We start from the raw sequence: 72,089 nt of genomic DNA, 5'->3' as shown, positions 1-72,089 counted from the left end.
ATGCTGTCTGGCAAGTCTATGTGTAAGCCCAACTACAGTGTTTACACCAGTGGCACCTCTCTAGGGTAGTGTCCTGTCTGTGAACAGCAGAGCCATGTGTTACCTGCACCTCTGCACAGTACAGCCACTGCAGTGATCCCTGGCGTACATGTGTGTCTCCCATCCACCAAGTGAGGTATTACATGAACAGTGCTACTGAGTGTCCCTGCATGATGTACATAGGAATCATGTTCCAAAGCATGGTGAGTGTCTGGTTTGGGAATGTAACCCTCAAGCACATCCCACTCATCATTGCGTGTGTGCACATATCCATAAGCATGTTGCTCTCAGTGGCTTTTGCTTATGTCGCTTATGTGGAGTATATCCATGAATATTGTTGTGGACATGGGCCCTGTATGTTCAGCAGAGGTCACCCCTGAGTATGCAGTATGCAAATGTGTACAGTCGTGGTGTCCATAGTTCTGCTGCATACGTCAACCTTCGGAGCTCAATAATCCTCATGGCATGTTAATGTTGTGGTATGTAAAGCCGTAGCTGTTCTGTAAGGTACACCCTAAGCGGGGTGTTGTACCCTTGAATGTTTGTATACATCAGGAGTTCAGAGGTACAATGGGTGCAGAGTGTGATAACTGTTGCTGTGTGCCATTCAGGGGCCACAATGTCTGATACAAAGCTATTACTGAATCTGGTGGCCAAGTGGGGAGACATGTCGTTCAGAGGTTTGTGTAAATCACAGCCTGGAATGTTGGACGGTCACATGGAGTCAGTGTTCCAGGCCTTAGAGAGTGCAGGTTAGTACTGTGTAGTTGTGACCGCAGGGACACCGCAATGTTCCTGCATGGATTGTGGCCCTGTAGGGAGTGAGAGGGTGTAATGTTAGCATTGAACCCATCCACCAGGATGTTGCCAACATCACTCGGTTCTGTAATGTTCCTGAGCAACTGTTGTATGTCAGAGCAGATGTGGGTATTGCCATTCACTACTGACATACCTCCATAATGCCTTGTGGTACACCCTGGAATGTGTCGCAGTAATGTTTACGTAGCTAGGTTCGGAGTATGTGATAAGGGATCCCATAGCCCTACTGAGGCTGACCAGTGAGCTACCCCACCCATGGGATTGTACTCCACTTTGCAACAGCCTCCACCTTTTGTTGTACATTATGTCCATGGAACTGGACCCCCAGAGTGGCGTCCGTTATCTGGTGGGTACCATCATGGCTCTGTTTGGAATAGCATGATCCATGCAGTCGTGTAAGTGCTAATGAAGTGCACTGGGGTATGTTTCAGCATTTGCATGTGCATTGTCCATCTGCACGGGTGTCATGACATTTACTACTGCTGTCATAAGACGTCTGTAGTAGGTGTTGTAGTAATCTTGTACTGTGTATGTCGTGAAGGGTGTGGTGCCGGGATGTGGATAACAAGGGTGATTAGCATATGTTCGGAAACCACCAACGAGGGGATAACCCCAGGTGTGGAACACCAGTCACGTGTTGGTAGTGTCCATGTCTAGGATATTGTTGGTCTTGGAGGTGGTGTGTATGGGTTGATCCAGCCGAGTGGAGGTTATGAATCCCGGACAGCGTTGGCCTAATGTGTCGGTACATGAGTGACTATCCCAGTTAAGTGTGGGGTAGTGTCAGTCTCACATCAGTAGTACCTGTCTGAACCCTACTGTCCAGTACACCAAGAAATGAGGGCTGGTAACCGTGGGGTATGATGTTGAATCCTTAGCATGTTACAATGTGTATAGCAGTTCTGGCCACAGTTAGTTGCACATGGGTCACCTCTGATGCATTGTGCTAAGTAACTAGCCAGGAGGTGTGTACAACATAGTGGAATATGGGAACACCTCAGCCGTGGGTGTTCCGGTCCAGGTTACATGACTGAAAGGTGTGGTCTGCGTATACATGACTGAAAGGTGTGGTCTGCGTATAACCTGTCAGTGTAGGTGTGCTCTGCGGAGCCTAGAGCCAAGTCCCAGTCACTGCAGAGATATTGAAGTGGTCCATTATAAGGAGTGCCTTGCCTGCGTGTGTCAGAGATGAAGATGTCAAGCATCGAGTCACATGACCCCATGTTTTGCTTGCCTGTTCCCGTTCTGGTGGTGAATGTTATTGGAAACTGTGCAAGACAGGCAGTATAGGAGCAGCAAGAGCCTTACATGTTATCTGTACTCCCAGGGCTGACAGGTGCAGGTCATCTGTGCCAAAGCATCGTGTTTTGTTGACCATGTCAGTCAAAGCGGACAGATACTGGATGCCTTTGGAATGACAACAGAAGCATAGGCAACTGTTGAAGTGAAACAGTCAGTCGTTGTACAGTGGTATCAAGTCCGGATGAATGCATAATGCTCCCCAGGGCTTGGCTGATACCTTCAGGGCTACAAGACCGGTGAGCTATTGCATGTCCCTGCACATGTAGTCTGTGAAGTTGCATCTCAGGGCAGTCACACTAACATGGAGAATGACAGTCAAATTGTACCTGGTGAGGTGTGGCATGGGTGCATAGGTTATGTTGCAGAACCAGTTACCCGACAGCTAGATATAAGCGACTATCGCCTTGTGTAGCCTGCTGAGTGGGACATCAGTGTGACCGCCTACAGAGTCACCTATGACTGATGTGTTGTGTATGTTATAACACCCTATTGGCTGTATGTGATGGGCACACATGAGTCTGTGGGCTATAAGTTATTGTTGTTGTGTTTGGTGATGGGGGCTGCCTTTGGTGCCTACACAGAGTATGGAGAGGTTCTGCAATAGTTGTACTCATACTATGTGTGGCCTGTGGTGGTGGAGATCTTGTGAGACTATGTGATGAGTGGGGTGTGTTGCAAATGTTACACATCCCCACATGACTGTCAGGTTCAGTCTGGGTTGGTGAGAGCATTACCCCCAGCATGGCTACATATGTGCATCTCCAACAGGCTGTAGTGTTGTATGTTGGGAAGTGAGCATTGACTGTGTACATGAGACAATTGCTCTATTGCTACATGTACACCATATTCATCATATAGACAGGCAATAGCACTGGTATGTGACAGTTGGACATGCCTGTATATTCAACCATGTCTCACAAGATATGTGAGTTACATGTGTACAACACCTGTTGTACTGTAAGCAAGCTGGAAATGTAAGGACAGACAGTGTATTTGTGAGAAATGGTTTGGAATGGGTGCTATATTAATTAGTAGCTCATGAAGTGCTCACAAGTTCTGAACAAGTGCTGAGCATGAAAATGCAATACAGATAGGGTGTTGGATAATATCAACCCACAAATGGTGACGAAAGTCATAATTGGAGGCACTGCACTATTACCCTGCTGAGTATGGTCTGCAAGTCCATGAACCTTTATCAACGTAGATGTTAGCAGTACAGACATAGATGACAGTACGGATGTTTGACTACATGTACCTTCGTATGTCACAGGAGTGTTCTACCAGTGGCCTGTTGACAGAATCAACACTACAAAAGGTGTCAGAGTGACATGTGCATATCACACCAGTGGCAGCTACAGTAAAACAGGGTTAATGTGTTGTACTCCCCCCTCATTGTAGCCCATACCACACAGACAAATATGAGGCATCTGTGTATGTAAGGATGTGAATGGCCATGACCTATGAGCAATAGCTGTTTCAGTGTTGTGGACAACATACAGAATGGGCTTTGTGGGTGAGGTGTGTGACATATGTGCACAATCTGACAGATGATATTAGCATTGTCACCGCTAGGTGAATATCCCTGTACCCATTAACTACCACCTAGGCAGCGGTTAACATTATGAACACTATGTAAGGGATGGTGCTGTGCAGTTCACCTCCCTGAGTTGGTGACATCTCTAGGCCTATTAGGTAGTCATACGAGGCACCCATGTCATGACAGGGTGCCATCCATGAGCATGGAGATCATTGGACAGGCATACTCAGCAATCGGGTGACCAATATTGGATCACATATCACCTTTAAGGGGTATTGGCCATGCGTGGATGGGCAATACCAGCCTTCACAATCCTCACCTCCACTATGCAGCATGCTGGCTACCTTACATAAAGACATGTGCTACACTATGATGTTGGACATGCTACACATACATATCCTGATCTGAAAGACATACATCATGGACAGCCACCGTCCTACTACTAGGATCGCCACATGCTGGACAGATCCCTGTGCCATACATGTGACATACTTCCACCATGAACAAAAAATGAGCCAGCATCAGGCAGATAGTGTCCAAAAGAGCAGTTTAATAAAAACTACCCCAACAGCAAAAAGGCATCCAAAAACATACCGGTTTCGGCAATGGTTAGAAACCCAGCCTTCTTCAGTGTATAGCAAGGAGCCAAGACAAAAATGCTGTATTTAAACACATGAAGCCATGCTGATTGGTTACAAAATAATAAGCATGTGCTGATAATCAAACAGCATAAAGTGACAGAAAATTATATGTATGGTAATAAATACATTCAAAAAATACATTCAAAAAATAAATCATTAAAGGGCTTGAGTACATACATATAATAGTAAATTATTTGAATCTATATTTTAGTAACACATAAAAATAATCCAATTTACTGAATATGAAACACCGATTATACATGAACCGATTTTGAACCTAATATGCATATGTACAAAATGCATATTACATCAGAATGCATACTACAATATTGGCATAAATTATTCCAATATAAATATGTGTCTATTCTAAATATAGAAATACCATATGTTCCTCAAAACATGTATAATGTATTCAATTCATAAACAATCATTTATCCCGGGGTTAAATAATGCTCCTAGTTTCGTAATCCATTTCTTTTCTTTAAGATTAAGTTTGTTATGCCAACCACTCTTGGTGGTTCTGTCACCAATGATTTTATCAATAACAGTAAAGTGAAATTTGGCAGTATTGTGTATTAGAGTGTGTTTGTATAGTGCATTAGTAGTTTTATGGCATCTGATGTCACTGAGATGCTCAGAGATACGTAATTTAACTGGTCTTGATGTCTGTCCAACATAAAATGAATGGCAAGTGCAACATGCCAGATAAACAGCCCAATCTGTGTTACAATTTGCAAAAAATCTAATGTCAAAAACTGTATTGGTATTCCTACTGGTAAATTCCTTAGTTTTCAGCATATGTTTACAATTGACACAGTGGCCACATGGAAAGGAACCAATAAGCCTATCTCCCAAAATTGTAGTTTGATATACTTGTGGTAAGGTGGACTCATAGTGGTGTTTATAATGATTAAAATGACCAGCCAAATTCTTTCCCTTGCGAAAAGAAAAGAGGCACTTATCAGGAACAATATTTTTAATTCTGACATCAGCCTCCAAAATGTTCCAGTTGTCCCTAATAATCTTAATAAAGTTGTTGGTGTTTCTACCAAATGTTGTAGTGAGTCTGAGTTTGTTTATCTTATTATGTTTCTTTTTATATGTTAATAAATTGGGTCTATGTAGACCCATAGCATAATTCTGAGCCATGGTCACATATCCTGAACAATAGCCACGCTCAATGAATCTATTATGCAAATCCTGAGCATGATTGACATAAGTAGTGTTATCAGAACAGTTCCGCCTGATCCTAATAAATTGTGATTTAGGGATGTTCTTTGCAATATGTTTTGGATGAAAGCTGGATGCGTGGAGAATCGTATTATATTGGGGGAATTTTCTATGGGTTTCAGTTGTTAAAGTATTGTCATTGTTCCTAGTCACCAAAACATCCAAAAATGTAATGGATTCGATCATAGGTGAAAGTAAATTGTATTCCCCATATATTGTCATTCAGGTATTCCATAAATTCATGAAGGTATGGAATATCCGATCTCCACACCATCCAGCAATCATCCAAATATCTGCGCCAGATATCAATTTCCGGCAAAAACAAATTATGTGTATCGTCATAGATCATAATTTGTTCAATATAGGCCATAAACAGATCAGCATAAATTGGGGCAAAAGATGCCCCATAGCTGTACCTCTGATCTGTAGATAACAATCCTGGTTGTAGAAAAAAACATTCTTAGTCAAAACATGCTCAGTTAGATTCAACAGGAGGGTATTGAAACCAGGTTGATATAATTTAGATTCATTGAGCCAGAATTCAATAGCATCAAGTCCACCCCAATGCGGAATATTGGTGTAAAGTGAACTTCGTCCAAGGTGCATAGTAACCATTCTGTATCCAACTGCATATCATTTATAATACTCAAAAATTGAGTGGTGTCCTGTATACGTGATCTTACATATAGTAACAATGGCTTTAAATGCATAGTTAGGAATTCAGAAAGAGGTTCAGTTATCGACCCCATGCCTGATACAATCGGCCTTCCAGGTGGATGTGAAAGATCCTTATGTATTTTTGGTAGAAAGTAAATATGTTGTCTAGTGGGATCATTAATTGTTAAATGATAACATGTTTTCTTGTCAACAATACCATTTTCAACAGCAGAGTTCAAAAAGTCATCAATATCCTTTTGAAAACCAAGGTAGGGTCCAGTGGCATTTAGTATAGTATTTAACATCATTAAGTTGTCTATGTGCTTCAATATCATAAGCACACCAATCTAACACTACCACTGCCCCTCCTTTGTCTGCGTTGATAATGACTAGATCTTTATTATTTGCAAGTTCCTCTAGACAGTATGTTTCCCCATCAGTGATATTATTGGGCATAGGTCTCTCATAATTGTGCTTAAAATGTAACTCACTAAGTCACTTCTCAAGAGGTTAACAGCTGGATGCATTGGAGGAGTAAAATTAGAACCATGATATTTGAAACCTTCATGTTGTAAATGTGCAGTATCTCCTTGTTCCTGGAAAAACAATTTTAAATTAATAAGTCTACAAAATGAAAATAGGTCATTAGTAAAAATGAATCTTCTGGAAAAGCCAGGAGGAATGAAGGATAGACCTTTATTTAGTAGAGATATCTGTTCATCTGATAGTGTGGTGCTGGAAATGTTACATTATTTATTTTTTTTTGGTCAGTATCTCCAACAGATTTTGCAGACTGGTAACTTTTTTCCCTTAGCTACCCCCTCCTCCTCCTACTAACCAGCTGTTCCTAAAGGGATACCTGGGGAGTTTTCTGCAGCTTTGTGGTGGTTGAGTTCATAGTGGACTGTGTGTGTCAGTATCTGTATCAGATGGGGTTTCAAATCAGTGGACTCAGTGTTATTACTATACCCTTTTTAGTGTAGATGGGGCGTTTTCTTTTGGATTAGCAAACTGTTTTCTTAGCATTCTATCCTTCTGTCAGGACATCATTCTTGAGCGGTTGTCCCTTATCATAATCAGACGAGAGAGTTTTTTTTCTTTTAGGATAGTATCAAGTCAAAAAGTCAATAGTTCAGTACTCAATTTTGATAGTATAGCGGAAAAAAGTTTCATTTGGTAATGATTACATTCCTCAATCAAATTCAAAACTATGGTAGTTTCACTCTCAATGATTCTAGTGTAATGCTCGATAAAGCTTTAACAAACTTCATCGAGCATTCTTGTTATATAAGATTCCATTCAGAGTAAATTATCATCAGGACTAACTCACCCACCAAGGGCTGTATTTGAGACCCTAGAGGCCTAGATGCCCATGCCTTTAATAATTTGTGGTGCCAAACACTAGATCTCAAAGCCTTCATATTTTTGTTAAGTAAGGCAAATTGTTGTTCACATTTATGTTCAGGTTTTAAAGAAGTCATGTTGCCTAAGGCAGTGGTATCAAATTATTAAAGGCATATTTGGTTAAGGGCATTTGCCCTAGGGGTCTCAGAGTGAAAATACAGCCCTTGGTGGCGAGTCCTGATGATAATTTACTCTCTGAATGGAATCTTATACAACAAGAATGCTCGATGAAGTTTGTTAAAGCTTTATCGGAGCATTACACTAGAATCATTGAGAGTGAAACTACCATAGTTTTGAATTTGATTGAGGAATGTAATCATTACCAAAATGAAACTTTTTTTCCGGCTATACTATCAAAATTGAGTACTGAACTATTGACTTTTGATACTATCCTAAAAGAAAGAAAACTTAAAAAGTTCTCTCGTGACATCTCTGATTATGATAAGGGACAACCGTTCAAGAATGTCAGACATGTCCGATTTCAAGAAGGACAGAATGCTAAGAAACAAGTTTCTAAATCCAAAAGGAAACGTCCACGTTCCATACTAAAAGGGTATAGTAATAATACTGAGTCCACTGATTTGGAAACCTCATCTGGTACAGATACTGACACACAGTCCACCATGAACTCCCCCACCCCAAAGCGTAAAAACTATGTATCCCCTTTAGGGAACACAGGGGTAGGAGGAGGAGGGGGGGCAGGAAGCACGGAAAAAGTTACCAGTCTGCAAAATCTGTTGGAGATACTGACCAAAAAATAAATAATGTATGTAACATTTCCAGCACCACACTATCAGATGAACAGATATCTCTACTAAATAAAGGTCTATCCTTCATTCCTGGCTTTTTTGTTCCAGAAGATTCATTTACTAATGACCTATTTTCATTTTGTAGACTTATTAATTTAAAATTGTTTTTCCAGGAACAAGGAGATACTGCACATTTACAACATGAAGGTTTCAAATATCATGCTTCTAATTTTACTCCTCCAATGCATCCAGCTGTTAACCTCTTTTTGAGAAGTGTACTTAGTGAGTTACATTTTAAGCACAATTATGAGAGACCTATGCCCAATAATATCACTGATGGTGAAAAATCCTGTCTAGAGGAACTTGCAAATAATAAAGATCTAGTCATTATCAACGCAGACAAAGGAGGGGCAGTGGTAGTGTTAGATTGGTGTGCTTATGATATTGAAGCACATAGACAACTTAATGATGTTAAATACTATACTAAAATGCCACTGGACCCTACCTTGGTTTTCAAAAAGGATATTGATGACTTTTTGAACTCTGCTGTTGAAAATGGTATTATTGACAAGAAAACATGTTATCATTTAACAATTAATGATCCCACTAGACAACATATTTACTTTCTACCAAAAATACATAAGGATCTTTCACATCCACCTGGAAGGCCGATTGTATCAGGCATGGGGTCGATAACTGAACCTCTTTCTGAATTCCTAACTATGCATTTAAAGCCATTGTTACTATATGTAAGATCACGTATACAGGACACCACTCAATTTTTGAGTATTATAAATGATATGCAGTTGGATACAGAATGGTTACTATGCACCTTGGACGTAAGTTCACTTTACACCAATATTCCGCATTGGGGTGGACTTGATGCTATTGAATTCTGGCTCAATGAATCTAAATTATATCAACCTGGTTTCAATACCCTCCTGCTGAATCTAACTGAGCATGTTTTGACTAAGAATGTTTTTTTCTACAACCAGGATTGTTATCTACAGATCAGAGGTACAGCTATGGGGGCATCTTTTGCCCCAATTTATGCTGATCTGTTTATGGCCTATATTGAACAAATTATGATCTATGACGATACACATAATTTGTTTTTGCCGGAAATTGATATCTGGCGCAGATATTTGGATGATTGCTGGATGGTGTGGAGATCGGATATTCCATACCTTCATGAATTTATGGAATACCTGAATGACAATATATGGGGAATACAATTTACTATCACCTATGATCGGGAATCCATTACATTTTTGGATGTTTTGGTGACTAGGAACAATGACAATACTTTAACAACTGAAACCCATAGAAAATTCCCCCAATATAATACGATTCTCCACGCATCCAGCTTTCATCCAAAACATATTGCAAAGAACATCCCTAAATCACAATTTATTAGGATCAGGCGGAACTGTTCTGATAACACTACTTATGTCAATCATGCTCAGGATTTGCATAATAGATTCATTGAGCGTGGCTATTGTTCAGGATATGTGACCATGGCTCAGAATTATGCTATGGGTCTACATAGACCCAATTTATTAACATATAAAAAGAAACATAATAAGATAAACAAACTCAGACTCACTACAACATTTGGTAGAAACACCAACAACTTTATTAAGATTATTAGGGACAACTGGAACATTTTGGAGGCTGATGTCAGAATTAAAAATATTGTTCCTGATAAGTGCCTCTTTTCTTTTCGCAAGGGAAAGAATTTGGCTGGTCATTTTAATCATTATAAACACCACTATGAGTCCACCTTACCACAAGTATATCAAACTACAATTTTGGGAGATAGGCTTATTGGTTCCTTTCCATGTGGCCACTGTGTCAATTGTAAACATATGCTGAAAACTAAGGAATTTACCAGTAGGAATACCAATACAGTTTTGACATTAGATTTTTTGCAAATTGTAACACAGATTGGGCTGTTTATCTGGCATGTTGCACTTGCCATTCATTTTATGTTGGACAGACATCAAGACCAGTTAAATTACGTATCTCTGAGCATCTCAGTGACATCAGATGCCATAAAACTACTAATGCACTATACAAACACACTCTAATACACAATACTGCCAAATTTCACTTTACTGTTATTGATAAAATCATTGGTGACAGAACCACCAAGAGTGGTTGGCATAACAAACTTAATCTTAAAGAAAAGAAATGGATTACGAAACTAGGAGCATTATTTAACCCCGGGATAAATGATTGTTTATGAATTGAATACATTATACATGTTTTGAGGAACATATGGTATTTCTATATTTAGAATAGACACATATTTATATTGGAATAATTTATGCCAATATTGTAGTATGCATTCTGATGTAATATGCATTTTGTACATATGCATATTAGGTTCAAAATCGGTTCATGTATAATCGGTGTTTCATATTCAGTAAATTGGATTATTTTTATGTGTTACTAAAATATAGATTCAAATAATTTACTATTATATGTATGTACTCAAGCCCTTTAATGATTTATTTTTTGAATGTATTTTTTGAATGTATTTATTACCATACATATAATTTTCTGTCACTTTATGCTGTTTGATTATCAGCACATGCTTATTATTTTGTAACCAATCAGCATGGCTTCATGTGTTTAAATACAGCATTTTTGTCTTGGCTCCTTGCTATACACTGAAGAAGGCTGGGTTTCTAACCATTGCCGAAACCGGTATGTTTTTGGATGCCTTTTTGCTGTTGGGGTAGTTTTTATTAAACTGCTCTTTTGGACACTATCTGCCTGATGCTGGCTCATTTTTTGTTCTTGGAGATATTCACTTAGAGCCGTGCAGTTCCTGACGTGCAGGGGAATAATTTGTTTGTTATACTTCCACCATACCATGCAACCCTGTCCATCAAAGCTGCACATGTCATCTCTGTCATACATGGTATGATGACCGCATGGTAGATGTATTATCAACTGTCTGGATCAGTAATGTGGCACTGATGCACCTTGCGGTGGCAAAATGGCTGTCAGGTACAGCTAGGAAACCTTGCCCGTACATGCTATAGTTGATAACCATCCCTGTGAATGACGTCCGGCTAGCCATTGTCCCATGTCTATCACATGTGCAACACAGGCAATCCTTGGCAAGGTGTTAAACTGCTGTACAGTGCCATGTAGATGTATATGGCAAAACACATGCATGTAAAGGTTTCCTTGCGTATGTGTGCATTGTCACTGCTCAAGTCCATTAAGGCAGTGTATTTGTTGATATGTGACATATACACAGCATCAAGGTCAACAGCATTACTGTGGACACATCCAGGCATGTGCTGATAGGTAAGAACACCAGTGCAGGCAAACAGACATGCCCACATCAAGACAGCATTCACATGGAGTATGAACAATGTAATGAGGTGACGCACATATATGGTGATGATATCCAATGCATAACGGGTGTTACATGTGTGTGACACAAACATGTCAGTCGTGTCAGTGTCATGATGATTTGCAAAGATAACTGTGCAGATGTACTACATTTAATACAAATGTATGTGCAGCAGTATATCTGTACATCTCTGTGATACTGTGACCTGTCACCATCATTATGTCTTACAGATAATGCCTCGTTCACGCCTGCCAGAGTACAGCCACCAGGAGGATGATGTCCTCATCCTGTACCTCCATAAGAACTATGAGTTGTTGTTCAGCCATGTGCCACATCATGCCCAACAGCATGACAACCTGTGGCAAGACCTTCGCAGGAGGGTTAATGATGTGGGTGGCCATAACCGCACCTACCAGCAGGTGCACAGACACTGCACAGACTTGATACGACATGTGAAACAGCGTGCCACTGCAATCGCCAGGGAACAAGATGGAACAGGTGGTGGGCCACCAACCCAGCCCCCACTCACACCCACCGAGGAGCTACTGGACAGTCTGGGGACACCCTCTGAACAGCATCCACAAACACTAGCTGCCATCGTGGAGGTGGGTGTCTCCCAACCAATGAGTTGGAGTTGCCTGGTAAGTCAGTACTGCACATATGACTATTATATCCCATTTAGTTGCATGTGTCACTGTACATTATGTAATGTAACATCATATGCAAGGTATGTTTACGCACATGCTACATACTACAGTATGCTACCCTGTGTATGAACACATGTGCATACTATATGTTGTTGTACAGGCGAATGTGTTAACATGCACAATGCACCCTGTGGCTGTCATACAGTCATGGATAATGTTCAAACTGCTGGGTCACCCCTATACAGGTACCTTTGGCATGCCACACAGACATCAGTCCATTACAGGTGAGACTGTCATCAGTATCAGGCATGTTAAAGCATAGATCTATTCACCATATGGCCAGTTAACACTTGTACACTTGATGTTTGTTCCAGTCATGATATACAGGTCACATCTCCCATCATTCACACTGGCTACCCATGTGCAATATATACAAACAAAATGTTATACCGACATGAAACCACAGTATCTGTCATTGCTACATGTGTGGACAGCTGTGCATACAATGTTGGAGGTGTTGTACAATGTAGGCATATGTACTATACATTGGAACAACACATGTGTGGTATGCAAACAGTACCACACAGTGAGCTGGGATATGGGCAGCCCACAGGAGTCACCATTGTGTTATATGCCCCTGCAATGGGTACACACATTGTGATGTGCCATCTGACATGTCCCAGACACGTAGTGCTCTGGCTGCAATATTGTCACACTATCCCATAACACATACCCCGCATACCAAAACATACAACCCGTTGTCTGCATAGCCCTGTGGATGGTGACATATCTGACATCTATGGGTGTATGTCATATGGGACAACACAGACATGTGAGATAGACGGCCATCACAAACATTTGGCCAACACATGTTCACACATGGCCATGGGGGATGGCCAGAGACATGTAGCCACACAGTAGATAGGATGTGTATACACCCTGTTGCACATTGTCCACACATGGTCCAATTATAGCCTTAGTTGACTGATTATACAGTTGACGTGGTACACTGGACATCCTAAAAGCCTGTGCACAGCTAGTGGAGGTGTCACTTAAGTCTACCAAATAAGATGTGTTGAACATCACGACTGTGTGATAGCATGACAGTAGTCACCTGTACAGCTTCCACAGACATTGACACCACATCAGGCCACAGATACTGTACATTTCCCTTGCTGCTGTAGGACATAACCGTTAGCTGTGCACCTTGTGTGTGTGGTACATCAATGTCATGTGGGACATGGTGAATTGACAAGTCTGCCATGTGTGGACATGGTTGCCAGGCAGCTAAGACTCTGTAGTAGTTGTTCAGGGGTGTCATCTGTAGGTCTTCCAGTGACCTGTCACATGACACAGCATGGTTTGGTGTGTATACACCTCAGCATCATGGGTCACAATCCACAGTTATGTCATGGGTATGCATACAGTTATGGATATGCAATGTGTACATATTACGCACTGTATATCAATATAGATGCCTCATGATGCCATGCAATGGCACAGTGTCTGTACTTCACACTGTATAGCAATGTAGACGGCTCACACTACCCTTCCATGCTCATGCACATTTGCTAAACATGCATTCTATCTGTAGGGCATACAGACAACACTGCAATGTGATGCCCATTACAACGCTGTACATGTGTCAGGACACCATTGTGTCAGACATGTATGCATGTTAATGCACACGTCAGCAGATTACATGTCAAGGTCACTTCAGCCATGTGTACTGTTAACCTGTTCTGGTCCACATGGTGTATCACGGAGATGCATGCTTACTACCATGATTGTGAGAAATGCATGGCTACTGATATGACACCTGCTTGCTGTTGTGTGCAACCCAGGGAGGTATGCTAACTAACACTATTAATGTCTGAGCTGCATGCCGTCTGCTGTATCACATGCATGCTGCATGCTGTCTGTCAAATCACATGCATGCTGTGTCTGTGTGTGTGTGTCTGTGTGTGTGTGTTTGTGTGTGTGTGTGTGTGTGTGTGTGTGTGTGTGTGTGTGTGTGTGTGTGTGTGTGTGTCTATTGTAATTTAGAGTCTTTCTTTGCATTCACAGGTGATGTAGGTGCATTACCCTCCTGCGGTCCATCTGATGTTAGTGTCCCCACAGATACTAGCAGTGATGAACATATGCATGAGGTACAGGCAGGGTTGTCAGGGGCTGAATCTGTGCCAATGGTTGCCATCCCAGCTATGTCCCCCTCTTCCCCGCACACAGTTTTGCTGCCAACACATACCACATCACCAGTGGCCATAGAGGAAGGACAGTCAGCATCTGTTAGCGTGGAACAGGAACATGTGGTGGCTACAGAAGGTGTGTCTCCACACCATGGTGTCAGTGTAATGACTGCAGATGTGCCACACAGGCATGTGGCCAGTGCTGCTTGTAGGAAGACCTCTGGCAGACATGCACCTGCAGGACAGAGCGCAGCAGCTGGTGTCACCAGACGCATGTTCCAGACTGTAATGGTGGCACAGGCACATGCTGAATGGCAGAACGGAGTAGGGCAGAGGCTGCAGAGGGCTGCTATCTGTACTCTAAATGACAACATCCAGGCATTGGCAAATGCTCAACAGGAGATTGCTGATGTTCTGGACAGGCGATTGGGTGACATGGTCGGAATCCTTGACCGTGGCATGGCAATCCGCGAGCGTGAGCTGTCTGTGCTGGAACATCTGGTAGGAGTGAGGCATAGGCCACGTGGACGTAGGCCAGCTACACCACCTAGTGCAGGTCAACGTGAGCGTGCCACCTCACATGCCTGCTCCCATAGTGCCGGTAGCAGTAGCAGTGCACCTGGTGCTGTGCTGTCCACACCAGGACACAGCAGGCCACGTGGACATGGCCCTGGATGCTCTCAGCAGGGACACAGTTCCAGTGGACATGTGTTGTCGGACAGTAGCCAATCTGTACCTCTGCCTGATAGTGCCCGTGCAACCCCTGGCAGGCACAGGTCATGTGGCCATGGCCGGACACAGTGAGCTGTACATCCTGGTCTGTACAATCTGGAGCTGTCAATAATACCCCTGTGTAGGCCTCACAAAAGGCAGAACTGTGTGCACACATACACGCACATGGTAAAAACATCTGTAGGGCACCGCAACACCCACATGCATAACGACCACACATGTCCAATCAGATCACCGGCCCTTACCCACACACATGATGTCATCCATTGGTGCAGCCTATGCCCCTGGAAAACATTATCACCCTGTGCATATGATGAAGCCTGTGCCGCATCCCTGTCATCCACACCATTGGTGCAGGGACATGCTCAAATGGTCTGATGCACAGGGTGAACAGAATAGTGAGAGAAGTGTATATTACATTAGTTGCGTACTGTTGACATGCACCAGACATACCATGTAGTACAGGTTTATCATGCATTGTTATATGTTCACAGTATGTGTCTTGGTAACAACAGTAACAGCATGTTGGTAATCATTCCCTGCTTCCCGCCTTACGGTCTAATTGCATGTGCCATTACATTACAGTGTTTGTAGTTGGAGTGCAGTGTTGTATGTTCACAGTATGTGTCTTGGTAACAACAGTAACAGCATGTTGGTAATGATGCCCTGGTTCCCTCCTTATGGTCTACTTGCATGTGCCAACAAGTAGCAGTGTTTGCAGTTTCCCATGTGTAAATGTGGAGTACTCACAGGCACGTATGGCAATATCAGCATGCTATACGTAGCCTCAACCTGACTGTTGGAAAGGTTAACATACCACAGATGTCCACACATCTACTGATCCAGAAGCATGTGGGCTGTTTAATAGGCTACAGTGGCTAGAGACGTGACATCCATGCCAGGTCACATCACAGGTATGTTGACATGGTGCGGGGGGTGTACACAGCGGTCCGGCCGATGATAACGTTAGAGGCCACTTGATAGCATGAGGCCTCACTGTGTAGCAGTAATACCCTGTCACATTACAGGAACATGCCCACACTCACGGGGTCAACAACACTATAACGCACACTCCATAGTGTTGAGGTGAGGACCCCTGCCAATGTGGTAATCACCCTCACAGTACTGTGCACCCACACAACGTGACACAGAGAATGAACATGTACAGGTAGCCAGTAAGGCTGAGACCGATGGCATCAACAGGGTAGTAGACTGCATCACCATGAGGGGTTAGGGATCCTGTCTTTTCTGTATGGTAGCATACACCCTCACTCCATGCACCAGACAGCCATACATACATACACACACACACACACACACACACACACACACACACACACACACACACTGTGGAGTCCACAAATGTCATTCACATATGAATAGCTGACATGTGTGTGATATACACACCACCCCTGCCTATGTCATGCTTTCCACACTGCAGTATGTACAGATCTCTACAACAGTGTACAGGGGTGTGTAACAATTGGGATGTATTCCCCACCATATGTGGCATATATGGTCACACAAGCAAACACACATGGCAGTACTGTGAATGATACACCTGCTATATGATGATACGTCTGACAGACATGCAGCAATATTGTCCGCATTATGTGTACCAACGCTACCTCCGGCAATTGTGCTGTAATATGCACATGGGAGGATGTAAATGTTACAGGTCTCAAGTGACTTATAGTCAGTAACACCCGACCGCTGTGTAGGTTTTATGTCTTCACCATCAAGTAACAGTAACAGAGCGTACTGTTTGCACATGTAATGGTAGGATGGCGTGTGACACACCTGTGAGCCGTCCCCGGCAAACATCCATCTGCAAAGGTGGATCACCACTTTATGTACACACATCCATCCATACCTGATGTACATCCTACCGTACTGTCAGTATTTCACCATATACAGGTGTCAATGATGGGGCTGCATTGTAACTGCATGTTGTAGTTAGGCACAGATGAATTACATACATCAGCTACTGCACATGCATGGTAGCTGCATGCACACCACTACATGTACATGTGTGTTGGTCCTACATGCCTGTCATGTAGCCATGTTTGTATGCATTGCAATTGGTGGACATGTGTGATGACATACATAACACATGGACTGTTGTATGATATGATGGGTGTCATGGGTAACTAGTACAGAGGGAATGTGTCCTCGATCAACATTGCTACCTCATGTACTGTTAGCATTCAACAGCCATGGACCTACCTTCCATTTGCATGCGTGTGATTGCTGTAGCCACTTGTCTGCATGGAGGACAGCAAAAGCTATGCTATGTACATATGTGTTTTGTGTGTGTGTGTGTGTGTGTGTGTGTGTGTGTGTGTGTGTGTGTGTGTGTGTGTGTGTGTGTGTGTGGTCCATGCACATATCCACTGCGATTACATGTATGTCATATCCAAACATGTGTGTCCTTTGGTGTACAGCGACAGTCATCTGTCACAGCTGTGTAAGACCCAGGGCCCCTGTTATGTGTAGAGCCGACCTGGTTATGTACAGTGGTATCATTGCATTGCATAACACATGATGGAACCCTGTCAGTACATGTGTAGTCTGCACAGTTGCTGTAGACCTATGTACAGTCCACTGGTCATGAGTCACACGGTGTTGTAGTAATGTATGGCTGTGTGTTGCTGGCCCAACGACATGGTGATGTCTGAGGGCTACATAGTAGACTGTGGCGTTTACCTCTGTGATCTGCACCTGAGACATCTGTGATGGCTCTTGAGTGTGTACTGGTCAGTACATGTGAGTGGCCTTCATGTAAGTGGGGACTTTAACACCATACTGTGCCCTTCCATGTTTAGAATCCATGTGCATGCAAGACAGCCCTTTGCTACTGCTAAGTATGTGAGCATGCCCAGTATGCCATTGTGTAGATGGACACACAGTACATTCCAAACTGTGCCCTTCCATGTTTAGAATCCGTGTGCATGCAAGACGGCCCTTTGCAACTGCTAAGTGTGTGAGCATGCCCAGTACGCCATTGTGTAGATGGATGCACAGTACATTCCAAACTGTGCCCTTCCATGTTTAGAATCCATGTGCATGCAAGACGGCCCTTTGCAACTGCTAAGTGTGTGAGCATGCCCAGGATGCCGTTGTGTAGATGGACACATAGTACATTCCAAACTGTGCCCTTCCGTGTTTAGAATCCGTGTGCATGCAAGACGGCTCTTTGCAACTGCTAAGTGTGTGAGCATGCCCAGTACGCCATTGTGTAGATGGACACACAGTACATTCCAAACTGTGCCCTTCCATGTTTAGAATCCGTGTGCATGCAAGACGGCCCTTTGCAACTGCTAAGTGTGTGAGCATGCCCAGTGACACCTTGTGTCGGTGATGTGCCTCTGTGTATGGGCATGGCCATTGACATCCTGTATAGCGATGGTGGTCATCCAGGCAACAGATGTCCATTTTCCACGTCAGGATGGATGCCTACATTGAACACACTGGTTGACTGTCTTGAAGGGTGTACTGTCTGTGGTGCATCTCGTATCTATGTAGTGTTGGTAGTGTTGTAATAGTGCTCCGTAGATAGGCAGTTGTCCCGCTCACACCACTGCCGTGTGGTTGTCTATGTCTACCTTGGGACAGTAATATGCTTTTAGACTGCTCACTCTCTATACATTCCCTATCGGCGTCTTTGCCTTTGTGGATGATGTCATCCACCTAGAAGTATGCCTCTGGGAGTGCTGTATTCCAGTAATCTCAATAGCGCGTTCTGTAACTGCGTAATGCTGTAGTGTGATAAGGTAGTTAGGTGTATGTTCGACTCCCAGCCCTGCCAAGTGTGTGTGTGTGTGTGTGTGTGTGTGTGTGTGTGTGTGTGTGTGTGTGTGTGTGTTTCCAGCTGCCTGGGGACAGAGTAATGCTTTTAGATGGCTCACTCCACATACATTCCCTATCGGTGTGTTTGCCTTTGCGGATGATGTCATCCACCTAGAAGTATGCCTCTGGGAGTGCTGTGTTCCAGTAATCTTGGTAGCGCGTTCTGTAACTGTGTAATGCTGTAGTGTGATAAGGTAGTTAGGTGTATGTTCGACTCCCAGCCCTGCCAAGTGTGTGCCTGTGTGTGTGTGTGTGTGTGTGTGTGTGTGTGTGTGTGTGTGTGTGTGTGTGTGTGTGTGTGTGTGTTTCCAGCTGCCTGGGGACAGAGTAATGCTTTTAGATGGCTCACTGCACATACATTCCCTATCGGCATCTTTGCCTTTGTGGATGATGTCATCCACCTAGAAGTATGCCTCTGGGAGTGCTGTGTTCCAGTAATCTCGATAGCATGTTCTGTAACTGCGTAATGCTGTAGTGTGATAAGGTAGTTAGGTGTATGTTCGACTCCCAGCCCTGCCAAGTGTGTGTGTGTGTGTGAGTGTGTGTGTGTTTCCAGCTGCCTGGGGACAGAGTAATGCTTTTAGATGGCTCACTCCACATACATTCCCTATCGGCGTCTTTGCCTTTACGGATGATGTCATCCACCTAGAAGTATGCCTCTGGGAGTGCTGTGTACCAGTAATCTCGATAGCGCGTTCTGTAACTGCATAATGCTGTAGTGTGATAAGGTAGTTAGGTGTATGTTCGACTCCCAGGCCTGCCAAGTGTGTGTGTGTGTGTGTGTGTGTGTGTGTGTGTGTGTGTGTGTGTGTGTGTGTGTGTGTATGTGTGTGTGTGTTTCCAGCTGCCAGGGGACAGAGTAATGCTTTTAGACGGCTCTCTCCACATACATTCCCTATCGGTGTCTTTGCCTTTGCGGATGATGTCATCCACCTAGAAGTATGCCTCTGGGAGTGCTGTGTTCCAGTAATCTCGATAGCATGTTCTGTAACTGTGTAATGCTGTAGTGTGATAAGGTAGCTAGGTGTATGTTTGACTGCCAGCTCTGCCAAGTGTGTGTGTGTGTGTGTGTGTGTGTGTGTGTGTGTGTGTGTGTGTGTGTGTGTGTGTGTGTGTGTGTGTGTGTTTCCAGCTGCCAGGGGACAGAGTAATGCTTTTAGACGGCTCACTCCACATACATTCCCTATCGGCGTCTTTGCCTTTGCGGATGATGTCATCCACCTAGATGCATGCCTGTGGGAGTGCAGTGATGCCGGAACTCAGTAGCGTGTTCTGTTACTGCATAATGCTGTAGTGTGGTAGACTAGACAGGTAGGTGCTCGATTCCAAGGCATGTCAGGTGTGTGTGTTTGGCAGTTATACCATATGTGTTGGTATCTATGGGTGGCTAGCTGCGGGATGTGTTCAGTTAGTTTTGTTGCTGACCTATATAGTGTCCACAGCCCGCATATTCTGCCAAGACACTGGGTTGTCAACACATACATTCACCAATAGGTCTGGTGAGTAACTGTCAGCAGCCCTACTCTTACCCTTGATATGGTCTGACCCGTGTGATGCAACATAACACACGTGCCTTGATAGTAACAACACTACATGATGCGGGTGGCACATGTAGTTTCCTTTTCATTCCTGTCTAATGCATTGTTGTCATGTGGTCCGCTGTTGTGATATAAATGCCATATCTACATATGTGTGTACATGTATATGTGTGTATATATATATATATATATATATATATATATATATATATATATATATATATATATATATATATGTCCATGTATATATGTATACAAATAATATATATGATATATGTAGATGTAGAGGTGGACATAGATGTGAACATATGTCTGGGGACATCAGCACTATTGAATGTTTGTGCCGGATGATCTGTACGTGATATCCTGGGATCTATGTATATCTGCCATGGCGTGGTGGTAATGCACATCGTCTGTAGTGTGCAGGGCCACGGGTTGTAGTCGTGTAGACACCAGTTATTTTGTTGCTGGGAAGACCATGGGACATCGAATATGGTGATGGTAAGGCACCTGTTGCCAGTTGTGTATGGATCTGAGCGACACTGAGCAGTGGTTAATAATTTGGAGGTTCAGTATGGGTCATAAAACTATTCATTAGAAGACTATACTATGCAGATGAGGTTGACTATGGTGTATCACATTTATCACCAGAGTGTGCTGCTGGTCCCTGGAGTGTATGTGTACAGTCAGCCGGGTGCAGGTCTCGAATATAGTAGACAGCATGGGAGGGGGGGTCAGGCATACTGTAATGTACATTGCAGAACTGTGCCTCGGGAGTGCTCCTGCCTTAGCACACCTAAGCTAGGGGTGTGTCTGTACCTGCCTGGTGACATTGGGAGGGATGACAGCAGTGGTGGGGTAGTCAGGGTGTACAGGCTGCACAAACAGGTGTTGATCAGCACAATCAGCAGATGACCGCACATGAACAGTACGTTAATGCGAGCAAGCAGCATACACGCAGGTTTCATCCACACTCTACACCACTGGTATATACCTGCAGGGACATTCCACGACACAGTCCAACCAAATGACACGGGCTGCAGCAGGCAACATATACCAACATGTGCAGGAGGCTGGGGCAGTGAGGATGTGTATGCTGCTGAACAACCCTTACTGGGGTGACATAAGACTTTATAGACTGAGGGTGACTTACCAGGGGCTACATGGGCTGGAGATGTTGGAGCACTATGGGGTGGACAGAGACCTCCTACAGCAGCTTGTTGACCTGTGCCTGCCACACCTGACACATCAAACAGGCCGAGGGAAATGCATCACATTGGATACCATGGGATGTGTTGGCCTAGGTGTACTAGCCACAGGTACCTCACACAGCACAACTGGGGATATCATGGGTATCTCACAGGCTTCTGCATCCAGAGTATTGCATCAGTTCACAGATGCCATGTCAACACATGCTAGTGAGCACGTACATGTCCTCAACACACGTGATTAGTGGACCAGCAATATGCATCTGTTCAACCACATGGATGACTACCCTGGGGTACTGGGTGCTATAGCCTGCACACGTAGCACCACCCGGGGAGCGGGGTAGGGCCTACTGTCACTGCAGGGGCATACTGTCCAACAGCTAGGCCATATGCGATGGCTAGGGCATGAGATTGAATGTGTGTGCTGTCTGCCCTGGAAGCTATGATGTGTCCGATATATGGCTTCTGACACAGCTGTAGTACACCAATGCCTATATGGACATCCCCTACAGTCTCCTAGTGGGGGATGCTGGGTAAACACTGGTGTAGTGGCTGATGACACCCATCAGCAATGCACACACACCTGTACACTCACACCATACTGAGGCGGATGCACAGGTAAGACATATACTTGTGCATGTGTTTGGGATGCTCAGTTCACAGTTCTGGTATCCGGACATATCCATTTGAGCTCTGCAGTATTCACAAACTACATGCATACAAGTTGTTATGGTATTTGCTATGCTACACAATGTTATCCTGCAGTAACAGTTGCAGCAGGAACAGCATGGGGCAGAGCCACACAGCCCAACACCACTGCCAAGGCCTGTACAGGCACAGTGTGACTTGGTGAAGGAACTACCTGAGTAGGGCACAGTCGGCAAAAGCCCATGCACAGTATGACCTGCCCTTGGCAAAGAGGCAACACAAGGCATATGCACTGACACAGTAGGTCCCCATGGATTTCCCCTCTCTGACCCGCACACAGTACAATGGATGCCAAACATGACAGTACCTGTGCTCAGCCATGTATAGGAGGTGCACTGTGTGCATCCGACATAGGCAGCACTCCAGCACCATCCTCAAGTCCGGAACACACCCAGGGTATGTTTATTGACCTAACAAGTGGCAGTTGTATTAGAATGTGTAGTTACCCATTGCTATGGTATGTATGTGAGCATACAAGTGACTGTGGTGGCCAAATATTAGGGCAGCAGACAGTACACATCCATAGTGGCACCATGACCTCTGTAGCACATACGGGGGTCACAATGGTAGCCTGTAGTACACAGGGTGTCCTAACCCACTGCAGATTATGGGCTGACCATCATGTGTGTCCATACAGCCCACACACGTTCCATGCAGCTGGACAGATTTGGACCAATACAGACAAATGATATACGATGGCCTATGGATATGCCCAATGAATGACCCCAACCCCCTAAGACACACACAGACGACAGCAGGCCAGGCAGTTTGATGTAGGTTGTGTAAGTTAGGACGTCCAACACCACTGTGCTGGCAATTAAAGCTGGGAACTGACGTACCCTGGTATCCCTCCAACTAGCAATTTAGGTAGGTCCACACACTGACATGGAGTACCCGGCATACCAGTACAGTAGCGGCAGATGTGTACAACTGTTGGCTGTGCCCCCGTCACACCTACACATGTGAGAGTCATGTGCACCACCCACAGTGCTGTGTAGGACTGTGGTTGTGGTTGCATGTCCCCCCACGCTATGCAGACATGTAGCAACTGTCAATGCCACATGACCATTAGCTACCCTGCAGACACAGCATGACACCTGTCTGTGTAGAACGGAGGGGTCAGCAACACAGTACTAACTATCTGGACATGTGACACATGCAATACAGTTGACCATACTTTGCATGCTCACACACTGAAACACAGGACGGCCAGGCATGCATACACCAGTGGTCCGGACATATCTGCCAGTACATTGCTATACTGTTGGATGTCTGCGCTGTATGGTGTGTGTGTGGTCTATTATCTGTACATATACCATGGTCTATTGTTAATTCACATGAGCTATGTGCACAGGGTACTTCTACCATCACGTGTATAGGGCAGTTCTTTGTTTGCGGACAGGCCGACATCTTTGGATACAGACCGGGTAAGGCACAGTCCAGCAGGTGGGAGCTGTTGTGCATGGGTTTGCACAGTGTTAAGCACTGCTGACCTCTGGTCACAGCATCTTATACATGTTTAGACTCCACATTTCTTTGACAGTGCACTACTGGCATACTGGTAGACAAACACGCTTACAGCCGCTTGCTCTCCGACATTTCCGCTTACATTTGTCACTCACGCTGGGTGTGTGCGATCCCTTGTGATGTGTATTACATTGGACTACATGACTACAGTATCGGGTATGTGTAACCATTTTGCGACGGCAGGAGTTCGACAGTACGGACTCGGCGGCCTGTCCAGTGACGTAATCATATTATATGCGTGTTCCTCATACAATCTGCTCCCATTTGCCTGATACATGGGAACCGATACTCTGCAATGCTGACATGTGACTTGAGTTTGTTAACGCAGCTGTCTGCCGAGTCATGCTACCGCATACCTACTGCACGTTGACTACCTTTCAGATTGCAAACACGACGGGAGACTGTAGGAGTGACACCTTTCCCACTTTGCATGGGACAGTCCCTCATCACACATATCTCATGTGACAATACCAGAATTCTCCACCAATCGGGGACACATTTCTGCAGAATCAGGGACAGGTCAAGAAAAATCAGGGACACTTTTACAAAAGTAGTGCTATTAACTTGACACATTGATAGAATCAGAGCATATGACTTAATACACATATTCTGAAGTAACAGTTGTTTATAACTCTTACTTATTGTCATTAGTCAGTAAGTGCAATTCACCACCTTTCCTTCAACAGCCACTAATTTTAGGAGGGATTAAGAAGGACAGAGTTAGACTTTCAGTCAAACTCAGGGACGTACCTGACATTCAGGGACAGTTGAGTGGTATGGACAATACTCTAACCATTACAACTGTCCTGATTAGGGGACCTTCTCATGTTGTAGGTGTCTGTACTGGTTGCTTGTTACAGGTCTTGTATACCTGACACGTTGATATGTCATATGTAGTAGCATAAGCAACTATACTGCTGCTAGACTACGCTTTGATTTGTTCCGATATGTATATTTCTGTACTATGCATGGCTGTAGGTATGTTCTGCCCTGGAACATCTGACAGTTCTACAGAGCAGGTTCCACTTTGGCCATTCAGACTGGTGGCGGCCCTATAGACCCTATATGTAGAGCTATCACATGTGTCAAGGCAACACATACCCACAGCCAGTAGTAAACGGACTTCCACGGTTTGCATACGTTAAGGTTATTCATGTAGCATTATAATTGATAATACTGTTTCCTATTACATGTAGCTGTTACTGATACAACAAATTGATGTCTGACACCACTACACACACTATATAGCCTCCATTCCCGAACTCACAGGGCATGTGCCATAACTGTCATTTTGCAGGACACAACTGCCCAGACGGGTGTGTCCCTCGCAGGTGTACGGGTGTTAAACCTCTTCTATTATGCTATCATCTACCTGAGGTGGTCAGCAAATTATGCACTTTCCGTCAGTAGCAGAACTCACATACCAATGGGTGTGAATGAACACTGTATCAGGAACAATGCATAACACCCTGTGGGACACATTTAGATGATTGGTTCTGTTAACCAGACATATTCACAGTCACAGAGCATATGTATTCATTCACATTTGTCGAGGTACATGCTGCTTATGACTCATACATGTTGTCATCTGTCATTACCTGTATTCCACCACCTGTTCACCTAATATCACTAGTTCTGGCAGTGTTTAGTCACATATGCCCGGGCTGTAAATATGTTACCCCTAATTGCTGTGAAGTAACCTATTTATGTACATGTGTATATCTACACTGACATATATATTTTGTTTTGTGTGTATGTGTATATATCACTACCTGTTGTTTGTGTATATCTATCTATCTATATATATCCGTAGTATATCCTTGTGTGTGTGTGTGTGTGTGTGTGTGTGTGTGTGTATATATATATATATATATATATATCCGTATGAATATATATGTGTATATAAATTAATATAGATATATGTATATATACGTTTTTATCTATATATACATCTGTGTGTCCGTTAACCTATACATTTCCCGAACATGGACACTTACACATGCGTATTGGTTTTATCTCTGCTTCAACAGCATACTATTGCCTTAGTCATTCTGACACCGACACTTCACTCCGGTGAACTTGTGCTCAGTATATTGCACGTTATGTAGCAGACAGATGTTGCACGTTTTTCTTGTCTGGGGTGCCACTGCTAACTGGGATGTGATACAGTGTCATTCAACCTATTACTTGTATGCGCAGCCTATTATTCCTGCTACTGTGTTTGTTTCTGTGCACATTCATATTATTACTGTTGATAGGATGTGTGTTTGTGTTACTGTGACTGTACATCAACATATTGTTGTCTTCATGTAATTGTGTCTTTCTGCTTTTCCCGGTTTGGGGTTATCACAGCAGAACTCCATTCCGCTCATGGGTGGCGTATAGGTTTTACGTGCCAGGCTGCCAGAACTGACACACAATGTCTGACAACGATACGCCCATTCACGCATGTCTCCACGCAAACGACAGTCTATCTGGGAATCGCACCTATGTACTAGCTGACCTCCACGGGCTGCTCCATTGCACCCGGCGCAACATACTCTAGCACTCCTGTGTCCATAATCGCATATCCATAGTTTCTCCTGCACACCCGTGTTGAGTTTCCATGCATAACAGCCATTATACACCTATCGCAGCCATGACACACCTTTACACATTGCCCTCTCATGAGCATTGGGGCCCTACACACATTTGGAAACCCCTCGTGTATTCACAGGCTCACCATCCATTCATATTTGCACATACGTGACTTTCCTGGTGTTATGGATTACGAACGATTTGCGGGTTACAAGTGTAGGTGGTCGCAACATGTACTACATTCCGTCTGTTTACAATGTTGACGTAGCACTTCAACGATGTTATGGTCACTGGTATAGCCCTGCCTCTGGTGTGAAGAGCTGTGCTCTACTCACACTTGTGCAGCTTTATGTGACATACGCTGTGAGCACTTCATAATACCTTACTTGCTCTGGATTCCCTTCACAACCCTTATGTTTGCTTTCATCTTTCGGCGTTCCTTACATATATATATATATATATATATATATATGTATGTATATATATATATATATATATATATATATATATATATATATATATATGTGTGTGTGTGTGTGCGTATATATATATATATATATATATATATATATATATATATATATATATATATGTGTGTGTGTGTGTATATATATATATATATATATATATATATATATATATATATATATATATATACATATACATGTATATATATATATATATGTATATATAGATAAATATGTAGATATATAATTGCATATTTCTGTTATGTCTGTGGATATTTATCTATACACACATCTATCTATATATATAAAAGTTACAGCTGTACAAGACAACATACATTTGCTATGCTAATAGCTGCGTACACCCGCGCAGGCCCACTTGCATCTACTTATTCTGAGTTACATATGTTTACAGGCACTTCTTTGGGATTACATGTGCCTTATTCCTTATGACAGTACCACTTTGATGGAATCCGGTTAACGGATCCATGCAAACGTGGTCACCTTTACATGTATAAATGTTGGCTTTACAGCACAGAGGCATTCATTACACAATTAATATGTGCTATAGTCGTACTTGAACCGGGAATGCCTTTACGTTAGGCGGATGCTGTAACCACTACACTATTGGTGTTCTGGCTCATTTATATGTATACCCATGGTTCATAGCTACTCTGACATACGCCTCACCACTTCCCTTACACAGCAGGCATCCATTCTCCTGCTGGGAAAACCGCAGTACTACAATTAGGACATTCCCTGTTTCCTACTGCTCTGGACACGTGCTGCAAGTCTACTCACTCCAAGGATATTCATAACTCCTACGCTTATAGTCCTCACACATACGCGTGTTTGATTGTCAGGGTGTTCATGTGCTGGTCTGGGTTTAGGCTCGGCCGACTGGTGACTAGAACTGCCCTGGCGCTGTTCAAAGATCAGATGTAGCACATGGACAGAGTTAGTCCAGAGTTTAACAGTCTACCTGTGTTTACAGATGCAGGTGTTTGGGCACCTCTGACCACATTATTGGGTCGGCGATACATAATTTAGGGTGGGGAGTGGTTCCACTACATGCAGGTTGGGGGGGTGGTTTCCACGTGTTTCCCTTCCCATTTGACTATTTCATTCATTTATAGATACAATGAATATTATTCTGGACATCTGTTATAAATTCACTACAGGTATGCAATAGTCCTGTCAACAGATGTGACAGTTGGTTGGTGTACTTTTGTGTACGGACCTCTCTGATACTCGGAGACTCATTTCTACAGTGACAGGGACAAGGCTATGACAACTCAGGCACAATCAAGGACACTTCTACCATATTAGTACTATTAACTTGGAACGTGTTGACAGATTTGTAACACTACTAATTTTCTGCAGTTAAATGCGTCTATTACTCTTCATTGTTGTAAGTAGTCATTCTCATTCAACACCTTTCCCCCAAAGGTCACTGGCTTTGTGAGTGGTTAAGGGGCTGGCCAGTTATTGTACAAATGCTCTGACCATTGGTATCATTGACATTGTCATATGTACAGGATGGGATGTATTCTGGGGACTAGGGTTGCCACCTTTTCAAATGGCCAAGATGGGACATTTTCGGAACACACATCAGATTTTACAAGCCGACACATACCCACGGTCAGTACAATGGATAGAACTTTACTTATTTGCCTACATAAAAGCCTATTGTTGTAGCGGTTTAGTTGCTTATTCTGTTTCTTGTAACATTTAGGTATTGTAGATACTGCAATAATTATTTTCTGCAACTATTACATAACATATGGGACATAATTATGTCCTACAATCCCAGGACATTTGCCATTTGTAATGTATTTTCTCAGGACACAACTGTCCAAAGAGGGACTGTCCCTCGCAAAGCGGGACAGATGGTAACCCTACTGCGGACACCAGATTGATTGGGCCAACACATAGCCATGGTCAGTGCAGGTTTAGAACATTAATTTGTTTCCTAGCTGTGAGCCTTATACCTTTGGCACTTTTCTTGTTTGCTGTTTCTTGTATGAATTACGTTTATTCTACCCTGACGTGACCGCTTTAGGCAACTGTTACATGCAGTATGGTACATAGTTATTTCCTACGATCACAGGACATTTGGCATTGTATCATTGTTGGTCAGGTCACACCTACACACACATTAATTGTCCCTCACACAGTGGATCAGGGGGTATCCTGTTTACGTCAGTGCCTTCATCACCCTTATACCATGTGCCACTATGCAAATGTGTGCAATATATTCTCTCGCTTATTCGTGTCAGGACACGTGCGTCATGGGCAGGTGTTTGATCCTGGGTAGTAGGTTATGCATGACCATCTAGGGCTGGACAGTCTCGTGCATCACTACTGCACATTCAAACTTGTGTCTAGATATCTACAGGACTGGACTTCGTGTCTTCCATTCTAATGTTTACATAGGTTACTTATCCCATGAGGGATATCCCAAAAATTGTACAAGACCGAAACAAGACAAATACCGAACATTCTTCTGGCGTTATGAAAATGTGCTGGGGGTTTTACATGCAAGGGATACATAGTTTGCAATCCTGAAACTGCCTAGGGTGACACTACCTACTACATATGCGTAGTGGTCACTATGTATAGATGTGGCTGCACCAAACCAGTAGGCCAAGTATGGCTGGAATTGGTGGACGTTCAGGTATGGAAGCGGGTTGTGTGCTGTGGAGGGGATGCTGGGTAGTCCATTATGCATCCAGGTGTGTTGCATTTGATATGGCCAGTTCCATCAGGACCAATCTGTGGGTATGTGCTGGTGACATGTCTATACATTTGTATCGCACATTTTAATATTCATATGTTTGTGGGATTGTGTTCTATAGTATGGCCTGTCTGGTTGTATTGCAGATGTTTATACATGTTTTTGTGTTTCTTTCTGCTTCACCCACTGCTCCCTCATACACCTCTGGTTCACCTATTCTGCATATGACACAATATCGCCTTGGAGGATTGTACCATTACCCATCCCCCACACACACATATTCCTGACACTCCATACATCACTGCTTTGGTTGTTGACCCATGACACGGCCAGAGTAACACATTGCATACTCTACATATGTCAGGTACCTCTATGGTTGTATGGACTACCCTGCCATGTTTGCTTTCCACATGCTATACCTCACACACATAGGTAGACGCCCATACTTAACTTTCATTAAATGGTTGGTATACCCGGGTAATACCCGTTCAACTGTGACACATCCTGACAAGTTCGGCTTGTACCTCTGATGTGCAGATTTTGGCAGATTGTTCTAATCATTGGTAGGATGCCACCTTTTCCTATGTCCAGGATGGGATATATTCTGGACACATATCTGAATGTACTGGACAACACATACCCACAGTACAGATAATACTGTTCCTTTCAGCCTACATGTTGCCTTATTGTTGTAGCAGTTTATATGCTCCTTCTGTTTCGTTTACATGCTTATTCTATTTCCTGTCACATTTGGTATGTGAAATACGAACATACCTTTTGTATGTGACTATTACATGCCTTGTAGGATATGATTCGGTCATACGGTCGCTAGATATGTACATTTATCGTGTATTTTGTTATGGACACATCTGCCCAGCTGTGTACCCTCCCTCACAATATGGGTCAGCTGGTGACCCTAACCATTAGGCTGGACGTACCTATTGGCGGCGCGCTAACATATGATGTGTTTCACTTCCACTTGGTATAGCTATCTACACTGCGTTGGACTATGGGCACACGGTTTTCCACGTCATTTGTTCACGGGATAGGGACCCGTTATTCCCTACCGTGCATTTGTGTTTGCATCTTCATTTTGTGTTCGCAGGAACTATCTTGCATGCTTTGCATACGTTTCAGTATCCACAGACACTGACAGATGTGATTGCTATCTTGCAAGTTGTTATATGCAAGCATTTTAGGTTCCATGTCGACAGCTGGCATTTCCACGCCTTCGTGCGGCACTTTGACACGCCCTATGCACTCGTGCTCCTTTCCTATGCACGTGGCTGTGGCGACAGCGCGCCTTCATTAATATGCATTTGGCACTATTGTGCCATCTTCACGCCGCACTGTCGGCGCAAGCCTACCGCCAGCCTTGCACCGAGCTTCATGAATCCCGGGGTACATCTCTCAAAAGTTTTAAAGAAAGTTGGGCTAATAGGCCAGTAGTTTTTTTTTACTTTGTCAGTAATGCCACCATTGTGAATGGGGATAACAATGGCTAATTTACATGATGGTGGAAAAAAGCCATTTGATGATACTGTGTACCTTGTTTAACACCTATATTTAATAAATAATGTAACTCTTGATTTTAACCAGAATACAAGCTGCTGTATTGTCCAGGCATGGGCTAATCACCTTCTTTTAGTATATCTCAAAATTTCATAACAATATTTTCATTAATAACTAAAGGAGCATTTGACATTGTGTTGATTTCATCAGGCTGAAACTCCTTAGATGCTGAATTACAGTAAATATTTGAAAAAATGCTCATTAAGTATGTAAGCCAGCTCAATGCTGTTGTGTGATAATCTTTTGTTATGATAAATTAGCCCTACACCTTTGATTTTTTTTCCATTTATTTTGTTCACATAAGAAAAAAACGTATTTTTTATTCCCGGTAGGCATAATTAATTCTCATAACTCTTCTTAGCTTTTTAATGCTAGTTTCATTTTTTTGCACACAGCATTGTAATCTGCCTTAGCTAATGTGTTAAACTGTTTCCAAATTACATTTTTTCATTTGCACTTTAATAGCTTGTTGTGTTTTTTCTTCCACTATGGAAGTTTTAAGTTGTCCCTTTGTATATTTGCAAGTCTCTTACATTCATCTATCAAGGTAGAACAATACTGTTTGTCGTTTCAAGTAGTGAGTTAATTTCTGAAGCAATATTGATATTTAATGTTTTAGCATAGTCAGACTTTATTTTGTAATCTTGAGTGACAATTAAATCATATAGAACAAAAAGGTAGAAGCTCACATGATCTGAGTAACCTAGTGAATTTAACTTGCCTGTTTTGACTATCCTGTGTGGAATATTTGTCAAAGTCCAGAGAATTATTTCCTTTTGTTGGAAAATTAATCAGTTGAGTATAGTTCCTCATGCTAAACATATTACGAAACTCCTCTTCAACAGTTGAAACAAAAGTGTCATTTCTCTAGTCAATGTTTGGATAGTTGAAATCCCCTAAAACTATCAAGTTGTGTAACATTTTGGCTAAGCTGTCTATGAATTCAACTTAGGTACAAAGTGTGGGGCTTTTGTAACATCACATGATGTTTATTTCTGGAGCATTCAAGTCACTGGATAACTCAGTCATTATAATCTCATGATTAGAATCATAGGTTCGTAGGTGTGTACTAGGCTAATGGCCCTGGAGCCTTTACAAGCCTAGCCCATAGGATTACCCTGGCATCGTGCCACCCGACATTAGTTCCCGGTGCCTCGTTCGTGTAGAGCCACTGGAGTGATCCCTGGGGTGAATTTTCTATTTCCCATCCAGTCATTAAGATTTCTCTTGAAGAGGGCCAGTGAGGTGTTCTGCTTGACATGTATGGGAAGTCTATTCCATAGCATGAGCAGTCTCTGGGTTATGAACCTGTCCAGCATGTTCTGTTGATTGTGGTAATGAAGTTGAGGTCTCTGGAGCGTGTAGTGCAGAGGGACTGGGATTTCTTTAGATGTAGCATTTCTAACAGAGCTGGGTTAGACATGGCTTTGTAAGTCAAGCAGAGATCGCCTCTAAGTAGGTGATATGAGACAGACAATAGTTGGAGTTTTTTGAGTCTGTCCATATAGGACAACTGGGTAAATCCACAAAGAAGCGCGAATAAACTGTTGAAAGGAAACACAGCCAGCAAACACTAGTGAACACCAACGAACATTTAATGTTAAGTGCTTTTTGTCTACCAAAATAGGCAGACTTCTTCAGACAAATTCAGACTACATAATACAGGTAATTTAAGCTAAAAAAAGGCACCAAATCACCTGTGTAATTAACAATCAGATTGCAAACATCTGCCTAATATCTAATAATTAAAGTAACATAAGTTAAAATACTTATACATTAATATCAACCACTACACCACCGTAAAAACAGTCCCAAACTCAATCCAATACTCTACATTTCCAAAATGATATATAGGACAACTGTTTAAGGCCTAGGATCATCTTTGTGAGGTACTTTTGTGGCCTCTCCAGTTGTTGCAGGTGTCTAGTGAGGTACATGCCAAATGGGGCATTGTACTTGATGATTGGCCTAATGAGGGAAGAGTAGAGGAAGACAATGACTTCTTTCTTCCTGGATGCAAAACCCTTAGTAATGAGACGTGCTACATAGAAGGACTTTCTGACCACAGTGGCAATGTGGTGGTCAAAAGAGTGGCTGCTGTCAGCCTATGTTCCCAGATCTCTTATAACGCTTTCTGTATTCAGTGGACTACCATCGACATGATAATTCATGAGAACCGAGTTTTTCCCAAAGGGGATGACTACACATTTTTTGGCATTGAGCTTAAGGCAATGGTTCTGACACCAGTCGTTGGTCTCAGTGAGGCCTTTGTGCAGGATGTCAACATCACTTGGGGAGTTAATAATAGCTCCCAACTTGCAAAAGTCTGTGAACTTTGTCAGCCAGAATCCCTTCATGTTGGCCTGGACTTCAGAGAAGTAGATACCAAACAGGAGAGGACCCAGGACCGAACCCTGTGGGACACCACTTGTGACTGGTCTTCAGTCTGACTTGGAGTCAGCTACTTTTACACTGTGGGTTCTATCTCTGAGCCAGTTTGCAACCCACCTAGTGATATATAGGGGTTGATGCCTAGCTTAGTGTGTTTTTCTATGATTACTGAGTGGGGAATGGTATCAAAGGCCTTGGCCAGATCAAGGTAGGCTGTATGAATGGGTTCCTATTACGTTATCGAAAGATAATGTAATCGAACGCTCAGAACTTTGAAGTGGCTGCATTTCAAAGATTGCATTGTGGGATCACAGTACAGTGAAGATTGGGATATTTTCCCTTTCCTCACTGTAGTGTGATCTCGGAGTTGGAATATATATTTAGCGGGGTGTGGGGGCACAGCCCCCCACATTAAAAGTTTTGATATGCGGCTGTTTCGAAGTTCTGAGCATTTGATTATGTTATCTTTTGATAACGTAATATGAACCCATATGAACCACCTTGCCCTCATCCACAGCTCTGGTGACTGACTCAAAGAAGTCGACCAGTTTTTGCAGGCATGCTCTACCCTTCACAAACCCAAACTGTGTGGGATCCAGAGTTTGCAGGTTTCCTATATCCTTGTTTATTAGGTCCAAGCTGATGCGTTCCATAGCTTTGCATATCAGACTCATCAGGCAAATGGGGCGATAGTCCCCAGGGTCTGTAGTCACTCCTCCTTTGTGGAGAGGATGACTGTAGTAGTGCGGCATTCAGTAGGGACAAAGCCTGAGGTGAGGCTGTGATTGAACAGTGCACACAGGTGTTGTGCCAGTTCACTCTGTAGTTCATGTAGAACACAGCCAGGGATATTGTCAGGTCCCATAGAAGCTGTATTCCTGGCCTTGGACAGTGCTGTTTTAACCTGTGCAGCAGTAATACTGGGTGCCTGGCAATCTACTGGTATTGTGATTGGTCCTTTGGGGGGGGTAAAGTTGGCACTGAATCTGTCAACCAGTATATTGGCAATATCTGTTGGCTCAGTACAGGAGGTACCATTGTGCAGTAGCTCAGAGCAAATCTGGGTGTTGCCATGGAGATTCTTTATATAACTATAGAAGGCCTTGTGGTTGTCTTTACTATCTGCTGAAATTCTGTTTTCATAGCTAGCTTTAGAGGATTTGATGAGAGATCTCAACTTTTTGTTGAGGCTGATAAGGATGTTTTTCCAGTCTTGGGACTTCACCTTATTCCACATCAGTTTCCTCCTTCTGTTATAGAGTTTGTTTATGGCAGGGGACCACCAGATTAGATTCTCTTTTTTTGAAGGAGAGCGTCTTGGTTCTACTGGGTATGGCGAGATCCATGCATTTGTGTACATGTTCGTACAGTGCATTGGTGTATGATTTGGCAGTCATGCAACTATTCTCCATTTGCATAGGTGCCATGAAGTTAGCCACCTCTGTTTTTAGGAGCCCAAAGTTAGCTTTGGAGAAATCAGAAATAATTAAACTAGATACCAACTTATCAGACACAAATACAAATACAACTACTCTTCCACTCCTTCTATCATGTTGTAAGTTAGTGTATTTTTTTTGTATTCTGTCAGTACTAGATCTTCACATTGCCATGGTTTTGTCAAGGCTAAGCTGTTATAATCATAGTTATAACAAACTGCTGAAACTTCCAAGAATTTGTTTCACAAGCTTCGTAGATTAACATAATATATTTCAAGATCACCAGTTACATGTTTAGGCCTTCTTCTGTTAACAGTCAGTAAAAAAAAATCTAAAAAGCATGCATTTCTTGGTTTCCGTATTACTCTGCTTTCTACAAATACCATATAATTTCAGGAATATCTGTAATGCCTTTGTAGGATCTTTGGTTAATTTTCTTGTCTTATGCTTACTATGTCTGGCAACAGTCCTTTCTACTTTCAGCTGCCTAAGTCATTGTGTTATGTGCTTCTTTGCTCTGAAGTTGTTATTAAAATACTTGCTTAACAGTAGTCTTTCTAATCATAGAATTATAGCAGGTTACTTGGCTAATGACCCTAGAGCCTCTTTAAGCCTATTCATACCCCAATTTTCCCATTTATCAGTGCCCATGGATTAGAATACCTTTGTGTATGCCTGTGCCTTAGAGCATCAACAAGTTACCCTATCCATAAGGGAAACAGGCAGCAAGCTAGGGGTGAGTTTGCAATTTCCCATCCATTGGTGCAAATTGTGTTTGAATAGGCTTAGGGAAGAGCTCTGCTTTATATGAATGTGAGTCTGTTGTAGAGAAAGGGAAATATCTGAGACACATACTTGTCCCTCCAACACGTTTTGTTTTATGTATGTCACAGACTAGGTTTAGATCCTTAAATCATTTAATTCTAGTGCTGTTTGTTTTGTGAAAGTGCAGCAGATCCATCAGAGCTGGATCAGAGAGTGCCTTGTAGTGTTAGTCATAGATTGCCTCTCAGTAGTTTGTAGAAGAAACAGTACAGGGACAGGGCTTTGAGGTGGTCCACAAAGGACATGTTATTTACACCCTGTATTCTTACAGTGAGGAACCTCTGTGGCCACTCCAGCTGTTGCAAATGCCTGGTCCGGTATATGCCAAAGGTTTGATTGTACTTGATTATTGGTCTAACTAGGGCTGAAAAATAAAAGGCAGCTGTTGCAAGACTAAAGCGACGCTTGGTAGGTGGCAAATCCTTTATAAGCAGAAAACTCCAAATCCAGAAAAATACAGACAATATTCATCCAAGATAAAACAGTGCAAGCAAACACAGCAGTATTAAGCGCTTTTGTCTGGTAGATGACTTCCTCAGAATACAAAATACTGAAATTAGCACCTGTTTAAATACATTGCTTACCCAATCACAAATACGCTGACATCACTTCCCTCATTAACAAGGCTGCAAATACTTAATGCAAGCCAAATATAAAACAATAATACATATAAAAAGTTTAAAACATCCCTAAACAATATATATAACTAAATAAAAAAACATAGATTTTAATTTCAACAGAGAAGATAAAGAAATTCTATCATTTAACCCAGGAGCAGGATAAGCATCAAGCCTAATTTGCCATTTGAGTTCTACAAACTCCAAATACTCATTCAAGGGTCCCCCACGAGGTCCCAGATCTACCTGTTCCAAAATAAAGAACAGGAAGGAATGGGTAGGTTCACTAACCAAATGTTTATATAGTGCATTCTTTTCATTTTTGTTCCTGATATCATATAAATGTTGATAAATCCTTAACCTTAGGGCATTCTTAGTTTTACCTACATAGAAACTTGCACAGAATCTACACAAGGCCAAATACACAACCCCTTTAGTGTAACAGTACATCCTTTTTGAACTGGAAATATATCCAAAGTTTTTGAGCTTGATTTTTTTCTCTGTCCATAACATAAGGGCATTGGGCACACCTCCCACACTTAAAGGTACCACCATTGTGGATGTCAAATTTTTGCCTTTCAAACAGTCCTTTAAGGGAAGTGTCTCTTTTGTAAACCACTTGCGGTTCAATACCAAATTTCCCTGATAATTCAGGGTCAACATCAAATATTTTCCAATATTTGGAAATAATGTTTTTAATGTCATAAAAATTGGATGTGTAAGTAAGAGTAAGCACCCGTCCAAAATTTAAAGGTTTACAGTCATTATGACTTTTGGTGGACACCTGCCCTATTTTTCTGGATTTGGAGTTTTCTGCTTATAAAGGATTTGCCACCTACCAAGCATCGCTTTTGTCTTGCAACAGCTGCCTTTTATTTTTCATTGTTTGTAAGACTCTAACTAGGGCTGAGTATAATGAGATTTTGATCTCCTTAGATCTGGATGCCATGCCCTTACGTACAAGTTGTATTTTCTCACCATCATGGACACATGGTGATCAAAGTTCAGGTTAATGTTGTCCTGAGTTCCCAAGTACCTTACTCCTGGGTGTACTCTTAGGGGAGTGTTTTCAATGCTGTAATCTACATGGGTGGTTGTCTTTTAAAAGGGTGTAATTATGCTTTTTTTGCATAGAGTTTTAGGCCATGGCTATGGCACCGGTTATTTGTCTATGTCATACCCTCCAGGAGGATGTCTACATCTTTTGAGGATTCAATGAGTGTACCCAACTTTCAGTCATCAGCAGATCTGGTCAGCTAAAGGCCCTCTACATTTGCCTTGACTTCAGAAAAGTATATTCTGAACAGGAGGTGTCCCAGTATTGAGTCCTGTGGGACACCACTAGTAAGAGGCCTCTTGGTGGAGGTAGATTCCCCTACACTAGCTTCATGTGTCCTATCCATGAGCTTTTTGACTATCCATAAGGCGACACCAGGATTTATATATAATTTTGTGAGTTTGTCAATAATGCCCAAATGTGGTATTGTGTCAGATGCCTTTGCCAGGTCAAGGTAGGCAGTGCGTACATTTTTTTTCCCTTATTCATGGCTCTAGACCTGCTCTTGACAAAACCAAACTGGGATGGGTCCAGTGTTTGAAGATTTCCTATGTCTTTGTTTAGCAAGTCCATGATAATTCTTACCATGGCCTTGCACATAAGTCTAGCCAAATGTATGGGTCTGTAGTTCCCTGGGTTTGTTGATTGTCCCCCTTTGTGTAGTGGAATAACCAGTGCAGTCCTTCTTTCCCTAAGGCTGAAGTCTGTTTGGGAGCTGTGAATGAACAGAAATTCTAGTGGGCCTGACAGGTCATGTTTCAAGCTATTTAGGAGGTATCCTGGGATATTATCCTGACCCATTGATACAGTATTTTTAGCTTTTAAGAGTACAATTAGGACCTGTTCTTTAGTGATAGTTAGGGGAGAAATAGTAGAGGTATTTCCTGGGGGATGTGACTTGGGTGATTGGGGGGGGGGGTAAAACTGGAGCTAAATTTTTTGACCAGCAAAATTGCAGTATCCTCCATTTCAGTAGAGGGAGTTCTTTTTACTATTAATTCATAACACTGTTGGGTGCTCCCCTTAAGGTTGCATACATAACTGAAAAGTGCCTTATGGTTATCCTTAGATTAGGAGGCTATTTTTGCCTTGAAGTTGGCTTTGTTGAACTTGATTAGTGTCCTAGGTTGCTTGTTGAGACCGATGAAGGAGTTTTTGTCTGTTGGCCTTAGCCCTTCCTATTTCTGGACAGGATTTTCTTTATTTTGTTGTACAACCTATTTTTACTAGTGGTCCACCAAGGAAGTTTGCTTTTGGAGTTTGTCATAAGTTTATTTTGGTTTGTTATTGCTGTTTCTATGCAGTTATTTAAATGCTTGTACAGGGTTTCTGTAAGCACTTCCTCACAGACTATACTGTTCTCTGAGTTTGAGGGTAGCTTGGAATTTAGCTATGCCATCTCTTAATAGAAGGTACTCAGCCTTGGAAATGTTCTTAAAAGTTCTGGGGTTTGCTGGGAGTTATGGCTTTATATTTATTTCAAGGTTACTGCTTTGTTATCTGATCTGATCAATGTGGACATTACATAAAGGCAGTAAAGTAGCCTAGGTGCCTGTCCAATACACCAGTGAGATGAAGTGTATTAAAAGCCCTTATGTACCTCATTTTGCAGGGTACATAGTATATTTGAAATCTATGCAATGGTGGTGTTGGTGGCATATGTCTGTCCCTTGATGATTGCCCTGCACATCCAAGTATGTATCACCCATCTCAGGCATTGATCAGGAGATATGGTACTAATGGCTGCTGGCTTGCCTTTCTTAAGCCCTATCCCTACAGTCTTTGGATGCACTGTTGCCCATGAGCAGATTAATATGCCTCCTGTGTACATGTGCTGAGCATGACCTGCCCTCCCATTGGGTCTGTTGAGGTGGGTGTGGATTCCACAGGCAACAGAGCTGTATTACTGGGCATGGGTAGAAATGTGCTGTCCACAGTCACCGTTGCTGACAGTGGCACTCTGTCCCCTGACTGTGCTGCTGTAAGACTGTCATCTGCATCATTGTCTGATGCAGCACCATCAGGCTTGCCCTGTTCCTCGGTGCTGCAGCAACTATGTAAAGAGACAAACACAACTAGTATGTGGCAATCTCATCACCCAGCGATACACCACTGTTACTGATTTACTCATATGTAAAGATTGTAAACAAATCCATCTTGAGTAGCATGCTGTCATATCTGCATCTCACATGTGACAGCAAAGGAAAGATGGCATTTTTGAGCATCCCTTAAGCTTATGGCACTTTTGTGCCCCCAAACTATGATACTAACATGAGGTAATGCCAATCTGGTTCATCACCAGTGGGGACAAGAGAAGGTGCATCCAGCCAAGCTCCCACATCCAAGTCTCCCCAGATATCAAAGTGTTTTTTACTTTCCCAGGCATGAACAGCAGGAACTTCTTCATGGCAGTCAGAATGGTCTGCGATGGTGGATACCACCTGTGGCCATCCTCTTCTATTCTGAAGCATGGGCCTTCGGGGGGGAATTTGAGATCATTTTAGTGATCCTTCACCAGACCTGATGGACTGCTATGTTGTGGCCTTCAGCATACTTTGTCTGACAACAGCTCACACCACACACTATCACAGAAGGACAAATTATTGTTATCTGTTTCTAGTTCCTGCAATCCCTGTTCACTAAGGGACTGCAATAGCACTTATGTCACTTTTTGTGTCTTTCAGCTTTTCCTGGTTAGGGGTCGCCACAGCGGAACTCCGGTCCGATAATGATTGGCAGTAGATTTTTATGTGCTGGCTTGCCGGGCCTAACGCACAACCTTCAACGAAGGAACGCCCATTCACGCATGTCGACACACAGAAGACGCTCTAACTGAGAATCAAATGGGCAATGTCTAACTGTGAGGCAACAACGCTACCACAGCACCACCACCACAGAGAATTTCTCTAAACACTTTTATTCATTTGGCACTGTGTCACAGGCTGTAAATGTGAACTTAGAGCTACGGTCAGCAAGTGGACTTTGTGCAGCACCTGCTGTAGTGTGGATACACTCATGTGGTGGCACTACCCCTACCATTATCCTTAAACTTCTTGTCCCAGTAGCATTCCTTAGTATGACAGCATGGTGATGGACCATTTTGTGGCATGCACCCTGTCACCAGCCTCTGCAAACATCTACCAAATAATGGCCATCACTGGCCCCACATGTTTGCACCAGCCCTATACCTGTAAACCTGTGTTCGATATACAGATATAGATACAGATGCATAGACATTATGTGTCACAGTGGTTCTACTGCATCTCATGCAGCCCCAAAGCCACTACCTAGCTGGGTCACTGCTACCCACATCTCAGCCACAGCAGTCACTGCAACCCTTCATGTGCTTTTCACACAGTTGTCTGCAGGTGGCTATGGAGTCACCCCCCCCCCCCAGAAAAAAATCACTTTTGTGTAGTTGGTCCTTACACCTGTTTATGGCATAGGCCTGTGTCTTCTTATTCCATCACATATTACAACCTTCTGTAATCTGTAAATCATTGTAGTCATATACTGCAGAGCTCCATCACACACCTTCCTGTTCTCCATCAGCAGGTAGATGTGGAACAACCTCCCTCCAACAACAGCAGTAGAGTACCAAGGTTAATCATAAATTCTCCTCACATGACTGTTACATGTACATTTAACAAAGAAGCTATAGAACAGTGTTTCCTCTATTGAGTGATTTCTGTAATAGCTACTACTATACAGTTGATTTCTACCAAATGTTATTATTATTCTTTATTTATATAAACAACAATAATAATAATAGCTACTAGAATTGTAGTGTAGTGAGAACTACAATGGCTGTGGCTGTTTTTTCTCCTGTTGTTTCAAGGTTTGTAGCATGTTAGCTATGCTGAGGTGATTTAAGGTAAATGTCTCTGAGTAACAATTTAAACACAATGTGTACTAGCCCTGGACTGCACAGTCAGGTTCATACCTGGTCATGTACACTCATTAATGACTGCTGTGCCATGCTCATTCATAGGCAGGTCCATGACTCTAATGGCTGAAGGTTTATTAAGCAGCCTTGCAGCCCATAGAGCCATTATAGTGCAACCAAGAGCAGATGCATTGGTTGTCCAGGGTGCATGCATTCATGCCACTTTGTCTTTCACTTCCAAAATGCCACCCTAGTACTCCATTTGTTAATTTGTGGTTACTTGGTGGCATTGTGCTCTGCTGCCTGATGAGTCTCATCTTATAGCAGCAACGTGCAGTGATGCAAATCTCCTTATCATTTACTTCTGCATTGCAACCTGTAAGGAGACCATGGTTTCTGAGGGTGCTGAGTGTGGAGGGACTACCACGTGGTTCAGAAAGGTGACAAAAATCTGTGTAACTCCTCCTTAAAGATCACTAGGAGAACATACTGGGGGACTCTTAAGAGAACACCCAGTACAAAATGGATGCCTAGCATGACCTTGCCACCCCCTCTAATAAGCAATGCAGTAATAGATACAGAAAACCAAAGAAGCACCACCATGGCATTCTTAGCTAGAAGGCTAGAGAAAATGCACCAGAGGTTTATAATAAGTAGTACTGATAGGTGTTTATCAGGGTAGTATTTAACCATAAGTGTTCGACCATATCTAGGACGTGAGTCATGGACATCTTTCTCCTTGTGTTCTGTTTTCATCTCCTGCTGAGATAGAGAATGACCAGCTGATGTTCAACATGAGATGACTATGGCAGTAGCCTAAGCCATATGGGGTTATATCCTGCATATGATCTGACCAACAGCCACTTTTCAAACTTTAGGGCATGTTCCACACAGTCTAGCTGGTGACTGGCTTGAGTAGAATCACATAAAAGCAATAGTGCCAAAAGTTTCAAAGCTTTCTTACCACTGAAGTGTGCTCTCTTTGTGTACTTCATGGAACTCACAGTTGCCTCACAATCCTTCAAGGCTGGGTAGATAAGTCCCTGTCTGGTAAAAACATTTGACTACTATTTTTCTGAGGAAACACTGTGTTTTTTCAACTTTTATAATGTTTATTGTTTATGTTAGGAAATGTATTTTGTGGACTGTCATTACTTCTCTGCATTTTTTACTGAAGTAATGCTTGTCTGAGCTTTCTGTAAAAAAAAAAAAATCAAAGTTTTCCTGATTTTTCTACACCTTTATGTAGAATATTTTTATGTGTAGGGCAGAATTTGGTGCTTTTAGGGAGAGTCACTAATATTTTTATCCCAAAAACCTTTATTTGCTTTATCAGGAGTTTACAGACTCTGTCAGGCTCCATTATCTGCATCAGTCTCATTTGTTGCTCCTCCTTCTATCTGCAAGAAGAAGGTTTGCCTGGAATCTCTGGGTGCCATGCTGCCTCCATCATTGCTGGAGCCAGAGATGGGTGACTCTAATTTGGCCAGACCTGGTTTCTCAGATGTTCTCAGATTTTGGCTCTCTGTCCCTCTGGTATAGCTCCTTAAGAAAGCACTAATGACAAAAGACATAGACATACCCTCTGTGGCTGTAGGGCTGTCCTCACCAGACAAGTGAGAACCAGCCTTGTCAGTCTCAGGGAGAAGGAGCAGGTGATGGTTTACTGCATAGCTGAGCTAGGATGCCCAATTCCCAGGCTAGTACCCCTTACTTGAGTTGTTCATTTTCCTGGGGGTTTACCATGAAGAGAAAACAAAAAAAATCAGAATATCTCTTCTCCTGTTTCTATAACCATGTATAGGGAAGACTTGTTGGAGTTTGTCTGCATATTTTTAAATACCTGTTTTATTGCCCATTTTTGCATTGCTACTATTTAGTTTAAAAACTTCTTACAGTTTCTATAACTTTTTTTATGTCTACTGTAACACATAACTTGTCTTTGCAGACTAACTTGTTCTACCATCCATCCTTCCTCCAGAGATTGCCACCAGTGGCATGATAATGGTGACTGAGAATGGGTGTTCTACCACCAGTCCTGGGTGCAATACTTTACTGTAGACCTCAGTGTTTTCCTTGCTGCATTACCCCTGCCAGTGATATGTGGTGCCCTGAACTGCCTGCCCAGCATTATTGTTCTACTGTCAATTCAGACCCTGGCCCCACCAGTGCCAAGTACACACAACATATCATGGGCATGCAATGGATCGGCTGCTTGTTGATGTTTACTGGTGGCTGGCATATTTTATAGTATATTATTGCCAGAGCTGGCTCACAGTCAAAAGGGACCCTAGTTAGGGAAATGGGCCAGCCCCCCACAGCCATTCCATTGTCCCGTTACTTGCCCTCTCATTGCCATAAACACTGTTCAAAACAGTCAGTACATAGTATTTTCTTCTTTACTTTTGTAATGATTACAGTGTGCGGATTTAATTTAAAATTTTTATTTCAAATTTTATAGCACAAACACTGAAGACCATTTGCTAAACAAAACAAAGTTGTTGCATATTGAAAACAGACTTATCATGACTAACAGTAAACTTCTCTTCCCTTGAAGCCCACATTCATTGAAAATGTACTGAAAATCACATTCATTGAAAATGCAGCTGACCAGTGGTGGATTAAGTGTACCTTGGTCCCCAGGCTGTTTTCAAACCATGGGACCCCTTCATACATTTATAGGACTACACTTAAATGCATGTCTTCTTTGATTTACCTTCCTGATTTTAAATATTTCTTTTATAATACAACATTTGCTAGAGTATATTGCAAATGTGTAGTTTTGAACATTTTTTCCAGTAAGCAGTGAAACAAAATGTACGATGCAGTCATGACAAACATACCCATTTCAGAACATTTCAACCATAAGAGACCACCCAAACTGCTATCATTATAATCCACAAATGTACATACTCAACAATTAAGGTCAGTAGATTGAGTGAGTACAAATCACATCTGATCATGATAAAATGGTCACGGTAAAGTATTCCAATTTGCTTTGAACAAATGGACACTAGTCCTGCAAAGGCTGATTAATGTCCTTTAAATGTATCAGTTCAGCAGGGTCAGTCATTTTTATCTACAGATATCCCCCTAATCCTAGCAACTATAGATACATTGAGAACATCCTTCTCAGATGTCTGTGATAAAGAATTGGTGAATGACCAAAGTGGCATATTTCATAGTTTTTTCACACAAACAGATAGTAGCCAAAGTTGTTGTTGTTTGTCTTATGGCTTTTCCTGGTAAGGGGTCACCACAGCGGAAATCCGGTCCGCTAATGATTGGCAGTAGATTTTTACAAAACGCCGAGGTGCCAGCTCAATGCTCAACCTTCAACGAAGGCATGCCCATTTACGCACGCATGTCTTTCGAACACTACCCAACAACGGGGAGGACATGCAGACTCCACACAGAAGGCACTCCCAAGCCCAGCCGAGAATCGAACGGGAGAACCTCTAGCTGTGAGGTAATAACGCTACTGCCGTAACACTGTGGCATAGATAGTAGCCAAAGTATTCCTACTTAATTCATTCACACATGCGTGCACACACATGAACACACACGCACACACATATGCACACACACCCGTGCAAACACACACACACACACACACACACACACACACACACACACACACACACACACACACACACACACACACACACACATGCCTAGATAAGAGCATAAGATGCTTTCATCCACATAGAGCCCCCCCCCACCAACAGAAACTGTCACTTTGATGACAAAGTACACCATTTATTGTTATGAAGAAATAAATTACATTTATTGGTAGCTTTGGATGAAGGACATTAAACTATGTAAAGATCATTAGCATCATAACATAAATCCAGCTAGGTGTAACACAGTTTAAATAGAGGAGTGTTTATTAAAGCATAAAAATATTAACCACCAGATAATAGGTGCTAAGTCAATATGCATGGTGCACAATCTCTGCAGAAGTAAAATTAATCTGCATAATTCTACATTAAAGAGAACTGTTACTAATGCTGAAATAAGTTACCTATATTTTATTAAAAAATGTGTTATTGCCATTAGAATGTACTGAACTACATCAGTTATGTAGTATGGATGGCTGGCAAATGACGACAACAAGTTCATATTACTATGCATGCAGTCCAGGTGACCATTAAGGAGCCTTGCCCCCAATTGCACTGTCTGCTTAAATGACTAGCTCAAAGTCACACTGTAGGCAAGTGAAGTTGGAAAGATTCAAACCCTGCACTTTAGCTACAGGACATATCTCATTAACAAATAGCGCTTTAGACTTCTGAACTAATTGCCAAAGTTAGTTTTGAACTAAATGCAGAAATCCTTTACAATTCAGTCTTGTAAATGAGGATGGAAAGACTAACCATGCACCCTTGCCACAGAAAGCAGCTCATTTACAAACTGAAGCTTTAGCCCTCTGCACTAACTGCCAGGGTAACAGTTTTAACTCATTGCAGGAATCCTTTACAGTCCAGTCTTTTAGAGAAGACTGGATCACAGTAATATGCAATGACTGTCTACTAGATGCTGAAGATCAGACTGTTCTGGCCATCATTCCAAATAATGCAGACTATATTACTTCATAAATGTTAACCAATTTGTGGTTGCTGGAGGCTGTAAAGAAGATACTGCAAAGATGTATTACTAAAAAATGCAATATGGTACACTGTATTACACATCCAGGCATATTAATTAATTTTAGTGCAACAAATAAAGCAAAAGAGTTACAGACAACATAAACACTGCTGTAGAAGCTTTTGTTCAACAACCTGCAAGTCCTACAAAATTAGAAGTTACTACGCATATAATAAAACTGTATTATTTATTATTCATCTTCCAATCGAACAAACATACTCAAAACAACTCTCACTTTAACATCACAGCAAAAGACAACACCACTATATACCCAACTGAACGCACCAAATTGCTAGGAGTGGAAATAGACAATAAACTAAAATTTGACATTCACATATCCATGACCATAAAAAAAGTCCACAAAAAACTAGGAGCATTATACAGAAATAAACGATTTCTCACCAAAGCAGCAAAGATTTCAATAGCAAATTCCCACCTTATCTCCACCCTACTTTATGCCTCTCCAGTATATACCAACCTAAGGCAATGTGATCTAAACAAGCTAGAGACCTGCTACAACAAAATCGCCAAATTCGCCATAGGGGCATCCTACCGTAGTCACCACTGTCTCTCACTTGCTGAACTGGGCTGGCTTGAACTCCCTCACCTCCTTCAGCGGTATCAACTCTCACTCGCCCACAAACTAGTAAACCATCCACTAAATGTCCCATCCCTCCAGAATCTACTCCAACCCTATCGCACCACCAGACCACTAAGATCCAGCAACAAAAATCACTTGCAGATCACTAAAGCCAATAACTCTGCTGGTGAAGCACTATTCTCTTGCCATAGCCAAATTATGGAACTCACTCCCACCCACAATTACCTCCGTACCATCATGCACCAACTTCAAAACTTTATTAAAAGCGCACCTAAAACATGCTGGCTATGCCCTTGCAACTCCCACTCTAATATCATCCACCCCATCCAACTACTACCTTTCTTTCACCTCCACTAACTACCTTGATGATAGCAAGCTCAGATGCTCATAAGCCTAGTACTTATTATACAGCAGGAACTTCTCATTGTTACATTTGTTAATGCCTGTTATGTACTTCACAGATAAAGATTCTTGTTGTCTACTGATGTACTATGTTCTTCATCTGTAAATATGTTGTAAGTAATTTCTATGTTAAATTGTTAATCGCTATGTAATCCAATGTAACTATTGTCTGTTTATTTTACTGTGGAGCTTTTCTCCCCGGGCCTCCGCTGAAAATGGACCCATGTCCAGTCGGACACTCCCGGTCAACAAATTTAAATAAATAATAAATAATAAATAAATTACTGTCTCTCCCCAGTTGCCATAAACACTATTCAAACCTATCAGAGTACATAATATTTTCTTCTTCACTTTTATAATCATCACAGAGATTCAGATAGCATTTTAAACTATTTCAAATTTTACTGAAAAAAAACTGGCAGCCAATTTCTAAACAAAGCAAAACACACTCCCATTGAAAACTTGTATTCCTTTGAAATTCACATTTCACACTAGAGATGTACTGGGATTCATACTCAAATTGCATTTATTGAAATACAAATTAACATCTGTGTGAAGGGTACGGGAATTCAAAAGACAAATGTGTAAAGCATTTGTAACAGCATGGGACAGCCCACTGGACATATGTCCCTTTTCAGGAGCAGGCCAGAAATACTGTTTGGTGAAGTAATTTGACAGAGTCTCAGGAGAGAAATGAAAGCTGAAGGAAACAAACCATGTGCTACATGAAGCAGATCTTTAACAGCTCATAACCTTACTCATCTGCACTAGTGCTAGACAATTTTTTGTTTCCTGAATACAGTGCATTTTTCAACTGTGTGCCTGTAAAAAAAAAAGTTAAATTAAACTGTGTCAAAGGAAAAAACTTCAAAGACCAATACACGTAAGGTTCAGTTAAGGCACTTTAATTTACTTGCAGCAAGGCGACAAAAACATGCAAATACAAGGATTTGTCTAACTACTAACAGGAAGTATGTTCATTCTTATACTATTTTACAAGACATGGCCTTCTAAGCTGACGTAATCAAACACAACTTTCAGGATTGTTCTACAGCAGATGTTACTTCAGATTTTCTGCTGACATGTTTAGATTTGTGAGAAACTTTTCAGAAAAACAACCTGGCCTTGGTGACCATTAATCCGTTTACAAGCGTCTATTGTACAGTGTTACTTTTCAAGGTACTTTTCTAATACAGATACAAGTAAATGCTGATTGCAGTTCATATTTTCAAGCAGGCTTTGTACTAATTATCTGTAACTTCTACAGCTGTGTATTTTCTCATGGCACAGCAGAACTTCTTGTCTAAGTTTCATACAAGTAGTATTGTTCTATTAATTATTTTCCTAATGCAAACAGAAATCACCTGCTTCTCAGTAAATTTGCAAGGCACAAGCAAGATTTTAGCTAACAGTACAAGGTCAGAAAGCAACTGCAGTTTGTACAGATTTATGCAGTATGAAATAGAATAAATGTGTTAACCCTTTTCAAGCTCTAAATGCACTAAGCATATTGCTAATACACACATTAATACATATTTTTCTAACATTTCCCCCCTATTAATACTTTTATTCTACTTTCAAAATAAGCATAAACAGTTTGTTTTCTTCTCCTAACCTCTTCCACTCGGGATTTGCAGTTAAGAGAGTCATTCAGTTTAAACTTATGAAAGCTTTTTAGTCTTGTAACAGTTCTTCAAACTCAGTACTTTGATATAAGGTTTCAGAAACTGACATGTCTATAAGGTCTTTAATCAGTCTTTTCATGCAGGGGATACCACAACAAACACATATTCCCAGTAGGAGCATACCCACACAAATGGCAATCAGGATGTTCATTAGGATGGTACCCCACCCCCCAAACCATTTCTGGAAAAAGTCCATCAGTGGGTTTGGGCCTGGTATGGTCATGGCCGACACTTACTGAACTACCTCAAGATGATTGTCTATCTCGTGTGTATGGTCAGGAATATACGAACAGCATTCTTCTTGGATTAAAGCGCACGTACCACCTCTCACCGCTAGGGTGAAGTCGAGAGCCATGCGGTTTTGGAGCACTACAGTTCTCATAGCATTCAGTTCATCAGTCACCAATTCGAGAGCAGAAAAAGTTGCGTTGCTCATTACTTCGAGAAGTTTTGACAGTTTTCTCAGCTCCCAGATCGATTTCACTGCTCCATATGCTGGCAATATGCCTGCCCAGGATATAATGCTATCACTCAAGTCCATGTGTGTCAGTCCTTTACCTAGAGAGTGATGGTCTTTCCAGCATGCATCGATTTGTCCCACTGGATTTACAGGTTTCTTGATGACTTCTCGGACATTTCGAATTTTCCCATGAGGCAAAACTGAAGTGTGTCGTATGGCCGGAACCAGGTAACCCAAAAAACAACTGCCAGACCAATTCTCAGGTAACCATTTGTATGCCTTTCTGCCACACACAAAATAACAATCCTCTACTTTAGTAGTAACCTTGCTATGAATGTACACTCGCCCTGCATGAAACATTTTTCTATCAATTATAGATAGCTGTTTATAAAGAACAGAATTATGTTTTACTTCATCAAGTGTTTTGTGCATCAATCCAAGAAATGAATCATAGTTTGTATTACAATAAAGATCTACATTGTTACCTTTAGAGTAACATCTATAAGGAACAGTCACATTGCAATTGCTCCAACCCACCTGAACAGTATCATTTTTATAAACCACACAGTTCCCTTTTGAGGAACAGACAAGTGCAATGCTATTTTATCTTGCGCTGTAATGGTTGAGGTATCATAAATCAAGTTCTCCCAGGTCTCATTGACCCCTAGGGGGACTGTAGTCATTAATAACCCCTCGTATGCTGTCGGCAAAGCTGTGCAAATCCAGCAATTCAAAACATTGAAAGTCTCAGCATACACATATTTAATTGCCTGGTAAGTGTTAAAGTTTGGATGCCAGTTTATGAGTAACGCTTCACGTTTATTCAGTTCAGTCTGTGTGGCTGGGAAAAGAAAAGGCCACAACAAAAAGATTATTGTCACTAATACAATTAACAGGATGATTATGCAATACTTCTGAGGAAAGGGTTGTTCTGCATTCCTGTTTCTTCTGGACTCTATCATTTTTGCTCTTGGCATGTAACAAGATTTTTGTCCAGTTCAAAGTTTTTAACTAATTTACAGTGCGTCAGGTGGATCCAGGAGGCACGCTCCGCAATTTTGACTGCAGTGGGTGTTGACAAAAGCACTTGATATGGACCTTCCCACTTCGGAGACGCCCAATTTTTCTTCTTAACTATCTTCAGCCAGATCCACGCCCCAGGGGGCACTGCCACTTCTGACGGTCTGGTTCGTTCTTTATCTGAAACAGAATTTAACTGCAACAAATGTTTAGAATTTAACAAATTACGCATATACTCTGCTAATGTACTGTCAGCTTCCTGGTCTGCGGGCATGAGAGATTTCCACTGAGGTATATAGTAAGCCCTTCCAAAGAGCTTTTCAAAAGGAGTCAATCCTTTTGCATTCGGAACAGTTCTCATGCTCAACAGTGCCAGGGGCAGACAGTACACCCAGTTTCTCTGCGTTTCTGTCATTAATTTTCTTAGCTTACTCTTTAAAATCCCATTATGCCTCTCTACTAGCCCTGCTGATTGCAGGTGATACGCACAATGATTCTTTAGAGAAATACAAAAATGTTTACTTAACTGCTGTATGGTCTGATTCACGAAGTGTGTGCCATTGTCACTGTAGATCCTTTCCGAAATGCCGAATCTAGGGATGATTTCTTTAACAAGCACTTTGGCCACAGTCGTAGCGTCTGGATTTTTAGTCGGAAAGGCTTCCACCTATCTGGAAAACATATCTACAATGACAAGACAATACTTCTTATTTTCACATTTATTCAACTCTATGAAATCCATACAAATAGTATGAAACGGATATGGTGGTGTAGGGAAACTCCCTTGCTTGGGCTTTAACGCCCCTTGTGCATGATGTTTATTACAGATGTGGCATAGCGAACAAAATTGTTTAGAGTAGTTTGTAAATCTGTACGTCATGAACACTTGGTTCACCAGCTGTACCATCCCCCCTGTTGAGACATGGCACTGCCCATGGCTCAACAAAGCTGCATATCTAAACAAATTAGACGGCAATATCGGTTTCCCTTCTTTAGAGATGTACAGCCCCTTTTCGAGAATTGCTCCTCGTTTTACCCATCTTTGTTTTTCAGTTTGCGTAGTAAGTGTTTGTATTGTCTTCAACATTTCTAAGTCTAAAATCTCAGAGGGTTGTAGTTCCTCATTCAAAAGAAATACTTCTGAAGCTGCCTGCTTTGCAGCTGTATCAGCTCTCGCATTACCTTTTGAAATCCTGTCCCGTTGCTTGGTATGAGCTGTGCATTTACAAATAGCTACTTCATAGGTTCATAGGTTGGTACTAGGCTATCAGCCCTAGGGCCTATACAAGCCTAGCCATAACAATTCCCTGGCTATTTCTTCCCACATTATTACTTTCCTGGACCCCTGTCTAGCAGGGTGACTGACGTGATCCCTGGGGTGAATTTCCTTTCTCCCATCCAATCGTCAAGGTTCCTCTTGAAGAGGTCCAAAGAGGCACTCTGCTTGACATGTATGGGCAATCTATTCCAGAGTCTGGGGAGTCTCTGGGTCAGGAACCTATCCCTCCAACATGTTTTGTTTATTGTGATGACAAGGTTTAGATCCCTGGAGCGTGTAGCTCTGAGGGATTGGGATTTCTTTAAGTGTAGCATGTCCAACAGCTCTGGGTTTGACATGGCCTTGTATGTTAAGCAGAGATCACCTCTGAGTAGACGATATGCGACAGAGTATAGCTGGAGTTTTTTAAGGCGGTCAGCGTAAGGCATCTGCTTTAGGCCTGTGATTCTTTTAGTGAGGTATTTCTGAGGCCTTTCCAGTTGTTGCAGATGTCTTGAGAGGTACATACCAAATGGGGCGTTGTATTCTATAATGGGTCTAATGAGGGATGAGTACAGTGGGACAATGACCTCCTTTTTCTGGATGAAAAGCCCTTCGTGATGAGGTGTGCCACATAGAAGGATTTCCTGACTGTTGTGGCGATGTGGTTATCGAAGGTGAGACCACTGTCCACCTGTGTCCCTAAGTCTCTTATCACACTTTCTGTGTTTAGTGTACTGCCACCTATATGGTAATTCATGGATACATGTTTTTCCCAAAGGGATAACAATACATTTCTTGGCATTGAGCTTGAGCCCATGGCTCTGGCACCAAGCATCTGTTTCTGTAAGGCCCTTTTGTAGAGTATCCACATCATTTGGGGATTCAATAATGGCTCCCAGTTTGCAGTCATCTGCAAACTTTGTTAGCCAGAGTCCCTTAGTGTTGACCTGTACTTCAGAGAAGTAGATGCCAAACAAGAGCGGCCCCAGGACTGAACCCTGAGGTACTCCACTTGTCACTTGTCTGGAGCTGGATTTGGAGTCGGCTACTTTTACAGTGTGGGTTCTATCAGTAAGCCATTTAGCAACCCATTGGGTGACATAGGGATTAATGCCCAACTTAGTAAGTTTATCTATGATTCCAGAGTGGGGAATGGTGTCAAAGGCCTTGGCAAGGTCTAGATAGGCTGTGTGGACCACCTTACCCTTGTCCATGGCTCTGGAGACTGATTCAAAGAAGTCAATCAGGTTCAGGAGACAAGATCGGCCCTTCACAAACCCAAACTGGGTGGGGTCCAGTGTTTGAAGGTTGCCAATGTCTTTGTTTATAAGTTCCATGATAATATGCTCCATGGCCTTGCAGATAAGGCTTGTCAGACTGATGGGACGGTAGTTTCTGGGATCCAAGGTGGATCCCCCCTTGTGGATTGGGATAACTGTAGCTCTGCGCCACTCAGTGGGCACGAAACCTGAGGTGAGGCTATGATTAAACATGACACTTAGGTGAGGTGCCAGTTCATATTGTAGTTCATGTAGTACACAGCCGGGATGTCATCTGGTCCCATGGATGCTGTATTCTTGGCTTTAGAGAGTGCGTTTTGTACCTGTGTGGCCGTTATTACTGGAATTTGGCAATCTTCCGGTATTGAGATGGGCCATTTAGGGGGTGAGAGTGGGGTGAAGTTGGCACTGAATCGATCTGCCAGGATATTGGCAATATCCTTCGGATCAGTATATTTAATGCCATTCTGTTTTAGCTCAGAGCAGATCTGAGCATTGCCATTTAGATTCTTGACATAATTATAGAATGCTTTGTGGTTGTATTTGGAATCTTTGGCAATTTTATTTTCGTAACTAGCTTTGGAGGATTTTATGAGGCATCTCAGTTTCTTACTGAGGCTAGTAAGGAGTTTTTTGCATCCTGGGATTTTCCTCTTTTCTGCAAAAGTTTCTTCCTTTTGTTGTAAAGTTTATTTATGGCAGGGGACCACCAGATTGGCTTCCTCTTTTTGGATGAGAGCATTTTGGTTCTATTTGGGATGGCACGATTCATGCATGAGTGGATGTGCTCGTACAGTGCCATAGTGTAGGATTCAGCAGTTGAACTTTCAGTTCCGTCTGCATGGGTGTCATGAAGTTTGTCACTTCTGACTTGAGTAGCATGAAGTTGGCTTTGGAGAAGTTTTTATGGTGGTTTCTTTACTGGGGGTGGGGTGGGATGTGGATGTTAAGGGTGATTAGCTTATGGTCAGACCTGACTAACGAGGGGTGACCATAGGTATGGAGCATTGATTTCCCATGTTGGTAATGACCAGGTCTAGGATATTGGAGCCCTGGTGGGACTATGGATTAGTTGATCCAGGGCGTTGGAATTTATGAATTCCAAGAACCGTTGAGCAAAGGTGTTGGGACATGAGTAGTTTTTCCAGTTAATGGCAGGGTAGTTAAAATCACCCAGTATTAGGGTGTTTGGTTCTATCTTAATATTTTCCAGTATGTTTAGAAAGGTGTAGTGAGAATCTTGGGGTATGGTGGGGGATCTGTAGCAAGCTACAATTTGGATTGCAGTCTTACCTAGTGTTAGTTGCACTTGGAGAATTTCAGACACATTGTGTTGGCCAACTAGCCTGGTGGTGTGAATATCCTTGGTGAATATTGACACTCCCCCACCTTTAGTGTTTCGGTCCTGGTTTGGTGGCCGAAAAGTGTGGTAAGAGTTGTAGCCTGGTACTGCAGGGGTGCTCTCTGGAGCCTTGAACCAGGTCTCAGTTACTGCACAGATATCGATGTTCTCCATTTTTAGGAGTGCCTCGAGATAGTGCATTTTGAGGTTTAGACTTCTAGCATTGAGTAGCATTACCTTCAGATTTTGCATGCTTGTACCTGTTATGGTGGTGGTTTTGTCCTTTGAAGTTTGCCTAAAAAGGCACTATAGGGGTGGCAAGAGCCTTAGCCAGTAACCTGAATCCCAGGGGTGACAGGTGCAGACCATCTCTGGCAAAGCATCGTGGTCTGTCAATCATGTCATCCCAGGCAGACAGATACTGGATCCCCTTTGAATGACACCATAAGCTTAGCCAATTGTTGAAGTCAATCATTTTATCCTTATATTGTGGTATCATTCTGGGCGAAGGCAGGATGCTACTCAGGGCTAGGGTCATACCTGCCTGGGCCACATGATCCAAGAGCTCTTCCATGTCTCTTTTCATGTAGTCCAGGGAGGTACGTCTCAAGTCATTCACTCCAACATGGACAATGACAGAATCATATTTGTACTTGTTGTGGAGTGACTTGAGTGCATGCGTTATGTGGCGGATCCTGGCACCCGACAGGCAGCTGACTGTAATTTTCTCCTTATTCAACCTGGTGAGAAGGACATCAACTTTCTGAGGTAACTGTATAGATTCTAAAAGATTTAAAATAAACTGTGCATGATTGATTGGTTTGCCAGTAGATGTTATCATTCCCCGATTTTTCCACTGTTGTGCAAAAACATGTACAGTAGAAAAAGCATACTGGCTGTCAGTAAAAATGTTACATTTACCCTTTGCTAAGGTACATGCCCTTATCAAGGCAATCAATTCTGATGCCTGTGCAGATAAACTGTGGGGTAAAGATTTTGCTTCTATAATGTCTGTGTCAGAAACTACTTCATATCCTACTAGGTTCTGTCCTGCAGGACCCCTTTTGCATGAGCCATCCACGTAGTATGTCACCCCGGCATCATCCAAGGGAACATCCGTAAGATCTTTTCTAGGCAGTGTCTTTTGCTCAATCACCTGCAGGCAGCTGTGTGGTGTGCCATCTGCAGGGGTTGGGAGCAAGGTAGAAGGGTTCAAAGTCATACATCGTTTAATTGTCATATGAGGTTGGCTCAACAATATAGTCATACAGGAAAGATGCCTAGCAGGGGAAAGATATGCTACCTTCTCTTGTAGTAAAATAATCGCGACTGCATGAGGCACTCTCAATGTGAGAGGGTGGAACAACACTACTGAGGCCGAAGCCTGTACTGCTATTGCAGCTGCAATTACTGCTTGTACACAGTGAGGTAAAGACCGTGCCACTGGGTCCAGTTCTGATGAATAATATGCAATAGGGCGTTGCTTGTCCCCATGCTGCTGTGTTAACACTGATGTCATATAACCTTGCTTACAATCTACAGTTTGGAAAAAACGTTTATGATAGTTTGGTAATCCCAAAACTAATGAGGACGCTATTAACTGTTTCAGTTTGCAGAAAGCAGATTCTGCTTCTGGTGTCCATTGTAATAAATCCTGTGCTGCCATAGGCTTTTTATAAATCAGGTTAGTCAACGGTATAGATTCCAAGGCATAGTTTGGAATCCAACATTGACAAAAATTAGTCGTACACAGGAAGGGCATCATTTCCTTCTTGGTAGTGGGTTTTGGTGCTTGCAAAATCGCTATTTTTCTGTCCTCATCTAATGTCCTACCTTCCTTGGATATTACATATCCTAGGTATTTAACTTGTTTTTTCCAAAGCTGCAGTTTATTTTTGTTTACTTTATGTCCTTCAGTGGCTAAAAATTGTAATAGCACTATGGTATCTTCTTTACAATCTTGCTGGGTGGGGGACGCCAGCAGGATATCGTCAACATAAAGCAAAATCTGACTACCTCTTGGTGGTGTAAATCCCGCCAAGTTGCTTGCCATTTCTTGTGAGAATATTGTTGGACTTTCACAATACCCCTGTGGTAGTCGCGTATATGTATACCTTTTCCCCTGAAATGTGAATGCAAACCAATGCTGGCTGTCAGGGTGTATCGGTATCGAAAAGAACGCATTGTTGATATCTACTACAGAAAAATATTTCTGTTGAGGTTTTAAATCATTCAACAGGGTGTGTGGGTCTGGCACCGTAGGTGCCCTTGGTATTACTGCATCATTTACAGCTTGGAAATCTTAGACCATACACCACTCTCCAGTCGCTTTCTTAACAGGAAATAAGGGTGTTACATGGTGAATCAGAAGATTCCACCAGCACCCCTTCCTTAAGTAAAGCTGCTATAATAGGTTTAATTCCTACCTCTGCATCTTTTCTTAAGGGATACTGTCTCTTTTGTGGTCTAAATGCTGCCTTTGGCATAATAGTAACTGGTCCTGCTGTATGAATAAGTCCTACATCTGATTTTCCTGTTGACCAGAGATTTTCTGGTATATTCTGTAAGGCATTCTCTTCCTCCTTCAGTAGGAGTGCTAATCAGCTGTTCTTGCTAGACTGCAAGTGTACAGCTGGGTGGGTCTGAGTTATCCAATTCAGCTTCTGCACTTGTATTCCCTGTTCTGACAGTTCTAACTCTGTTTGTTTTTTCCATCTCGTGACTTTTTCTCCTAAGTCTACCCATTTTACATTCTTGTCCTTAGTTAAGCTAACATGTGGTAATCGATTAGATTTATAAAGTGCAAAGAACTCCTGGGGCAACGAACAGCTGGCTACACTGTTCCCTTCTGTGTCCCAGTACAGATTACGTAATACCAATCTGTTTGCACGATTTCTAAACAATTCTTGCTCATATTCCTTATCAGGTCCTGGTGTATTACAATAATACAGAGTACAGTGCAACAAATGTTGTTTATCAATGTCAAGGGAGGGGAACTTGCTGATGGCTATGTTCATAAAATCTTCGGTCACCGCCCCTGGACCAGTCGTAACCAAGTCCTAGCTGTACCAATAAAACATTTCACCCTCCGATTGCACTGCAAAGGTATCAATTTGTCGCTGTGCTTCCATAACCTGCATAGTCGGAACTACTGCTATACCGAATAGCTGCATAAGGTCTCTGCCCAAGAGGTTTACTGGGCATTTTGCGGATACAACAATTTTGCTTTTCTGGGTCAATCCTGTAACAGGATCAGTTATCACAATACTATGAGAGAGGGGCTCCCGATATAGCTGTCCATTAGCTGCTTTCACTAATATGTAATCAGGTGACTCTGAATTCTCTGGCAGTTTGGAGGGATGTACCAGGGTCCGTGATGCCCCTGAGTCACACAAGAATCTGACTTCCCTCCCTTCTACCAGGAGTGTAACTTCTAGTTTTGTGTTTGCTAAATAGAGCTCTAAGCTCAATAAAGCCAAATCCAATATTTCATTTTCTTCACTATCCGTGACTTCTTGCACTTCCTCTATTTCTTCTGTCACATTCTCTACTCCCTCTATCACATACTCATTTGTCTTTTCTCCGCTATCCCCTTCTAGTGATTCCTGACTACCATATAGTCAGTCCTCACCCTCCTCATCCTCCGTGGTTGCCTTCTTGTTTTTCTTGCAATCCCTTGCCAAGTGTCCTTTCTTACCACATTTAAAACATTCACCCCTTTCCTTTCGTCCTTCAAAGTCCTCTGATCGTTGATCAGATTGTTTGTTTCCCTGGGCATTTTTCTTGTCCTTTTTCCTGGACTGTACTACATATACTTCTGCTCCATCTTCTACAGAAAATACTTGGGCTTTCTTTTTCTTTTTGCTACTAAAATGCCTTTCGGCATGTCTAGCATATTCAAGCAATGACTGTAACCTGCTTGTACGATGATCTACCATGTGTTTTGTAATAAAGCTACTTATAGGTGCAATACCGCCTTTCAAAAATGCATTCTTTAACTGCTATTCATATGGGGAATCGTGTGTCTGGTCTTCAGGAACCTGCATTCCACAATGGTTATTAAAACATTCTAATAGTCTGGCATAATATCGGTCAACAGCTTCACCTTCCTGTTGGATGCATTGATTAATGCAAGTCCAGTCCACCCTAGGCTTCCATTTCTCAGAAATTCAGTCTGTAAGACCTTTCACTCTGTTGTCTAATTCTGCGCTGCTGTGTGGGAGGGGCCTGAGCGCAATATCACGGGGATTCCAGTCGCCACTAATCATGTGCCAATCTGGTCCCACAATTTGTCTGACTACTTTTTCTACCTCTTACATTTTTAAAGTTTAAATTATAACTCAGCCTCATTCCTTGCAAATCTTCTAAGAACTTTCTAAAATTAACTTTTGGATGGGGAATTCCCTCAGTGGCTTTCCGGATGTCTTCTGGAGTCCAGGGTCTATACACTAGAATAGTTGGGTCCTGACCTTCTTGCCCTGCCTGAGGATTAGGCACTTCTATAAGTGGGCATATTTCTTCTTCACTCATAAATCGTGAATTTCTACCCATTTGATATAACTCAATGTCCCCTTTTGAGTTTCCTGCCCGTGTTCGAGACCTGGTCTTGTCGGGATCTCTAATAAACAGTTTCACTTTTATAGTGTCTCTACTCACAGTGACAGTAGGATATCGCGGGGGTGGACTAATTTGTTCACTTGCCTCATATTCTGGTAAAGGAGGCGGAGGGGCTGACGCTATTACTAAGTTATTGTCCTCCTTATCTAAAAACATTGCTTTTGAATTATTACGCTTTTGTTCCCTTCGGTTCACTTCCTCAATCCACCTGTGTGCCTGAGGAATTCCTAATTGACGTTGCTTTTTTACCCGACCTCTAGAATCGGTTTCAAGCTGTTTGACAAGTTTGACAAGTGAGGATTTCTCTAGTTTACAATCAAATTCATACTTATTAATCCATTTTGAGTAGTATTTAATATTATCAGCATGCTGTGACTGCATGTATTTCATGTCTTCGGTTAACGGCGGATTTTGGGACCTTTTTGTACAATTATTACCCATTTTGTTCTACCCAATTAATCGTTACATAACTCCTTATTTTTAATGTGGTACCACGGATGTTTTTATAGTCTCTTCAGAATGACTGCCTACTTGCTCTGTTTCCCTGATCTATGACAAGACAGTAAGTCTTAACAGAACAAATACAAATCTAGTCCCTGATCTAAAACAGAAAAAGAAGGTAGATTTACCTTACCTGAGCCTTCGTGATTGATCACCTGGTTTGAGTAAACCCGTCCTTCAGTCGCAGATCAAAAAGTGGCTGGCCTCTTTTGTACGACAATTCAGTCGGAGGACTTTTCAAGTAAGAAGAACCGATGTGGTTTCTTCCCCGTACGGTTTCAAGCCACCTGGCCTGTCTGATCCGAGGCGAAGTGAAGGTTTCGGTCGAAGGACCAATCTGTCAAAGGAAAAACTTCAAAGGCCAATACACGTAAGGTTGGGTTAAGGCCCTTTAATTTACTTGCAGCAAGGCGACAAAACATGCAAATACAAGGATTTGTCTAACTACTAACAGGAAGTATGTTCATTCTTATACTATTTTACAAGACATGGCCTTCTAAGCTGACGTAATCAAACACAACTTTCAGTATTGTTCTACAGCAGATGTTACTTCAGATTTTCTGCTGACATGACTAGATTTGTGAGAAACTTTTCAGAAAAACAACCTGGCCTTGGTGACCATTAATCCGTTTACAAGCGTCTATTGTACAGTGTTACTTTTCAAGGTACTTTTCTAATACAGATACAAGCAAATGCTGATTGCAGTTCATATTTTCAAGCAGGCTTTGTACTAATTATCTGTAACTTCTACAGCTGTGTATTTTCTCATGGCACAGCAGAACTTCTTGTCTAAGTTTCATACAAGTAGTATTGTTCTATTAGTTATTTTCCTAATACAAGCAGAAATCACCTGCTTCTCAGTAAATTTCCAAGGCACAAGCAAGATTTTAGCTAACAGTACAAGATCAGAAAGCAACTGCAGTTTGTACAGATTTATGCAGTATGAAATAGAATAAATGTGTTAACCCTTTTCAAGCTCTAAATGCACTAAGCATATTGCTAATACACACATTAATACATATTTTTCTAACAAACTGTATTCATAGTTAAAATACTAACATCAAACTCATAGACTATCTGTACAGTTTATTCACAGCTAAATGATAAATACTATCAATATTAAGGAAACCAAGGATCATAACAAAAGGGTATGACTTATGTAATGACTTTTCTGTTTACTTCAATCAATTCCTTCTTTCATACCATAACTACTCTGGCTCATAGGTACTAAATAATAGGCTTACAGTCAAAGCCCAGGGTGCCAGTGGGGAGCCTAGCTCAAGTTTTCAGTTGCCCCAAAGCACTGTCTGTTTAAGTGACTTGCTCAAGGGCAGGTCAAAAATATGAGACAAAATCAAAAATGTTCCACAAATGGCAGCTGGTGTAGAGGATTAAGGCTCTTGCTTCCTGTAAACAAGGTACAGGATTTGAATCTGAGCAAGTAACTTAACTGCCCTCTCTAACTAGGGCATTTTACACACACACACACACACACACACACACACACACACACACACACACACACACACACAATTGATAAAAATGCTATGAACTGCTGCTAACAAATCTATAACATACCTACAAATAGAAAACACTTCTTTATGTCATGAAGAAAGCCCCATGCTCCTAAAGATGCCTGTATTCCATTATCTGTGCTTTGCTTTGATTTGCTTTCTGTTTGAAAAAAAAATGTCATGCTCCTAATGATGCCTGCTCATCTGCACACTTGTACCTGGGCATGATTGCTCATTTTGTGTTTTATAGTCCTAAGAAGAAAACACTGCATTTCATCATCTCTGCTGCTTTGCTTCTTGTCCTGTTTCTAAAAAAAATGCTATGTTTCTAAGATAAAAACACTGCATTCTATCTTCTGCTGCTAAAAAAAAAAAAAAAAAAAAAAAAAAAAAAACGCTTATTGTTCTGCTGCAAAATGGCACCTGTTTTACTTTGCTGTGCATGGATGCATGCTTACATCTGTCTCATTGACTGAAAGCACAACAAGCAGCAAATCTTAAAGGAGCAGTACATGGATGCTGAGCAAAGTAGGAAAACTGTTTCTTTCTTATAGGATCATAGGAGGTTACTAGGCTAATGGCCTTGAGCCCCTTACAAGCCTAGCCAAGAGTTTATCTTCCAAAAAAGAAACTCAGTCAGCACCCGTCGCCCCTGTCAGTGAGAGACACAGGTGAACCACTGGGTCACATTTGTTGTTTCCCATCCACTCATCAAGGTTATGCTTGAAGAGGGTTAGTGAGATACTCTGTTTGAGATTTATGGGAAGTCTTTTCCAGAGATGGGGCAGCCTCTGGGAGACAAATCTGTCTCTCCAGCAGGTTTTGTGGTTGTTGCATATTAGATTCAGTCCTTTTGAGCAGGTAATACGCAGGGATTTAGACTTATGGATATGGAACATCTCTAGTAGGGCAGGGTCTGAAATTGCCCTGTAGGTGAGACACGGATCACATCTGAGCAATCTGCACGATACTGAGTAGACTGATAGTGATTTGAGCCTGCCCGCATAGGACGGGTGTTGGAGGTCATGGATTCTCATTGTGAGGTATTTCTGTGGCCTTTTCAGTTGGTGCAGGTGTTTGAAGATGTACATACCAAATGGGGAGTTATACTCAATTATAGGCCTAATGAGGGAGGAGTACAGAGAGGTAATAACCTCCTTTTTTTGGATGCAATCCCTTTAGTTATGAGATGAACCAAGTAAAAGGCTTTTCTGACCACTGCCCCCAAAGGATGGTCTTATGTGAGATTGTCGTCAGCCTGAATACTCAGATCTCTCACCACAAGTTATGTGCTTGGGGGTTGCAATTGATGTGATAATCAGTAGGGGCCATGTTTTTGCAGAATGATATGATAATACTTTTTTTGCATTTAACTTAAGGCATTGACTTTTGACATTAGTCATTTGTTGCAGTGTTGCAGTGAGGCCCTCTTGCAGTATGGTAACACCATCTGGGGAGTCAATGACAGCACCCATCGTACAGTTGTCAGCAAACTTGGTCAATCACAGGCCTTTTGTCTTTGCCTGGACCTTATTATTATTATTTTTTGTAATTAATGTTGTGACTGGGCCCCACAGATATCATCAGGCTCTAGGCAGCTGCCTAGTGCTGGATTTAGCCCTGGTGAATGTGGCCCATATTTATGACTTTTTTGTTTCTGTGTCTGTATTGCCATGGTATAGTCATCATGGTGCCAAAGGGCTTTATTGGGTAAGCCATGTCTGCCATCTGATGACAACTGCTGTGGGAAGAACAATTTTGGATTACTGGTTTGTTCTGGCCAGATTTCCTGGCCCCTGTGGTCTTTGTGCAACTCATGCACTGCTGGCATGCCATACCCTCAGGGTAACTGGTTAGGCAGCATTTAATCTGGACACCTGAGGGACATTCACAGCTATGATACCATTTTGACTGATAAGTGTATTATAATTTGTGTGCCAGTTCTGAATTGACAGCATTATACTCTTCCAGGGACTGTTCTGTTGAGCAGCAGAGTACACATTAGTGATAATTGCTTTTGTTTTTTGTGTTTCTCTCTCTTTCTGTCTCTCTCTCTCTCTCTCTCTCTATAGTCTGTTTATATTTTTATTGTTTGTTTTGTTTTACTCCCTTTATGTTAATATTTTTGCAGTGTATGCCATGGCAGTAGAAGTGGTGACCACCACACTGTACACCTGTCTTGCCATCACTTGCTTGGTCCTCAGCTGTTTCCGGACCATCCTCTGCAGGGTGACATAGGTCTTCCAGTGGGTGCTAACCTGGTGGGTTCCCTGGTGACCACTGGTGCTCATTTTCCCTTTGGAGGGTTGTAGGGTCCCCATCATTGTGCACCACTGTCGGGTTATCATATATTATCTGGCAGGAGGCAGAGGGCCTCTTGACAGTCTTAGTGGAGTGGCAGATGGACATCCACTCTGGCAGTCTGGGTCTCATCTACATGTGACTGTCAAAGTCATACAGCTGCCTGGCCTTGACCAGCAGGCCACCAGTGTCTGAGTCCATCCATGATGATGATGGTCATGGAGGTGAATGACCTCTGGTTGGTTATGGTATGGTAGTCAGCTGACACCACCCCCACCCTTCATCAAGGTATTCCCTTTCCTTGTATGTCTTTTCACTCCACGATTTGCTGTTTAGTCCCCTTTATCACCCATTGTCCTCCCTATGTCTGTCTGTCTCTTCTTTATATTTCTCCCATTTGTATAAGCACCTCCCATCATCATCATCATCATCATCATCATCATACGCCCGCTTTTTTTCCATTTTCTATATGGGGTTGGGATAACATGTTAACTATCTCCATCTCTCTTGATTCAATGCCACACTCCTGCCTTCATTGACACTCATGCCTGACTGTTACAGATCTTCTTTCTCACAATCCATCCACCTCTTTGCTGGATGGCCTAGTTTCCAATTACATTCTTCCTGTCTGTCCCAAATCTTCTTCACCAGATTGTCTTCTGCTTTTCTGCACATGTCCAAACCACCATAATATGTTCTCTTTGATCTTTTCTGCAATTGGAACTACTTTGGCTTTTACTCTTATGTCCTCATTTCTTTATCTGTCCCACAGTGTGCATCCTACCACCCTTCTCAGGCACTTCATTTCCATCACCTCTACCTTCCTCATCTGCTCTGCCTTTACTTCTCAGGTTTCTGTACCATACAGTAGTACTAGATGCACCACTGTCTTGTACACCTTACTTTTCAGTTTCCTTGGCATTCTTCTGTCATAGACTACACCTGAGACTATATGCCACTTGGCTGCAGCCCCACTGATTCTAGCTTTGATCTCTTCATTCAGACTTCCCTTCTCCTTAACCACCCCTCCCAGATACTTGAAGCTATTAACCTGTTCTACTATTTTCCCTTCTATCTTAGTTCTCACCTTCTTCTTATTTCCCCAATTTGCTGCCATTACCACTGTCTTATCTGTGCTTAAGGTTATCCCATGTGCCTTTGGTTTTGCATTCCACTCCCCTATCCTTTGCTGAAGCTCTTGCTTAGAGTCTGCCTGTAATGCCACGTTGTTTGCATGCAGCAACTTTCTTGATCTGTCCCCTCTGACCTGTTTGCTAATATAGTCCATCACCTTTATGAACAGCAGTGGGCTTAGAGCTAAACCATGGAGCACAGCCACTCCCACTGGGAACCCCTTTGTGATACCAAACACTGTTCATACTTGAGTCTTTGAATCTTTGTACATAGTCTGCACTAATTGTGCCAGTGCTGCTGGGCCTTCGAACCACTGCAGTACTGCCCAAATCACCTTTCCTGGGACATTGTCATATGCTTTCTCCAAGTGTAGGAATGCCCAGATGGACTCTTCCCTCATCTCTAGCTTCTGCTCAACTATCTGTCTCACTGCAAACATCAGGTCAGTTTTGCTCATCCTGATCTGAATCTGAACTGCTCATCTCCCATCTTACATTTTGCTACTCTGCATATCCCTTTATCAGTCACCCTCTCCAGAACTTTCATGCAATGTGAGAGGAGTTTGATGCCTCTGTACTGTCCACAGTTGTGGATGTTCCCTTTGTTGTTGTACACTGGCATGAGTGTGCTTGTTCTCCAGTCATCTGGAATGCACCTTTCTCTCCACACTGCTATGAGTACCCTCAGGATCCATTTCTTCCCTATCTCAACCAGCATCTTTATCATATCTGCTGTGACCCCATCTGAGCCTGCTGCTTTCCCTGACTATTTTCCATAGTGCTATTGTTACTTCTTCTAGGATGGGCTCTTCTTCTTCTCTCGTTGTAGGCTGTTTCTGGGGTAGTACAGCTTCTGTGGGGTTTTCTTCATTCAAAAGCTGCTGGAAATGCTTCTTCTATCTGCCTTTGATGTCCTGTGGACTGTTGAGCAGTTTGTTGCTAGCATCCTTTATGAAGGATGTCTGACTATCTACTTTATCTTTCTGTCTCTGCCATGCAACCTGATATAGTTTCTTTGTGACACCTATTGTGCCACTTTTCAGAAGCTGGTAGAGTGCCTCTGATACCCTGTTCTTTGCTATTGCAACTCCTTTCTTAGCTTCTTTGTTAGCTAACCAGTATTCCTTCCTAGCCTGGTCAGTCTTTTCTATTTCCCACTTTTTCCTGCATTCCTTCTTTCTTTTGATGACTTCCTGGGCTTCTGAATTCCACCACCAGGTTTCCTTGTGTACCTTATTTCTATACCTGGCTCAGCTAAATATCAGTGCTGTAGTCTTCACATATACTGTTTTGAGGTGCTGCCATTCTTCTTCAACTCCATCTATTTCCTCTTCTTCTTGGGGTGCTAAAGTCCTGAGTAATTCCTTGAACTATTGTACTTTCTCTCCAGTCACCTTCCAGGCCTTCAGTCTGGTCTCTGTTAACCTTAGAGCCTTCTCTGACCACTGCTTGCAGCTGATTGTGGCAACCAGTGGTTTATGCTGTGGGCTGAGTGTTTCACTGGGGATGACAATCATTGATTCAACCCCAGTGTCCTTTCCTTACTAAGAGGAAATCTACCTGAGTTACATGTTGTCCACTTTTGTATGTGATCTTGTGACTGTCTCTTTATGAACCATGTGTTGGCTACTGTCTTTGCCAGACAGAAGTCTAGAATGGCCTCTCTTTCTTTATTCCTGTTGTCCTACTCATGTGGACCCAGGCAGTGCTCATGTCCTATTCTGTCTGTCCTGATATGTGCATTCAAGTCACCCATTATCAACATCAACTAATGTTGTCCTGCTTTAGCTAGTAGGTCTTTTGCCTCCTGTCAGGTGAAATATGATGACCCAACTGCTGTCTGAATGCACTCTTTTCCTCACTATCACAACCCTGCTGTGGGACATAGGATGAGATTATGACTACTACCCTATCATTACACTGGTAGCTGATTGCCATGAGTCTGTCACTATTTCTGATGACATTCCTCACTGCCTTCTGAAGCCTTTCTCTCACCACAATTCCCACATCATTTCTAGCCTGTTATCCTCCTGAGTAGTAGACTCTGGATCCCAAGCCAAGTGGCTTTGCTGCACTCCCTTCCATCCTGTCTCTTGGATACACAAAAGATGTTCAGCCTCCTCTGTATCATTATGTCTTCCACTTCTAAACTGTATCCTGTCAATGAACCTACATTAAGTATAGCAATTCTCAGTTCATGTTTGGCAGGTTGCTTGGTTTTACATCCAGCTTTCGCTCAACAAAGCTATCTCGGTTAACCCAGGCTGGGCAACTAGACACCATCAGGCCAGTAGTTTATTGATCCAGGGCTGCTGGGCTTTATGGCGGGCACACACTGGTCAATAGGGACACATACACCCCTCACCATTAGCATGGATCCCTGGCGTAGGTCGGAGTAGGCACTTATCACAGGTAACTACCCATGCCCATTGTGGTGACATTGGTCAACATGACCGAATCACCTAGAACCATATTTTTACATCATTGAGTGGCTAGCCCTGTAGGTCTTCATCTATATTTTGTGTTTGTCTACTCCTGCTGCCATCCATATAGTCACCTGCCCACCATTTCCCTCACTTCCCCTTGATACCTTCATACACTACTATTCTTGAAAAAAAAAGAAAAATGGGCATTTCTCACAAAAATATATCTTTGCCTCCCTTTCCCCACTCTAGTCTTTCCTTCTTCTTGCTTTTTTGTGTGTGCCTTTGTTTGATTGCTGTTTCACCTTTCTTACTGTCGTATAGACCTAGTTCCTTCCTGTTTATATTAATGTGTTTACTGTGTAGCCCATATCAGGGCTCTCACTTGTGCTTGTAATAGGGTCTCAAGGAACATGTGACTATGTACTGAGTCACATGACCACCACTGAGCAATGACAGTCATTGCATGATGTGTGTCTTTTTCACAAATGAATTCCTAATTAGTTTGACTGCCATACAGTGTCATTGCACTACTTCAGCTATGATATTTTATCTTAACTTGTCTGTATAAGAGAGTCTTCTGAAATCAGCTTTTCTTTTTATCTGTCTCCAGTGAAATTAATTTAAAAATAGGAAGCTTGATTGGTTGTTGTAAAGTAGGAGCACCCAGAAATGAAACTATTAAGTGTATAAAAACAGAAGAATGTGCCTTTTCTTTTGAACTGCTACATGAAATGTAGTCAGTTAAATGTTCACTCCCATTATCAGTGGAATATTGTTTTGCAATAATAAACATAACTTGAGTTTGTCTTTACAGGTTGTGGCTACAATTTCTTGGTGGTCTATATGGGGAAGTGCAAGCAGGCACTTAAAAGACTGCAGAGACCAGTGCTTTTCAGCTGTCAAAACACCATAGAAATGCAACAATTGGGTATTATATTCAAATCTCCTTCTGATGTGCAGACCCTACTAAGCAAACTTAAACATGTTAATAGCTGATGCTCTGAAAATGGACTAAAATAAAATGCATTTTGTAAACAAACCTGCCACTTAGGTTATAGTACTGAAAACACTCCACTCCAAAATGAAGATGTGTGAGAGACATTGGAACATGGGTAGATAACTCCCTGTCCTTTGATCATCATCATCATCATCATCATGTTGCAATAGAGGTCAGAAAATTATTTTTGGCACAGCTGATCTCAGAGTGTTTCCTCTGGATGCAGAGAAGTCCTTACCCTCAATATTCTGCACTGATCAGGCCATCATCAAATAAAATGCCCCTTGGGGGGCAATTGGTAAGACTCCAAAGGTTCCTGACAAAAAAAAACATCATGAGCCTAAAGTACCTGGCCTATCATGAGGGGGTGGAGGCCATGTCCCTGTATTCAGTGTCCTATAAACTTCTCAGGTATGATTTGTGCCTTCTCTTCTAGGCCATTAAGCCTTTGACAGTCCAAGACCTCTTATCTGTACACAAATCAAACATGCAAGTGAACACTAGAACCTGACATCTGAACTTTCTCAATTGTGTTTTGCTTACATGCTGAAATGACAGGCTTTTCACACAACTACCTCTTCTCTGGAATAAACTTCCTCTCCAATGTGACACAGTATTTTCCTTTAAGAAGTAATGAGTATAAAAGAAAAATCCTGTCCTCTTTTATGGTAACCCGGGTCAGTAGGAAATCCTGCTAGGTCCTGTAGTGTGTCCAAACACTAAAATTACCCATACATGTCAGTAGAAACCACATAACCTAATGAAGCTGTGAGGTAATCCTTAGATTACTTGGAGCTAAAAGTCATTAGAGGAGTCGTGAGTAAAGGTGCCAGGTACCTACGGAACTCTCTGTGGAATAAAACACTCAGGAAGCGGTTGCATTTTAAGATCTTTATCATGGATGAAAACTTAAGAAGGAATGAGAAAAATGGATGGGTATTCATAAATTCACCCCTGGCACTACTGACCAATTACTCCTTGAAAAAAAGGGAGATAAGGTCTAAGGGTGGTACTGGCAATGTATATAAATGGCCACATGACCCAGCTGCTTTATACACTTTCTTAATCTATAAATAGGCTAACCTCCCAGTTCTTTGACATACTTTATATAACTTCTTATTTCTTATATTAGGTTACAAATGCTTCGGGTCAATGGCAGGCTGTTTATATGTTTCCACTTGTTTTACTGTATTTGTTAATGCAAATGTCATATGCACACAGACCAAACTTTATGTTGTAGCTGGCATAAAATATTTTTATATTTTGAAAGTTTGCAAAGAATATATAATTTACGTCAGCACTGTAAAAGTGTGAGTGTTTGGTAAAATAATCCTTTTCTCTCTCTTTCTCTTTTTCATTACCATGATCAGTGGTTAATACAACATTGTCTGATGTTTCTGTCCAAGCAGTCCCCTGCCCTCCCTCCCCCCAAAAATGTTAAGAGGTCAGTATCCTTCAATGTATAAACATTGGGTCTATGGTTTTTGATCAAACAATATATTTATTGAACAGCTATTTGTCAAACAGTAAATATTGAACGTGCTTTTCATAGTATAGCCATATCATTGTAAATCACATCATCAAATTGGCATAGTTGGCCAACAGCAAGGAAACAGCACGTAGTACTTGTATACCTCACAGTAAATGTGCTGCTACAATTATGTACTTTTGCTGCGATGTGGTAAGTATAAAATTAAGTTGTTTATTCAAATACTAAGTTGATCCAGTGCATTTAACTTGTTTTGTTGAATACAAGGACCCTGCTGAGGGTGGGGGGCTGTACCCTCCACATCACCTGCAAATTATATATGCCAACTCTGAGATCACATTACAGTGGGGAAAGGGCAAATTTCCAATATGTGGTGTTTTATTTCTATGGAAAAATTATGATATTTTCCTGACCAATTTCATACAGAGAAAGAATTCCCTTGGCTGTTATGTGGATTATGCCCTTTCCTCCAATGTAGAGAGATCTCGGAGTTGGTATATTTAGTTGGGGGGGTGGGGGCACAACCCCCCCACATTGGGGGTGTGGGGATTAAAGCTCCCCACTTGATTTGGGTTTAAACTTTTTTTTTTGATATGGCCAAGGAATTCTTTGCCTGCGTTAAATCAGCTGTTTACGGTTTTTGGATTTTGATATTACCAGATCGATCTTTAGTTATTCGACTAACTAAAGTTTCGATCTGGTAATATAGACCCATTATGCTCAAAGTTGCTTTTTACGTGTTTGTCAAAGTGTAGGTTCATATCCTACCACTAAGGATAGCTAACTCATCTAAGTAAAGCATCGTGACATTTCCAGCAGTAAAATTATGTTACACAGTTCATTACGTGTTTCAGTGTACTCTATAAAGGCACAAGTTTGATAATCTGTAACCCTTTCAGTTAGAATAATTAAGCAGCTGTACAATAATGTTTTAGGCATACTACTAAGTTTTGTATTTTGCACTGCGGTGGTGGTGCTGCGGTATCGTTGTCGCCTCACAGTAAGACGTTGTCCTGTTCGATTCTCATCTAAAGTGTCTTCTGTGTGGAGACATGCGTGAATGGGCATACCTTCGTTGAAGGTTGTGTGTCAGAGCTGGTAACTCGGCATGTAAAAATCTACTGCCAATCATTAGCGGACCGGAGTTCCGCTGTGGCGACCCCTAACCGGGAAAAGCCGAAAGACACAACAACAACTAAGTTTTGTATTTTGTTTCAGCTTCATCCAGGAATGCAATAGGTAATGCAACTGTTGTATGTGACAGTAACAAGACTGTCTGCTTATCAGTAGAAAAGCACAAGAAAATGGAATTTTAGACAGCTTCATTCCATTGATTAAAATGTCTTATCTTTTCCAGTTAATGGGTTCCATCAGTTAAAACAGTTTCAGGAGTAACCTGTTAATATTATTATATTTGCTAAACCAACTCTTTATTGTGTTTCTCAAAATGTTATGCTTAAAAACATTACACTTCATCAGAGTTTATTATGAGCATTTGTTATGCTGGCAAAAGGTAGCATCTGTTGTTAATATCACAAGTTTGCATAACATTTTTATTTTTTAAACACTTTTATTGAATTATCACTTGTGACACAGGCAAATTTACATTTATGTAAAAGTAATCAAACTGTATTAACAAGTTCACATTTACAAACATTGTACTTCACTTATATTGCTATATGTCATATAACCTAAGCAACATTACATAAATTATTCAATTCCTGCCCTTTTTTTAAACAAGAAACATCTTTATTAAACCATCACTTATGACATAGGCAATCATACATTTAAATAAATGAAAACAAACCACACAGACACAATCCTAGCTGCAAACATTTTACATCACAAACAATACTAACACACTCCCAGTTGCAAACATTATACATCACTTATAATTTACCCAATCATTTTCAAACATTACATAGCTCATTTAAGTGCAGCGGTAGCATTGTTACCTCACAGCAAGAGGTTCTCCCATTCGATTCTCGGCTGGAGTGTGGGGAGTGCCTTCTGTGTGGAGTCTGCATGTCCTCCCCGCGGTTGGGTGGGTGTTCGAAAGACATGCGTAAATGGGTGTGCCTTCGTTGAAGGTTGAACATCGAGCTGGCACCTCGGCATTTGTGAAAATCTACTGCCAATCATTAGCGGACCGGAGTTCCGCTGTGGCGACCCCTAACCGGGAAAAGCCGAAAGACAACAACAACAACAACATAGCTCATTTAAGTCCTGCCTTCTTTTAAAATTCATTCTTCCTCTGTATGTATTGCTCCCACAATTCCCATTTTTTTCTATGTAGTTTGCTCCTACCTTTTTTAAAGATTTCAGTTCCAGTTGTTTTATCTCTGTTACTATATTCACTACTTCTAGTATAGTTGGTTTAGATTTTGATTTCCATTTTCTAGTAATTGGTTCTTTGGCAGCCACCATAATTAGACACAGCAAGCCCTTCCCACATCTAGGCAATTCTGATTCTGTATCATAGCTCAGGAAAAATCCTCTCACTCATTACACCAGTCTGCCCACCCAGCATCTCCAACAGTGCATCCCACAGGCAATCCTTAAAGTCCGCCAACTAACTGCACCCCAGAAAATATATTCCCAATTACCTCTTTCTTCCCCATCACACCTCCAACATTTGCTGTCTACCTGAGGAAAAAAAATCTCTGGTGTCTACTTGGGGTATAAAAAATATCTATGTAAAC

This window comes from Protopterus annectens, chromosome 11.part0 (assembly GCF_019279795.1).
Source record: "Protopterus annectens isolate FY-2018-M chromosome 11.part0, PAN1.0, whole genome shotgun sequence".
In the NCBI taxonomy this organism is placed as follows: Eukaryota; Metazoa; Chordata; order Ceratodontiformes; family Protopteridae; genus Protopterus; species Protopterus annectens.
The sequence above is the reverse complement of the archived record's forward strand: the minus strand, read 5'-3'. Positions refer to the sequence as shown.